This window comes from Monodelphis domestica, chromosome 2 (assembly GCF_027887165.1).
Source record: "Monodelphis domestica isolate mMonDom1 chromosome 2, mMonDom1.pri, whole genome shotgun sequence".
NCBI lineage: Eukaryota > Metazoa > Chordata > Mammalia > Didelphimorphia > Didelphidae > Monodelphis > Monodelphis domestica.
In genome coordinates, this window is record NC_077228.1 from 521441191 (window position 1) to 521508690 (window position 67500).

The following is a 67500-nucleotide window of genomic DNA, read 5'->3' on the forward strand; positions in this document are numbered from 1 at the left end:
TTCTGCCTCTCTCTCTCTCTCTCTCTCTCTCTCTCTCTCTCTCTCTCTCTCTCTCTCTCTCTCTCTCTCCTCTCTCTCTCTCTCTCTCTCCCCCCCACCTCTCTCCCCTTTTATCTTCCTTAATATCTTCCCTCTATTGCAAATAAACTATTATAAATTCCATTCTATTTTAGTAATTCATTTTGGGATTTAGAATCCCTGGTGACCACAAAATTAATTATTAAGTCCAACCAACCATAAATCTAACAACCCACATCACTTGGCCCTCCAAGTGTTCCCTGTGGAAGAACGGCCCAGTGATCTCTGGATCCTGATTTAGCAACCATGTGAAGAGGTCAGTTGGTTCTGGATTATACTGAGCAAAGGCCCACTCTGGACAAATATTTCGTTCTTTTTCATTGGTATAGTCATTTCTTCTCTTCTTCCCAAAACTGGTTATCTCATACATGGCAATCTAAAATGGACTACATTGGCCCCATTCTGTTGTAGAAATTATTATTGTTTGATACATGTAAACCCCAGTGGAATTGCTTGTTGGCTCCAGGAGAGGGGAGGGAAAGAACATGAATCATATAACCCATGGAAAAATATTCTAAATAAAATAAATACATTGATTAAAAAAAGAAATTATTATTGTTGTTTCATTTCTGTCCAACTCTTCATGACTCCATTTAGGGTTTTCTTGGCAAAGATAAGTGGGTTGGAGTAGTTTACCATTTCCTTCTCCAGTTAATTTTACAGAGGAAGAAACTGAGGCAAACAAGTAAAGTGACTTACTCAGGTTCACACTGCTAGTTTGTATCTGAGGCCATATTTGAACTCAGATCTTTCTGACTCCAAAGACTGTGTTTTATCCATTGTACCACCTAGTTGCTTCTAGTGAATTCAGAATTCCCAACTTAACCACCTACTTAGAGCGAATATACAAAATCCTCCAGTATAGGGCATCCTTTAGCTATATGTGATGCCATTTCCACTCCTCCCAGCCTCCCCACCCCTTACCCCAACTTAGGACTTTGTTGATCAATTTCCTGATAGATAGGGGGTATATGGGGTGCTCAGAGAGGGGTAGTATCTCTGGTATGGAGGGCTTGTCGTGCCCTCCTAGGGCAGCTCTCCAGCCTCTGACCCCCACCTGACACCCAGCTCTCACTTGTGGCTCCCAGTAGCTGCTAGCATGTGTCAGTGGCCACACCCTGGGCAACAGCTTCGACAGGCTGGCCAAACCTTGTGAGGGTAGCCATCGGGACGTCGACCCCTGGTGAACCAGGGCTTTGCTCACCCAGCATGTGAAGACTGTTTCAGCTGAACAGACGGAAGAAACCAATAAGAAGGTTCAACGGCTGAGAGGGCGACGCAGCAAAGCACTGTGGAGTGCTAAGGGCGTGTTGGAGCACAAAAGACAACACGGCCATCCAATGCAGCTGAGGAAGTCTCCAGACGTAACAATTTTTCATGCCACTTGACCCAGGCTGCCAACGCCGAGAGAGTGGGACTGTCTCTGTGCATCGGCTTTTCCACTTAAATCTCTTTCACGCACAAATATCTTTGTGCACACTCATCTATCCTAACCCCGTCCACCCCCTTCAAGACCTGCGGCGATGGGGGAGTGAGGACGCAAAAGGTTGAGGTGACCACTGGCAGTTGTAGTCACGATCCTGCACGTAGGCAGCCCACGCACCAGTGGTCGCTCGGCCCTGTGGGCAGCAGGGACGTTCGGCAGAATCCTGGGCGACTGAGCAGCCCTCTCTAGGACAGCACTGCTCACCCTAATTAAGGGAGGGGACTAGAAAAGGTGTCCCAAACATTGCCTGCCCTACAAACACCCCGTCAGCACACCGCGGCTGGCGGGTCATCCCTTTAAGCGGTCGAAATAAAAGAAAAAATACAAAGAAACTCCTACTAGGAGCATGGAACATCAGGACATTACTTGACAGAGAGAATACCCCAAGACCTGAGAGAAGAAGAGCTCTAATCGGTAAAGAACTGGCGCGATATAACATCGACATCGCAGCCTTAAGCGAAACACGCTTACCAGAAGAGGGATCACTCAGCGAACCCACCACTGGATACACCTTCTTCTGGAAAGGTAGAGCCTCAAATGAAGACAGAATCCACGGTGTTGGCCTGGCTATCAAGACCAGTTTGCTCAAACAGCAGCCAGACTTGCCTGTGGGCATCAGCAAGAGGCTCATGAAGATCCGTTTGCCTCTCAGCAAAGACCGGCATGCCACAATCATCAGCGCATATGCCCCAACACTGACCAGCACAGAGGAGACCATCGAGCAGTTCTACTCTGACCTGAGTGCCATCCTGCACTCAGTGCCCACAAATGACAAGTTGATACTACTGGGAGACTTCAACGCCCGCGTTGGCCAGGACCATGAAAGATGGAAAGGAGTGCTCGGTAAACACGGCGTGGGCAAAATGAACAACAACGGCCTACTGCTACTCAGCAAATGCTCAGAGTTCAAACTCACCATCACGAACGCTGTGTTCAGAATGGCGAACAAATGTAAAACAACGTGGATGCACCCAAGATCAAAACAGTGGCATCTCATTGACTATATCATTGTACGCCGGTGAGACATCCAGGATGTAAAGATCACCAGAGCCATGAGCAGAGCTGAATGCTGGACAGACCACCGATTGGTTAGAGAGACTCTTCAAATGTGCATTGTGCTTCGCCATCCAAAACACGCCCAGACAGTTCGCGCATTTTACAAGGTGAGTCTTCTTAGAGATCCATCTTATTTGCAAACATTCCAGTCCTGCCTGGACAACAAGCTGTCTGCCAAGGGACCACTCACTGGAAGCTCAACCGAGAAATGGAACCAGTTCAGAGACGCAGTGAAGGAAACATCAAAGGCAGTCCGAGGCCCAAAACAACACAACCACCAGGACTGGTTCGACGAGAACAACACTGCTATTGAAGACCTATTGAGCAAGAACAAAGCCTTTATGGAGTGGCAAAATAACCCAAACTCTGCTCCTAAAAAGGACAGATTCAAGTCTCTCCAAGCCACGGCGCAGCGTGAGATCAGGAAGATGCAAGACCAATGGTGGGAAAAAAAGGCAGAAGAAATCCAGCATTTTGCTGATACAAAAAACTACAAACAATTTTTCAGTGCCCTCAAGACTGTCTATGGGCCATTAAAACCCACCACCACTCCCTTGCTATCTTCTGATGGTGACACTCTCATAAAAGATAAAAAAGGCATCAGCAACAGGTGGAAGGAACACTTCAGTCAGCTTCTCAACCAACCCTCTTCAGTCGACCAAAGCGCCCTTGACCAGATCCCCCAAAACCACACCATTGAACAACTTGACGTCCCTCCTTCAATAGAGGAAGTCCCAAAAGCCATTAAACAAATGAGTGAAGGCAAGGCACCTGGTAAAGATGGGATCCCAACCGAGGTATACAAGGCCTTAAATGGAAAGGCGCTCCAGGCATTCCACATAGTACTGACCAGCATATGGGAAGAGGAAGACATGCCCCCAGAACTCAGAGATGCCTCCATTGTAGCCCTATACAAGAACAAAGGCTCACGAGCAGCCTGTGACAACTACAGAGGCATCTCACTATTCTCCACTGCCAGAAAGATCCTCACCCGTGTTATACTCAACAGACTCCTGTCACCTGTTTCAGAGCAGAACCTGCCTGAATCACAATGTGGCTTCCGACCAGATCGCAGCACCATCGACATGGTCTTCACGGTGAGGCAAATGCAGGAAAAATGCCTTGAGCAGAACCTGAGTCTCTACATTGTCTTCATAGACCTGACAAAGGTGTTCGTCACAGTGAACAGGGACGCATTGTGGGTGATCCTCAGCAAGCTCGGTTGCCCAGTAAAATTCATCAAACCGATCCAGCTCTTTCATGTCGACATGACAGGGGAAGTCCTATCTGGTGGAGAGACTTCCGATCGCTTCAACATCTCCAATGGCGTGAAACAAGGCTATGTCCTTGCTCCGGTGCTATTCAACCTATACTTCACCCAAGTATTACGACATGCTGTGATGGATCTAAATCTGGGCATCTACATCAAATACCGACTGGATGGCTCACTATTTGACCTTCGCCGCCTGACTGCAAAAACAAAGACAACAGAGAGACTCATCCTGGAAGCTCTCTTCGCAGATGACTGTGCTCTCATGGCCCACCAAGAAAATCATCCCCAAACCATTGTGGACAGGTTCTCCACCGCAACAAAACTGTTGGGCCTGACTATCAGCCTCAGCAAAACAGAGGTGCTGTTCCAACCTGCACCAGGGAGGCCAACGAACCAGCTGTGCCTTACCATCGACGGCACACAGCTTTCTAACGTCAACACTTCCAAGTACCTGGACAGCACCATCGCCAACAACGGGTCCCTAGACCACGAGTTTAATGCCAGGATCCAAAAGGCCAGCCAGGCACTCAGGCGGCTGCGCTGCAAAGTCCTCCAACACAGAGGTGTAAGCACTGCGACGAAGCTCAAAGTGTACAACGCAGTGGTCCTCAGCTCGCTCCTGTACGGTTGTGAGATATGAACACTGTACCGGAAGCACATGAAACAGCTGGAGCAATTCCACCAACGCTCCCTCCGGTCAATCATGAGGATCCGATGGCAGGACCGAATCACCAACCAGGAAGTCCTCGACAGAGCCAACTCCACCAGCATCGAAGTCCTGGTCCTCAAAACCCAGCTACGATGGTCTGGACACGTCATCCGCATGGACCCACAGCAAATACCAAGACAGGTATTCTATGGTGAACGGTCAGCTGGACTCAGGAAACAAGGCTGACCAAAGAAAAGATTCAAGGATCAGCTAAAGTCCAACTTGAAGTGGGCTGGCATTACACCAAAGCAACTAGAACTCGCTGCCTCTGACAGAAGCAGCTGGCGAACCCACATTAACCATGCCGCCACCACCTTTGAAGATGAGCGACGTTGACGTCTTGCAGCTGCGCGTGAACGCCGACACCAGGCCACAACCGCACCTCCTGTAACAACTGGCGTCCCAGGCCCCGTGTGCCACAAACTGTGCGCCTCAGCCTTTGGACTCCAAAGCCACATGAGGGTACACCGTAGATGAAACTGCACAAAGACAATAGTCATTCTCGATCACCGAGAGACTACTATATATCCTGATAGTAGGGTCTCCCAGGGGTCCATAAAATGATTCTGGCTGGCTGTATCCTCTAAATAGGCCTGGAAAAGCTGTAAGAATCAAACCCTGTAACCTATGGGCTAAAGCTGCTTCCTAGGAACAAGCAAACTTCTTTACTTTTTGAATAGGTTTCTTTCCTTCTTAGTTTATCTGCTCATTTGATTTGATCTCCAAGCTCAGAGACCTGTTGGCGAGTGAAATACTTCTAGGAGGCCACCTCCCTCCTGGTCCCATTTTTCTACTCACTTTCCTATTCTTTGGGCCTGGGAAGGCAGATAGGGCTATTCTCCCTGCTGCCTGTGGTGTTTAATAAGAGAGCAGGAATGATTTTGTCAGTTTAGCTAGTTTTAAGCATCTGTTTTGCAATGATGTTTTTTGTTTTCATTAAAAAAAAAAACCTCTTACTTTCTGTCTTAAAATTGATGCTAGAGCATTGGTCCTAAGACAAAAGAGCAGGAGTTAAGTGACTTACCCAGGGTCACACAGCTAGGAAGTGTCTAAATCCAGATTTGAACCCCGAATCTCCCGTGGTCAGGTCTGGCTCTCTAGCCACTGAGTCACTTAGTTGCCCCGTGATGGAGTTTTTTTTTTAGTAAGATAAGGACTGAGTGCTGTGATATATTAACAACACGTGTATTTTCAAACAAATGATAAGCATATTGGGCCCTCTGGAAGGAAAGACCACCAATAGAAAAATATTACGTAATTCACTTTTATCAATAGCAATAAACTACTAATCCCTATGTGTATGTGTCTATGTTTCATATCAAATATTGCCCTTCTCTAGTGCAGGGTTGGAAGGAAGGAAGGCATTAAAATATAACCAAAAAAATTAAATATAAAAATAACTACCAAATTATATGGTAAATTAAGTAGGAATGTCCATAGTTAAAAATACAAGAGGAATATTTGCAGCTAGGAAAAAAGAATGCTGACTAAGCCCTGCTTTTCTAGCTGGACAGAATTAGAGATAAGAATATAACCTATGAACGCTTTGAAATTTTCAGCTGAAAAACTCTTAACTTTCAATTCTTTTCCTTTTTACTGATAAGATCACAGGAAAAAGGAATTCTATAGAGAGAGATTACCAGGGCACAAAATACACTGTGTACAGAGGGTTTTTGTTATGATTATTAGCATATGGTTTATTATGTTTAAAGTCTTTCTTATATTGAATCAAAGCTGCATTCTTGGTATATACCCAATCTGTTATGAACGTAATGTCTTTCTAATATAATTTTATTTAATTTCATTGTGTGTCAATGTTCATTAGGGAAATAGAACCATCATTTTCTTTCTCTGTTCTATCTCTCCTTGGTTTGGATATTAAGACCATATTTATATTACAGGAAAAGATCAGGAAAGTATCTTCTGTTTTATTTTTTAAAACTCTTACTTTCTAGCTTAGAACTAATATTAAATATTTATTATAAGATAGAGGAGCAGTAAGGGCTAAGTGATTGGGGTTAAGTGACTTGCCTGGAGTCACATAGCAGGGAAGTATCTCAGGAATTGAACTCAGGACCTCCCATCTTTAGGCCTGGCTCTCTATTTACTGAGCTACCTAGCTGCCATAATTGCTATTTCTTAATGGGAAAGAGGTTTCAAGTTTTATATCCAAAGTTTGACTTCCTTCTCACCAAATACCAGTTCCACAATGAATACACATAGCATAGAAGCCCATTAATCCAAGTCAATGGTAAACCAGAAATCAAATAAAGTAAACATATGAGGTACAGCTAGGTGGTTCAGTGGTTAGAGAACCAGGTCTGGAGATGGGAGGTTCTGGGTTCAAATTTGAATGCAGGCATTTTCTAGCTATGTGACCCTGGGCAAGTCACTTAACTCCCATTACCTAGGGTCTTGTAATTGATACTTGGTATCAAAACTAAGCAGAAGGTAAGGATTTGAAAAAAGAAAGCAAACATGTGAAGATATATATGCCAGAAAATACAGATTTGAACTCTCTCTTTGGGTGCAAAATACTTCAGCTTAATCAAGAGAAAAATTCCAAGATCTCACCCAAAGGGAAATTACCTGAAGTCTTTAGTGTAGAGAGCTGGGGTAGGGCCAGGATGGATACTGCCTCATGTTGGCTTCATCAGTTGTGAATTCCTCAAGGTCAGGGACCATCTTTTGCCTCTTGTATTCCCAGCAATTAACATACTGCCTCAAACATAGTAGGTGCCTAATTAATGTTTATTGGCTGACTTCCCAGAGACAAGTTTTTCCCTTCAGAACCTTGAAGAGAGGCTGGCATCATGGATCTTCTTTTTCAAAACTGGAAGTCGAAGAACCCTAGAATCCCACTTGGACACTCTTCTGGAAAGGGAGATGAAGCCAGGAAGATGCAAGTGTATTGCTTGAGGAAGAGAAAGGTATAAAGGGATAGAGAGAAAGGGAGGGAAGGAAGGAGAGAGAGACAGAGACAGAGACAGAGGAAGACAGAGACAGAGAGGAGCTAGACATAGAGAGACAGAGAGAAGAAAGACAAACAGAGACAGAGACATAGAGAGAGAGAGGAGAGAGACAGAGAGAGAGAAAGAGACAGAGACAGAGATACACACACAGAGAAAGAGAGAGAGAGACAGTGGAGAGACAGAATAACTAGGGGAATCAGAAAAGACAGTGATAATCTGAAGGAAAATATGAGTTCTTGAAGGTGAGGAAGATATACATTTGAGACATGGGGAACTACTATGCATAGGCCCAGAGGTAGAAGATATAATCTTATGTCCCCAGACTGGCTAGTGTGAAAGGGAATTCTTTATTCTCTTTGTCTATTTTGAGTTAACACTTGGTTAACACTAGCTTAAGTACCCCTACTTAGTACCTCACCAGACTGTGAAGTGTGAATCAGACTTTCTTTTAGTACCCCTACTTAATACCTCACTAGACACTAAGAGTGTTTGCAAGTCACTTGCTAAGGTGGGTAATCTCTCAATCAGTTGGGAAATTGTGAATCCTTTTGATAAGAGTTTACACCTTCAGAGGATGAGAAGTGGATCCTGTAAGATACTTCTCCCCCCCTTTCCCCCCCCCCCCAGGGCAGTGCTAGGCAATTTGAAAGCTGTGATTGGCCCCTGTGAAGAGGGGAAGGGACAAGAAATCACCATAAAAGCCCTGAATTTCTGGGGCTAGAGGTTGGCTTCAGAAGTCATCCTTGACAGGTCATTGTTTTTAGCTTGAACTGCCTCTTAGAGGGAACTTGGGTAAGTGAATAGCTGGCTTTCCTTTCCTGACTTCTGGAGAGAGATTAATTCCAGTTGAGGGTTAATAAGTTGTGTTGGGCTGAGTCGATCACAGGAACAATATTTAGTGTGATAGGCTAAATATCTTCTCTACCTTGTTTTTGTATCTCTCAGCTTTCACTCTCTCCACCTGTTTTGTAAATTAAAACTATTGAAAGTCATTTTGACTTGAGCTATAATATTTTAAATTGGCGACCACCATATTATTTATAATTTTCATATATTTTAGTCAAACCCTTAATTTTAATTCCTCACACTAGCAGTCCAGTTTGACCAGAACAGAGTATGTGGGAAAGGGAGTTGCATGAATTGTGCCTGCAAAGGCAGGTGGGAAACATGTTTTGGAAGACCTTAAATACGAAGCTGAAGATTTTTTATTTTGTCTTAGTGACAAAAAAGACCCACCACATGTTTGAGGTGAGAGTAGGATTTGAACTCAGATCCTTTGACTTTAAATTCAGTGTTCTTTTCATCAAGACTATAATTAAAATGTAAGTTACCAAAGGGCAGGAATGATCTTTGTTTTGCTTGTATCCCTAGCACTTAGCATAATGCCTGGAAAATCACTAGTGTTTAACACTTGCCTAAAAGAAGAAATGGAGTACAGCAGAAGCAGGAATCATAGAATCCCAGCATCTCAGAGTTCAATGGAACCATCAAGATCAATATCCCAACAGGAATTCCTGATCCCTTGTTATCTATCATCAAGGACTGCCCAGCCTTTGCCTGAAGACCTTCTGGAAGGGGAGGATCTTGGCTCAAACCTCAGCTGCGGTTAGCATCCTTCTGCTTTTTGTTACCTGTATGACCCAAGGCAAGTACCTCAGCTTCCTCCTCCTCCTCCTCCAGAATAATAGCTAACATTTATACAATGCTTTAAGATTTGCAAAATATGTTGTATGTATTATCTCATTTGATTCTCATGACAACTAATACTATTCTTCTTCTCCTTTTTCCATTAAGGAAACTGAGGCTGAGTGGTTAAGTGACTTGCCTTTTGAGCCAAGATTCGAAATCAAGTCTCTCCTTATATTATATCATATTGTGTTTTGCAGACTGAATTGCTTGTCAATTCTAGGAAGGAGAAAAACAATTTGGATCACCCACTCGTGGAAATGTATTAAAATAAAATAAAGATAAAACATTAAAAAACGAAAACTTTGATGAGGACATTTGATACTTTAGCATATTGCTATTACTGCTGCCTCATCACCGTGGCACCCAGTTGCTCTGTAAAATTAGGACAACCTACAGAAGAGGAGCTCCAACTATGATGCTACAATTCTAAGGTAGCCTTCAGGACAGCTCTAAGGGGCAGCGAGGTGCTCAGTGGTTAGATAGGAGGTTCTAGATTCAAGTCCAACCACAGTTACTTCCTAGCTGTATGACCTTGGGCAAGTCACTTGGAACCTGGGAACCCATACTTACTAGCGATCCCAAGACAGAAGGTAGGGATTAAAAAGTAAATAAATAAAAAGGAAGGCTTTCCTTGCCTCCATCGCTAACCCGCTTCTCAGCAACCTGCATTTATTATTCTTGGAAAGGAGGCTGGAACATGGAGGTCATAGCAGAACGCTCTCTGGACAGGGGACGGGGAAGGTGCCCAGGAGCCAGGCTCCTGCTCCCTGACCTAGGAGAAAGCCTGTAGCTTGGGGAAGTCGCTTCCCCAAGATTTCTCTAGCATCTCTAGCAATGGTCAAGGACCTTTAAGTAAGTCCCTGCCCTCTAGTGGCCACATGGAGGACTCGTAGTATTGGAGGGGGTCCAGTGGATGGTTGGGGAGAGCCAAAGGGCAGTGAAGAGGGGTCTCTGGAAAGAAAGGATCCCAGATGGAAACTTCCAACAAAAACAAAATTAAAAAGCGAGAAAGGGACCCTCCAGCGTGGAGAAAAGGCTCTCTCCAAACAGGTCAGCGTCTTCTCAGGAAGAGGGCCACAATGGCACCAAGGCAGAGCACAGGCCATCTGCTGGGCTGTCCTGCTTCTCAGATGCTCTCTGAACATACCGCCTGGTGAATACCTTTTTGTCTAATTCAATGCCTGTTTTCCCAGGCGGGTCCCATGACCAATTCACTTCCTTTTCAAGCCATCCATTCCATTTCTCCAAGATATCCCTTATGGCCCTTTTGGGGGCATGGAAAGGTCTCTCTCCAGTCTCCAGGTCTTTGCACTGGCTGTTCCCCCTGCCTAGAACATGTCCCCCCAGTCCTCCTCTCCCTCCACTACTAGGATCTTCCCTGGGAAGGCTGCCTCATTTCTACTCGGGATCTTGTATGCACTCAGTAATTAAAGTCGCTACGGAGGGCAGGGGCCATTTTTGCTTTTGCCTTGTATTCCCAGTGCTTCTAATAAGTATTTGGGGTTTTCTTGACAAAGATACTAGAGTGGTTTGCTCTTTCCTTTTCCAACTCATTTGAGAGATGAGGAAACTGAGGCACACAGAGTGAGGTGACTTGCCCAGGGTCACACAGCTAATAAGTATTTGGGGTTTTCTTGACAAAGATACTAGAATGGTTTGCTCTTTCCTTTTCCAGCTCATTTGAGAGATGAGGAAACTGAGGCACACAGAGTGAGGTGACTTGCCCAGGGTCACACAGCTAATAAGTATTTGGGGTTTTCTTGACAAAGATACTAGAGTGGTTTGCTCTTTCCTTTTCCAACTCATTTGAGAGATGAGGAAACTGAGGCACACAGGGTGAGGTGACTTGCCCAGGGTCACACAGCTAATAAGTATTTGGGGTTTTCTTGACAAAGATACTAGAGTGGTTTGTTCTTTCCTTTTCCAGCTCATTTGAGAGATGAGGAAACTGAGGCACACAGGGTAAGGTGACTTGCCCAGGGTCACACAGCTAATAAGTATTTGAGGTTTTCTTGACAAAGATACTAGAGTGGTTTGTTTTTTCCTTTTCCAGCTCATTTGAGAGATGAGGAAACTGAGGCACACAGAGTGAGGTGACTTGCCCGGGGTCACATGGCTAGTAAGTATCTGAGGACACATTTGAACTCAGAAAGATGAGTCTTCCTGACTTCAGGCCCTCACTAAACCTAGCAAATAAGCGTTTAATAAAGTGGTTGCTGATTAATTGGTTTATCAGTTATAATCTTGTTTTCCCAGGGCCTGTGATTGGTTGGACCCTGCCCCTTCCTCAGGCCACTGGGTTATCTCAAGATAAGCCATAGACTTCCATTTGTGCATGAGAAAACAACCACCAAAAATTGAAGATGCTTCCTTGCCTGGGTAGGCTGTGCAACCTTGGGCAAGTCCCTTCTCCTTGGACCTCAGTTTGCTCATCTGTGAAATGAATGGGCTGGACCAGCTTTCAGTCGATGATCCTATGAACATTGGCCAAGCAGCTCCCTTGGTCCAGGGGCAGAGCCATGATGGGACTCTTCAAAGTGTGGTGGAAGTCATCTGAGACTTGGAAGGGGTCTCGGAGGTCATCCATTCCCTGCTCCCACCTCCCTGACACATTCTCCCTTTGGGAAGGCTGGAGAACATCTCGCCCCTCTCTGATCTACAAGCTATTTTTCTTCTTGAACCCTGGGCCTCCCTCATATTTTGTTCAGTCATTTCAGTTGTGTCTGACTCTTTGTGACTCTTTGGGGTTTTCTTGGCAAAAGACGACAGAGTAGCTTGTTCTGCCCTTCTTCATTTGACAGATGAGAAAAATGGAGGTAAATGGGGTTAAATGACTCATCCAAGGTCACACAGCTAGTAAGTATCGGAGGTTGGTTTTGAACTCATGAAGATGTCTTCCTGATTCCAAGCCCAGAGCTCTATCCATTGGGCCACCTAATCTCCCTTCAATACTTTTTAAAGAAAAATTTAAAGATTTCTGGGCATTTAGAGACTCCCTTGACACCCACCAAATGTAGGTCCTCTGACTTTTAAGCCTATTCTATAAGATTCAAGTGAGATAATGAAGAGGAAAACATCCTCCAGGGGAATGGAGGCTCATTCTTCCTCTTTGGGTCTCCAGAATGCACAGTATAACCAATAATTGTTCAATTATTTTAAGGAAGAGGGAAGTCATGGTAGAGTGAAGAGAGCACTGGATGTGGAGTTCCAGGACTTGAATTCAAATCCTCCCCCTTCTACTTACTACTTGGGGCACCTTGTACAAATCACTACTCTCTGAGCCCGTTTGCTCTTCTGCATAATAAAGGGTTTGGCTGGTCTAAAGTTTCCCATTATTTCTTTTGCTGTTGGTGGTTTTTTTTTAAATTAGGCTTTACCTTCTGTTTTAGAATCAACACTATTGGTTCCAAGGCAGAAGAGCAGTCAGGGCTAGGCAGTGGGGGTGAAGTGACTTGCCCAGGGTCACACAGCTGGGAAGTGTTCGAGGTCAGGTTTGAACCCAGGACCTCTAGCTCTCTATCCACTGAGCCACCTCCTCATCTGTCCAATGGGACAGCTGGCCTTGAGGGTCTCTCTGGGTCCTCTCTCCCAGCCAGGACCCCCCCCTCCCCCCACCTCCCGACACCCAGAGGAAGACACTGGCAGAGGCAAAGGCTGGTGGGTGGAAAGTATGGTTTTTATTGTGTTATCACAGGTCTGGAGGGCGCACTTCCCACCTCCTTAAAGAAAGATCCCATTTTAAGGGTTTTTTCATTTCCTTCCAGGCCAAAGTGCACTGAGAAATGCGTCACAGTTTTAATACTTTCCTGTAAGCTCAACTGAGGCAGAGTGGAAAAAAAATGGCCCCCAAACGAAAGAAAAAGATACCCCGTCTCCCCTCAAAACAACACCCCCCGGCTCCCCCCACCCTTACAGCCCCTGTATGAAAAAATAATACAAACTCTTTTTAAAAAATATATTACACAAAAGAACCTGGGTAAACAGTAGCATGAAGACCCCCCTCCCCTCGCTCCCCACCTCCCACCGCGCCGTCCTTGGGGGAGAGGAGTCGAGGTCGGGACCAGGAGGGTTGAGATGAAGGACTGGGGATGATGCTGGCACCCGCCCGGCCTCCCTTCCCCAGCCTCCCTTGGGGCCTCTCCCAGCCCTCCAGGGACGGCGCCCCCACTAGCTGCCCAGAGCCCCTCGGGCACCCCCTGAAGCAGCTGCCAAGGCTGTGCTGAGACACAGGGATCTGGGGACGTGTGACGTGGTTTCAAAGAAAAGAAAACAAGATGCTCTGGCTGAGGGGCTTTCTCTCCCCAAGGAGCAGGGGGGCACCTCTTCTCTGGCTGCCCATTAGGGGAGGAAATGGGCCCTTGCCCAGGCTTCCCTGCTCTCCAGGACCTTGGGGGGGGGGGGAGAACTAGGACAGGCCAAGGATGGGCCTTGGGACCGGCCTCTGACGTCTCTCCCCGTCCCCTGGCCGAGTTACCTAAGTGGCTTCCCCTTGTATCCAAAGTGGCTGCACTCATACACACACGCACGCGCATACACACACAGGGAGGGGAGACACCCTGGAAAAGCCCCCCAGGACCCGGCTGGAGGAAGGCCCTACAGACTCTGATGAGCGACTCCAGGGAATTCTAGATTTCAAAACATGACCAAAGAAAAAGGAAATGGCAAGCTCAGGGTTGTGCCTCTGCCCTCGAACCCCAGACTGCTGCCCTTCTCCTTCCTCCGTTGGGGAATGGGCAGGGCAGGCCAGGCTGGCTTGTCCTCCTTTCCGGCCTGAGTGTCCCTCTCACCCCGAGTGGGAGGGCGAGAGGACCCGGATCCCACCGGGGGAGCTCATGCAGGTTGAAGCTGGGGGGACAAAGGGCGGCGCGGAAGGACCGAGGACTGGCCGGGAGCTGGCGAGCTGGGGGCAAGCCGGGGGGGGGGGGGGCAGCAGCTGTTACTAGAAGCCACGAGCAGTCACGGTGAGGGTGAGGAGAGACCCCGCTGGGGGTGGGACCCAGAGAGGACGGAGGAGGAAGGTCTGGGGGAGGGGAAAGATGGGGGACGAGGAGCGCCGAGCCCAGACTTCATGGGCCGGGTCTCAGGGCTGGGAGGGCACCCCCTGCCCTCGGCTCTCCTGAGCTGTGGGGGACGAAGCTGGCTTGAGCTCCTCTGGGGAAGGAAGGAGACGGTGATTGTGCATTTTAGGGGCATCAGACAGTTCCCGGGGGGAAGCCCTGCTGGGGAATGGATGGGGAGGGGGGACAGGCTTTCCCCTCCCCCCCTCCTTTTCTCTTGTCAATGTGAGTGGATGCTGATGCTATTGGAGTCGGGGGTGCGTGGGACAGGGCCGGGGGGGCGGGCTCAGTCGGGGACCTCCGGGTGCATGGGCAGCCCGCTCTCCCCCCGCCTGTGGGTCTCCCAGAACCCCTTCTCCAGCTGCTCCAGCTGCGGTCCCAGGGGCAGACGGATGTCCAAGTGCATGCGGAGGGTTTCGAGCCACTGTTCCAGCTTCACAAAAGATGGCCTGGAGACCCAAAGGGAGGGAGGGCTTGGGGGCGGCTCTTCCTCCCTTGTGGAGAGGCCCTACCCAAGGGGGAGTATCCGACGCGCCCCCCCACCCGGCCCCCTGCTCTGCTCCTCGCTTCTCCCCATCGGGCCCTAAAGGAGGGGTGCCCGGCCCGGCCACTCACCTCTTCTCGGGGTCGAGGTCACAGCAGCGCACGGTGATGGGGAAGAAGCTCGGGGGGCAGTTGGGGGGACAGTATCGGTCCAGGAAGCCTCGGACATTGAGGCCGAAGTCCATGGTGCGGGGAAGGTAGTCGGGGTCGGCGTTCACGCGGCCAATGATCTACGGAGAGAATGACCCAGAGTTCTGGAGGTGCTGCTGGCCAAAGGGCCGGAGATGGACATCTTCTCGGCCACACGGCTCGACAGGAAGGAACGAGCGCCTCCTCCCTGCAGAGATGGGCCTTTGCTGTTCCCAAGCTCCCAGGCTGTCTGTGGGATCAGACTGAGAGCTGGAAAGGACCTTGGGAGGCCCCCGAGTCCAACTCCTTCATTTGACAGAGGAGGAAACTGAGTCACAGTCTGCAGAGTCCGTGATCTTATGAGGGACCAGATAAGAGAATGACAGGAATGGAAGGTTGGTTTGAGGCAGCTCATGGGGCGAGAGTGGCTCAGAGTGCTGGACGTGGAGTTTTTTTGACTCCAGCAGGAATATCTCCACACGTACAGAGGGTTCAAAGAGGACCTTCCTGCTCCCCAAGGGCTCCAGGCTCTCCCCCTTCCCACAGCCAGAATTCCCAGAGCTGGCCTCAGGCGGCCAATACTGGACTGTGCCAACCAGGGAACTCTGACGCCACCCCCGGATCCCTTCTTGACCCCCAGCACCCAAAGGAACCTACCTCACAGAGAACAATGCCAAAGGAAAAGACATCCACCTTCTCATCATAGCTGTGCCCTGGGTGAAGAGATGGAAACAGTCACCCCCCCAAGCGGTGCACCCAGTCTGGGTCTGCCTGGGAGACAACCCAGGAGAACAGCTCCCATGGGTGCCCCTAGCAGGTGAAGGGGCAGAACTGGAATGAGGGCCATCCCCTAAGCCTAGAAGCTCCTGGAAGGCAGAGATCATCTCCATTTTATTTTGCATCTTCGATGCCTGGAAAATTTGTTTTTGTCCAGCCATTTCAGTGGTATCTGACACGTGACTCCATTTGGATTTTCTTGGCAGAGATCCTGGAGTGGTTGGCTCCTTCTCCAGATCATTTTACAGATGAAGAAACTGAGGCAAACAGGGTTAAATGACTTGCCCCGGGTTACACAGCTAAGATCCTAGAGTGGTTGGCTCCTTCTCCAGCTCATTTTACAGATGAAGAAACTGAGGCACACAGGGTGAGATGACTTGCCCAGAGTCATGCAGTAAGTATCTGAGACCAGATTTAGACTCAGGAAGATGAGTTTTCCTGACTCTAGTCCTGGCACGATAGCCACTGCTGTCACCTGACTGCCTTTTGTAGGTGTTTAATAAATACAAGTACTTGTTTGTGGATTGATTAATTCAATATGGCGGCAATCCAAAGATCTTCCATTATTGATGCAACTTTCAGCGCCCACCACACCTTATCAGGAATTGCCCAAATGAACACCACTGGCTGCTGGCTGTCACCTATCTAATGATGCCCTTACTTAGCTCTCATTGAAATCTTGAGTCACTCCTCTTCTCCCTGATTTCCTAGGCTACCATCTTTGATCCAGCTTCACTTTCCTCCCTTCCCAAATCTGGTCCTACCCTTGAGAGGTCTTTGTGCCCTTTGTCAATCACTGCTCATCTCTTTCCAAACCTTGACTCCCCAACATCAGCCTTTGCTCCTGGAGTTCTCGAACCCTCTTAGAGGGCGCTGTGCAAGTTGGATAACTGGACCCTCCACAAATCTGTGGTGTGCAGGCTCACCTGGGTCCCCGACCGCCTTCTCCTCTTCCCTGATTGACATTTGAACTTCCCACTTTGGATACTCCAAACCTCTCCTTGTGCCACCTGCACCCTCTTTTCTTACCTTCTTCCAACACTCACACTTATGAAAAACTAAGGTCACCAGGACTGAGATAATTGTCCGTGTTTGGTGGCCATTTACCATACGCCAGACCCTGGGCTAAGCAATGGGCATACAAAGAAGGGCAAAAAGAGGGTCCTTGCCCTTGGGAGAGGGCAAGGGGGCAAAACACCCTCTCCTCTAGAGTTTCACACTTCAAATTCCTTTGGCACCAGCCCATCCTGTCCTGTGCCAAAGTCTCAAAGACCAAACTTCTGCTTTTCTACACCAACCCCCTGGTTATAGCATTGTCCTTGACCCGATGCCCAGTCACCCCTTCGATGATTCCCTTCCCTTGACTGTCTTGTCTTTCCTTTCCTCCCCCCCTTTTTTTAAACAAATTTACCCATTTTACAAATTTACAAATTACTGATGGAGTTCATTTTTATACGACCGAGCTTTGACTCTGTTTAAGGTAGCTCATTATTTTATTTTGCCTTTAAAAAACTCCTCATCCCTTGCCTTAGAATTGCTACCAAGTGGGGACAGCGGGATGGATACATCTTAGATGTGTGACCCTGGGCAAGTCACTTCACCCCAATTACCTAGCCCTCACACTCAGTGCCTTGGAACTGACCCTCAATATTGAGTCTAAGAAGGTAAGGGTTAAAGGAAAAAAAAAAGAATCAATCCCAAGTCTTGGTTTCAAGGCAGAAGAGCAGCAAAGGCTCGGCCTCGCTCTCTATTCACCGCGTTCCCTAGCTGCCCCTTATTATTATTTCTTTACTGGTAAGGCCAATAGTTTGTCCGGAGGCTCCTTCCTTCTTGAGTTCTTGGCAGCAAACCCTGCCCTTCTGCATCCTCTCTTTGCTGGGGTTTTTCTGTTCTGGTTCCCTTCTTACAAGCCACTACACCATGCTATGGGAAAGGCATACAGTAAGTGCTTAATCAATATTTATCAGTCCATCAACAGATAGAAGACTCTTTAGAGAGCATCCGATCCAACTCCCTTGTTGCTTGGATGAGGGAACTGCCCTAGAGACTCGCCCAAGGAGTCAGGGGACAGAGGCAGAGTCAGGACTCCAAACGGGGTGCTCATCCCCCAGGCCACAGCTTCGCAGCGGAGAGGCAATGGCCTCTGGGGTCACTCTGCCTGAGCAGGGGAGTTTGAGAACCCTAGCCTGGACGCCCAGGCCCTTTTGGGGTCTCCTGGCCCCTCCTGAGACCTGTTGGACACGCTGCCTGGGAGGGGATCCCCGCTCTGCCTCCACTCACCATTGATCATCTCGGGGGCCATCCAATAGGGGTTTCCCACCACAGTGTACCGCTTCTTTCTGTCTGGCTTCTTGAGGCTCTGGAGCTGGTCAGGCTGGTTCTTCTCATCCACCATGAGCCGGGCCAGCCCGAAGTCGGCCACGACGACGTTCTTGTTCTGAGGAGCAAAGAGAGAAGACTCCTAGCATCCCACTGACATCCAGTTTGAAGGGGAGAGAGTGGCAGATACAGCACTGCACTTAGGAGTCAAGAGGACCTGGGTTCGAAATCTGCCTCGGAGGCTTCCTCACTGGACAAACCTCTTTAGTTCTCCATTTCCCAGTCTGCTGATCTATCAAAGGAGGGGGTGGCTATGACATCCTGTGGGTCTCTACTGGACCTAGCCAGCCCACTCTGCTCATTACTAGGCTAGAGGAAGGGGGCAGATAAGGCCCACAGAGGAGGCTCCATGGGACACCTCAACTCTGCTATGGGTCTTGCCTCTCCTCTGGGCTATGACTTCCTGGAGGGCTGGGACCTTGCCCCTTATCTCTCCTACCTCCCTCACAAGTGAGCCGAGCCAGGGCTGGGTACACAGCCACTGCTCCATGAAGACTGGACTGAATAAGAGGAGAGGCCCTAGAGGAAGTTGGGGGAAGGAGGGCAGAAGGAGGGAATGCCCAACGGCTTCTGAGGGACCCACGTGGGCACTGTTCTGGGGAGATGAAGCCAGGAGGACTCAGATGTCTTATATGGGAAAGAGAAAGACAGAGAAGCAGGGACAGAGAAGGCATGAAAGGGAGGGAAAGTGTTGGGGGAAGACAGAGAGAGAGGGAGAAAGGGAGAGAGAGGAAGGAGAGAGACAGAAAGACAGACAGAGACAGGGAAGGAGAGGGGAAGAAGGAGAGAGAAGAGATAGAGAGAGAGAAGAATGGAGAGGAAGTGACAGAAAGGGAAGGAAGGAGAGAGAAGAAAGACAGAGAAAGAGGGAAGGAAGAAGGAAGAGAGACAGAAAAGGAACAAAAGAAGAGAGAGGGAGGGAAGGAGAGAGAAGAGATAGAGAAGGAGGGAAGAATGGAGAGGAAGTGACAGAAAGGGAAGGAAGGAGAGAGAAGAAAGACAGAGAAAGAGGGAAGGAAGAAGGAAGAGAGACAGAAAAGGAACAAAAGAAGAGAGAGGGAGGGAAGGAGAGAGAAGAGATAGAGAAGGAGGGAAGAATGGAGAGGAAGTGACAGAAAGGGAAGGAAGGAGAGAGAAGAAAGACAGAGAAAGAGGGAAGGAAGAAAAGAGAGACAGAAAAGGAACAAAAGAAGAGAGAGGGAGGGAAGGAGAGAGAAGAGATAGAGAGGGAGGGAAGAATGGAGAGGAAGTGACAGAAAGGGAAGGAAGGAGAGAGAAGAAAGGGAGAGAAAGAGGGAAGAGAAAGAGACCAAAAAGGAAGGAAAGAAGGAAAGTGGGAGGGAAGGAGAGAGAAAAGATAGAGAGGGAGGGAAGAATGGAGAGGAAGCAACAGAAAGGGAAGGAAGGAGGGAGAAGAAAGAGACCGAGAAAGAGGGAAGAAGGAAGAGAAAGAGACAGAAAAGGAGGGAAAGAAGGAGAGAGAGAGGGAAGAATGGAGAGGAAGCAACAGAAAGAGAAGGAAGGAGAGAGAAAAAAGAGACAGAGAAAGAGGGAAGGAAGAAGGAAGAGAAAGAGACAGAAAAGGAAGGAAAGAAGGAGAGAGGGAGGGAAGGAGTGAGAAGAAAGAAAAAAGGAGAGGGAGAGAAAGAGAAAAATGAGCTAAGGGAGGAAAGGAGAGAGTAAGAGAGACAGAAAAGGAGGGAGAGAGTGAGAGAAAAGAAAAAGGGAGAGAAAGAGAGAGAGAGGAGAGAGAGAAAGAGAGAGAGAAAGAGAGAGAGAGAGAGAGAGAGAGAGAGAGGGGAGAGAGAGAGTGGGGCAGCCAGGAGTGAAGGTGAAAGGGCTAGAGAGGGACGGGAGAGGGGAAGAGAGAGATGGAAAGAAAAGGAGAGAGGAAGACTCAGGAAGAGGAAGAAAGATAAGAGGGAGAGAGGAAACAAGAGAGAGACAGAACAAGGGCAGCCCAACCTCTGACCCCCATCTCCCCATCTCCTCCAGCTGTCAGTGACCTTACCTCTCTCACCAGGCAGTTGTGGGAGTTTAGATCTCGGTGGATGATGTTCATGGAATGCAGATAGGCCTGGGTGCAAAAGGGAGGCAGAAGGTCATCCCTTGGCCCAAGAGAACAGGGATCCCCAGGCCAGGCCTCAGCCTCTCCCAGGGCTGCCCTTGGTGCCTCACCCCAGCTTTGCCTTCTACTCCCCTTTCCTCACCCCCGTCCAAAATCTGGAGGGAACCGCTGATATTCTCATTCTCACTGAAGTATGAAGGGATTCATGTGTTCCCCATCTCAGGAAAATTTGCATTAAAAAAAGAGATTTTGGAGAGAAAATGTGGTCCCCCAAAGAATGAATCCCTAATGGCAGAATTTCCAGCACTTTCAAAGGCTGGCAAAGGGAGGAGCAGGCAATGCCTCCCTTGCTGTCAGCCGGGGCAGCTCCTCCCACAGTCCTCTCTGTCTTGTTCCCCCTTCCCTTCTGTCCCCTTCCTCTTTACCATTCCAGAGGCGATGTCCTTGGCAAAGCTGACCCGCTGGCTCCAGGGGTACTGGCTGTCCTGTGGAGGCAGAGAGTAGGTTGCCATTGAGCTGTGACAAGAGGACAGATGGCAGGGCACAAGCTGGGCCAGCAGGGATGCTGACCTGTTCCTAGCAAGTCCAGACACGTCCTCCAGCAGCCAGACAGCCTGAGGCCATGATCCAGGGTGTGCTCACCCTCCCTTTCCCCCCCAAAGGCCTGACTTCCTGGATCCTAAAGCTAGTCATCTCGGCTCTAAAGTGAGAATCATTTCTGCCTCGACTACGTGCAATTCTACCCCTGGCTCTTGGCTCAGCCTTTCATTTGGCCCTAATCTTGGCCCCAGAGCCCTGACCCTTGACTCCTGCCCCCCACTCCCTTCTCCCTTCAGTAAGCTCTTGCTGAAGCCTACATTTTGTGGAAGGGCCCTGCCTGCCCTTTAAAAAGCCTTTAAAAGCATGCCCCTACCCACTCTGCCCTTCAGATCCTTCTTATAAGCTGTCTTCCCCACTGGGTGGGCAGGGACTCTTTCCTCTTATCTGTATCTGCGGTAGCACAATGGCTGATGATTAGTGAGCCTTAATAAAATGCTGATTTCCTTTCTTCCTCATTCTTCCCCAGACTGACCCCTTGACTCGAGGCTCCTACTAGGTCCTTGAACCTCAGCCCTCAGACTGGACCTCCCGCCCTAGATAAATGGATTCTATCACCAGACACAGACCCAGGCCCTGACCCTAGTGTTGGATTAGCCCCTGGGCCTCTATTGATCCCATTAGCTGTATCACAAAGGCCTCCTGGCAGTGTGACCTTGGGCAAGTCACTTAATCCCAAACTTAGCCCTTATGCTCTTCTGCCTTGGAACTTCTACATCATATAAATTCTAAGACAGGAGGAAAGGGTTTAACTGAAAAAAAATGCTACTGGCCACCGAGGGGCTGCTCAGCTCTCTACCAGATGACTTGGGATATCCATAGCTCTAATTCTGAGCTCCCATCACCCCTGTAGCACTCCTGGCCACCGAGGGGCTGCTCAGCTCTCTACCAGATGACTTGGGGCATCCATAGCTATAGTTCTGAGCTCCCATCACCCCTGTAGCACTCCTGGCCACCGAGGGGCTGCTCAGCTCTCTACCAGATGACTTGGGGCATCCATAGCTATAGTTCTGAGCTCCCACCACCACTGTAGCACTCTTGGCCACCGAGGGGCTGCTCAGCTCTCTACCAGATGACTTGGGGCATCCATAGCTATAGTTCTGAGCTCCCACCACCACTGTAGCACTCTTGGCCACCGAGGGGCTGCTCAGCTCTCTACCAGATGACTTGGGGCATCCATAGCTATAGTTCTGAGCTCCCACCACCATTGTAGCACTCCTGGCCACCGAGGGGCTGCTCAGCTCTCTACCAGATGACTTGGGGCATCCATAGCTATAGTTCTGAGCTCCCATCACCCCTGTAGCACTCCTGGCCAACGAGGGGCTGCTCAGCTCTCTACCAGATGACTTGGGGCATCCATAGCTATAGTTCTGAGCTCCCATCACCCCTGTAGCACTCCTGGCCACCGAGGGGCTGCTCAGCTCTCTACCAGATGACTTGGGATATCCATAGCTCTAATTCTGAGCTCCCACCACCACTGTAGCACTCTTGGCCACCGAGGGGCTGCTCAGCTCTCTACCAGATGACTTGGGGCATCCATAGCTATAGTTCTGAGCTCCCACCACCATTGTAGCACTCCTGGCCACCGAGGGGCTGCTCAGCTCTCTACCAGATGACTTGGGGCATCCATAGCTATAGTTCTGAGCTCCCACCACCATTATAGCACTCTTGGCCACCGAGGGGCTGCTCAGCTCTCTACCAGATGACTTGGGGCATCCATAGCTATACTTGCGAGCCCTGGCCCTCTTCATAAGACCAGCCACTGTGACCCACTCACCATGCTCTTGATGATTCCCCGGAGGGTACCACCCTTGATGTACTCGGTGATGAAGTTCAACCTCTTGTCCTTGTAGAGCACCCCGATGAACTTGAGCACATTGGGATGCTCCAGGCACCGCATTACCTTCACCTGAAGGGAGGACAAAGGGCAGCTACTGGAGGTTCCTCTGGATTAATTTAGGGTGGAGCAGCTGTGGCTCTAGGCTGTGGGGGTGGAAAGGGACCCTTCCACCTCCTGCAAGTCCAGGACCCCGGGGCACCTGTGCCCACTTCTCTAGCCCAGCCTTCCTCTCTTCTGGCGGTGCCATGAAACCTTTAACTAGGAGAAGGCAATGTGGTCCAGGAGAAGAAGGATGGATTTTAAGCCAGGGGACCCAGGTTCAAATCCCCAAACCTGGTTCTGCCATTTATGACTTCTGTGACCTTGGGGAGATAACACACATCACCTCCCTGGGCCTCCGCTGCCTCATGGACAAAACGAAGGGGTTGGAATAGAAGTCTTTTCCAGCTCTAAATCTATGACCCTTTGGATGTGGGTTGATGGCAGCACTGAGTCTAGGACTCACTCTGGCTCTCAGCCCAGGCTTGATCTGCTTCATCTCAGCTGTCTGTTCCCGGACAAGGAACTCTGGAGATCACAGACTTAACAAGTGTTAGACTGGGTGAATGACTACCATTCCGTGCCATGAAGGACTTATGGGAAGACTAAATAAGATGAGAAGGTGTGGCTGAATTACAATCTACAGCAGCCAAGGGAGTCCCCATGGATGAGATCAGTCAGCTACTCTCCAGGGATCACGGGTGCTATCAATAAACTCCACAGTCCTAAGGACGCACTACAATCTATACCGGAGCCCCAGCAACACTGGGGGGTGCCTGGGGCCCAGCTCCACAGCAGCCTCTAATCAGATCTCACCCATTCAAGACAAGGGGCCCAGCTATTAATCAGAGTCATAGTCATAGGAAGAGGCAGCCTGAGCCCAGGGAATTGAAGGCCTGCAGGTCAGAGCGGCTCAAAAACAGCCTCCCAGATGATCCAGCTGGGACAGGAAGTAGCGAATAATAATGATCCAAATGGCTCCTCTGGGAAAGGTTACTCTTGGCTGGGAACTCTGGGTGATTTCAAATGGAAGAGAAAACAGGAAGAGCATTGAGGTTCCCTTCCTCAATTGGCTATTGGGATGAGCCGGTGCATCTCCCTCAGGGTCAGGCACCAGGAAAGAAACATTCTGTTCTCATGTTCCCAGGAGAGGCTCCTTGGACAGGGATTGGAGGCTGGTCTGCATGGCAGAAAAGGATGGTTGAGGAGCTGGAGTGGTGACCACTGATGAAAACTAATAGCAGATAAAGCTTAAAAGAGCACAGCTCTGGGGGCAGCTGGGTAGCTCAGTGGATTGAGAGCCAGACCTAGAGATGAGAGGTCCTAGGTTCAAATCTGGCCTCAGACACTTCCCAGCTGTGTGACCCTGGGCAAGTCACTTGACCCCATTGCCTAGCCCTGACCACTCTTCTGCCTTGGAACCAATACCCAGTATTGATTCCAAGACAGAAGGTGAGGGTTTTAAAAAAAATTAAAAAGAGCACAGCTCTGAAGCTTCCCTCAAAGAGAGTGCCCTTGGAGAACCTCAGAGACTTCTGAAAGATGGCTTTCTTAGCAATCTTTTCCACTGGTTTTGCTCAGTCTGTGGTCTCTGGCCAAGTCATTTGGGTCTCTGGGCCTCAGCTTCCTCATCTATAGAATGGGGGAATAGACTAGATAACCTCTAAGAACCCCTCTAGTTCTCCTAAAATCTGTTGTCACTGGAAGCTCCAGATTGTGAGAAGGCCCAGTCTCACCGCTCAGTCTGCTATCAGCTCATCTTGGGCCTCCCCAACCTTTACTCTGGCTTCCAGTTCCCTGGGAGCAAGGATAACCTGCCTGACCTTGTTCTTCGATGGCAAGTATATTGCAACCCCATCATACTCTCAGTGATTCTGAAGCCCCAGTTATCATTGTATTAGCTCTCCTCCCAATCCCTCTCAGCTGGTTCCTAATACTATGTATTGGTTCTAAGGCAGAAAAACAGTAAAACCTAGGCAGTTGAGGTTAAGTGACTTGTCCAGGGTCACACAGCTAGTGCCCGAGACAAGACTTGAACCCAGTATATCCCTTCTCCAGGCCTGGCTCTCTATCCACTGAGCCACCTAGCTGCCCCCATTGTCATCTTAAACTCAACATGACCAAAACTGACTTCATCATCTTCCTCACTTACCTATTATCATCAAGGGCATCACCACCCTCATATTCTGTCACCTGGGCTCACGGCCTACATGGCATCCTCAATTCCTCATTATCCCCCCTCCCCCATCCAATACACTGCCAAATCCTGTCTGTTCTACCTTCCCAACAGCTCTTGTGTGGAAGCACCTAGAAGGCAGGCATGGTGTTTTTGGCTTTTCTTTGTCTGGCCTCCCTACCCACACACAATAGGCACACTGCAGGACCTTCGTAAGTGGTGTTACTGTGATTCTGATCAATAGATTTTTCTAAGCCACTGGACAATATGGGCAGATTTTATTCTTTCCCTTTTAAGCCACTGGACAACATGGGCAGATTTTATTCTTTCCCTTTTAGGGGAAAGCTCCTCCTGGCTCTGAGGGCAACGATGCTCAATGTCTAATCTTGGGCATAATCTTGGGTGAGTGACTTTACCTCTAGGTAGGAGTTTCCTCATCTGTAAAATGAGCTGGACTAGATGGCCTCTGAGGTCACATCCAGCTCCAAGCTTATAACTCAGGGTCCTCCCCTTTTAGGACCTCTAGCTCACAAGATCTTATATCTTGTATGAACTGGGGTCTGGAGTATTTTAGGCTTCTAGGGACAGGAGAGGTGGGAAGGAGAGGATTCACATCTGAAAATAAAATGCAAGTGAATTATCTCCTCTAATGCAGGAGGGGAGGGCGATATTTGGGAATTTTAGTGTAACAAACAAATTAATTTAAAAAAGAGGCAGAAATTGAATTAATTAAAAAACAAAATAATTGAAGTGAAATTGTTGACAGTAAGGGTCTACCAAGTGCTTGCAGGCCCCCTGGAACTAGACTGACCTCTTTGAGAAATGTCCTCTGTGTCTCCTCATCGAATCGGATGAGTTCCTTCATCACCATCACCTCGCCGGTCTCTCGGTGAGTTACCTGGGGAAAATCACCACGTGGGGGTTGGTCCACAGCGAAACCACCAGAAGGCCCTGCTCTAACTCCTCTGGGGAGGAAGGCAGCTCAGCAGAAAAATCTTTTGGGTTACAACCAAGTAACATGGAGGAATTAGGGTAGAGGCAGGAGAGCTGGGAGTCCAGAATGGACTTTATGATCCTTAGTGCAGCACCAACCATGGTAGGTACAAGAGAAAGAAAAGTAGGGGGCTCAGTGAATAGAGTACCAGGCCTGCAATCTCAGACACTTCCTAGCTGTGTGACCCTGGGGAAGTCACTTAACCCTGTCTGCCTAGCTCTTGCCCTTCTATCTTAGAGTTGTTAGTAAGATAGAAAGTAAAGGATTAAATAAAAAGTGAGAGGCCCTTTTTGATTCTTCTTTCTGGTTCTGCTAACTTGCAATTTGATCTTGGATTAAAAATTGCTTCTCTGGGTCTTAGTTTGCTCCCCTATTAAGGAAAAACTATGGATGGACTAGAGTAACTCAAATTATTTTCTTAGATTTAATATGTTACGATTTTATGCTATAATTGTAAGGGAGAAGGGTAGGGGGATATACAGTGATACTCAGCAAATTCTCACCCCTCAAAGTCCTCCCACCCAGCCAGGGACAAAGCTGGAGCCCATACCTTGATGGCCTGTCCAAAACAGCCCTTCCCCAAGACTTCACCATGAATGAGGTCAGAAGGCCGGAAGATGCGGTGGGTCCGAGACACAATTCGAAGGGACTCAGAACGGCCCAGATCCTTCCGCTGGGAGGCTGGGGAGCCCAGCGAGCTGCCACAGGGTGATTTGTCAATGCTGCAGCTCCTCCTATTGGCACAGATAGAAAGGCTTGCAGAGTCTGGCACAGAGTTCTTCTACTCCCCACTCGCCACCTGGGTTGGGGCAAAGTCTTCTCCTGCTTCTAGAACTACCTGATCCCTTCTTCTAGCTTCCACTCTACCTACTATACTATACCTACTATTACCCTCTCCTGGCATCCCTCCAAGGGAGAGATACATTTAAGGCCACTCCTCAGCAAAATGATGAAATCATGCAAGTCTGATTCTAACTGAAGACCTTTGGGGCAGCTCCTTCACTCACCTAAGGTGCTCAGTAGTCTCCTGTTCCCTCTCCTACTTGATTAAACTGTACCCAGTCCCTCACACCTTAGTGTGAATGAATACCTGTATTCCATCTGCAGAAATATCTGATCTCACGTTTGAATCCTAACTGGGTAATGTAAGCAGGGGATATTCCACTTCCAACCTCAGTCTCTATGGCCTAGCTGAGTGCTATGTGCACAGCTGGCATTTAACATTTATTTTTTATTATTAATTGTCTAGTGTCATTGGAAGGTGGGGACAAGAGCCTGTTGAATTCATACCACCTGATGTGACTTCCTACCTAGTCTGCTTATAGGTAATGTTAGCCCAGAGAAGCCATGTCCTATGCGGCCTGCTTTCCAAAGGGTCTTAGTTACACACAGGAGTGAATGACTAGTGAGGTCATCACACTCAGTTCCTAGACAGAGAAGCTGCCAATTGTCAGCAGAGGGAGCTGTCTACAAAAGCAACTTTCTCTTCATTAGGAGCCTAGGGTTTCTTTTCCAATTGGGAAAACCCAGAAAAGGCAAGAGTGGGAGAAGGTGGGCCTTGCTTTCTGCCAAGGGCCTTGCCTGAAGGCCCAGAATAGAAAGGTTTGTGTTGGAGATGACTTACAGGACAGGCCTCTGCCGGACAGGGGCTCCTGCTTCTGTGTTGGGGGTACGGGCTGGGGAGCACAGTGGGCTTCGCAGATCTGCCAGAGGGCTGGCCTCCGGAGCTGTGCCATGGGCCAGAACATCATGGGGGTCGTGTTCAATGGTCAGCTGGAGCAGGCGGCTGGTCTCCTGGATTAGCAGGTCAATCTGTACAAAGCAAACATGAATGTCGTAGAGTGAGAGGACCTGAAACCCTTCGGCCCTCCCTTACCCCTAGACCCTATTTGCCCACCTCCAGCAGAGACTGAAAGACCCCATTATGGAGAATACCTCATCTAAGGGGACGTTCCGGATGGGAGTACCATTTATCTCTAGGATCCTGTCTCCAATGTGGATGGAGTTCTTCACATCTGGACTGATGCAATCTGGGTCCACTCTACAGGGCACAGAAAAGACCAAGTTAGCCAAGTGTTGGCACACAAGAAGCCTGGACAGACCAGCAAATGCCATGTAGTTATGGAATCTTAGAATGGAAGGACACCACAAGAATTATCTGGACCAACCCTCCTACTTAGTACAGAAGGGATCCATCATCAGGGAGCAATAAAGGCCCAGAGGAAACCTTAACAGCTGGCCAAAATCAGACCATGAGCACCAACAACTGGATTGGCAGTAGGTAGGCTCAGGACCCCCACCGTGAGTCCTCAAAATCAGACCACTGCAAGTCCACTTCGGGATCATTATCTGTTAACACACAGAAGAGGGATTTGGCTTATTCCTCTTAGCCCCAAAAGAAAAGGACCAGAGGAAGTAGAGAGAGTTAGCAAAGAGTTTCTATTTCTAATTGATAGGGCCTGGGCACAGAGAGAGGAGGAGTAACATCTCATAACTGCCAATCGACCTTCTCCACTGCCTAATTAGGGCACAAATGTTTAAATGAGTCTCACCTACTCCAAGCCTTCTAGTCTCAGATCATAGATTCCCAGCTGGAAGGGTCTTAGAAGTCCCCGTCCAACACCCCTCATTATAAAGATGAGGAAGCTGAGGCTCAACAGGGGAGTGATTTACTCAAGGCCACTTGGCCAAGCTGGGATTTAAACCCAAGGTTCTCTAACTCCAACTCTGATCCTCTTTCTATTTAATCATGATTCCAGTTTATAATTAAAAAATGCATTCATAGAAAAGATTAAGGAGTTATGGCTGAAATGCATTTTCTTCTAGGCAGCTAGTAGAAGGGAAGAGGTTAACAAGGTGGGCTTCTTTCCCAAACAAAGAGAAGTTGGGGTGCCTGAGGCCAGGCTCCACCTTCCTCCCGTTGAGCTTCAACTTCCTTGTTCTCCTCATGTTTAGTCTGGATAGACTTGTATACAGTACCTGGCATGTCTCTTCCACGAGAATGTCAGCTCCCTAAAGGTAGGACAAGTTTCTTGTTTCATCCTTTGTCTGTCCTCCAATGCCTCACCCAAAGTTGCCATTCCCCCACGTACTCTGCCTCTCCCATCCCACCGGTACCACCCCACATCTTCTCTTCTCCAGTCCAAATACCCCCATTCCCTTCAATCAATGGCATGGCTTCCAAAACAGGCCACCATCCTAGCTGCCCTTCTCTGGATAGCCTCCAATTTGTGTCTGTGCCCAGAAATGGAGATGCTACCCCAGGTCAGAAGACAGCTTCTTGCTCTGGAGTGTGATGGGGGCAGCACTGGGAAGCCAAGCTTCTAGGAATCACGAGTTGATGGTTCCATTGTACTCTGCCTGTTCATACTACCTATAATGTACTGTGGTCAGCTCTGGGCACTGCAGTTTAAGACAAACACGGATAGATTAACTGGAACGTGTCCAGAGGAAGATGACCAGGATGGTGAAGAGCCCTGAGTACAGGCCATATGAGATTGGGTGGAAGGAACTAGAGATGTTCAGGCTGGGAAAGAGAAGCTTGGGGGGAATCGTGGACACCTGCCATAAGGAGGAAGGGCAGAACTTGTTCTGTTTGGCCTCAGTAGAAAGAACCAAGAGTAACAAATGGGAAGTGGCCTTTGTGCTTGATATCAGGAGGAACTTCCTGGCAATGAGAGTTGCTGTCCCAGAGTGGAAGTGGCTTCCTGATCCTAGATGGTCTTCAAGTAAATCCTTGATCTCTCTCTCTCTCTCTCTCTCTCTCTCTCTCTCTCTCTCTCTCTCTCTATATATATATATATATATATATATATATATATATATATATATATATATATATATATATATATATATATATATATTTTCTTGATTAATTGAAGGCGGGACAACTATGGTCTCTGATGCTCCTTCCAACTCTCAAACTCTGCAATCTTCAGCCACATTCCTTGCATACAGAGAGGGAAACTAAGGCCCTAAAGTCAAATCCTGAGATTTCTGAGTTTTAACTCCATCTTTAACACTTAGCCTGAATCCCCTTGCTGTGGCAGTTCATAAGAAGTCCTTGGTTACATTTTCAAAGTCCCTGGTCACAGGACCGGTTCCTTTCCTTCTGCTCCTTAAGCTGAAGTAACTGTCACATCCGCTGGACCCTTGGCATAATGCACCTTTGCCCTCCCACCTTCTTAGGGGCCCCAAGGGGGATGCTCACCCACGAACTCGAACAGTGTGGGAGTGCTCAGAGCCACACCCCTGCTGGCCATAGGGCGGGTCGATGGAGACAGAGAGCCCTCGCTTGCCATCAGCAGAGGCTGGGATGGACACCAAGGTGACAGTATGTGGGAGGCGAGATCCTGGCGAGTCAGGCAGGATTTGCTCAATGACTGGAGTCACCACCATTTGGTAATAGCAATGTCCACTGGGGAGGGCGGAGGTGGCCAGAGGAGAAGAGGAAAGACAGAGAGATCAGGGAAAGAGAGAAAAAGGAAAGCATGATAATACATGCCCTAATTGGTCCCAGTCCCTCAGCATATACCAGAACCTGAGAGTTAGAGGGCTCTCAATGCTTGGTAAATACACTATTTTTGTGACAAACTGTTACGGATATTCTAAACATTTTAATAGAAGTGATACATACTTTTTAACCCTAAACACAACTGATTCCTCCTTCCCCTAGTCTCAGGCTTCTTTTTCCTCATCTCGAGGTCTCTACTTCTTGGTCTAAGCCTGTCCCCTCAAATGCTAGCACCCTCCTTCCCACAACACCTCTTATTTAAATACTTTGTACACTTGTATATTCACTTAATAATTGATATTGTATATAGTTTATTTCCTTCTTTTTTGGTAAAAACACTTATTTTCTATCTTAGAATTGATACAAAGTACCAAACCTAAGGCAGAAGAATGGTAAGGGGTAGGCAAATGGGGCTAAGTAACTTGCCCAGGGTCACATAGCTAGGAAGTGTCTGAAGCCAGATTTGAACCCAGGTCCTCCAGAAGCCAACCCTGGCTCTCTATCCACTGAGCCACCTAACTGCCCAGCCCCTATATATTTTTACAGGTACTTGTCTCCTCCATTAGAATACAAGCTCTTTTTAAGGAGAGACTGTTCCATTCTTTATACTTGTGTCCTAAGTCTGGCTTAATAAATACTTGTTGATGACTGAATGGGGAGGACAGGGGGCCATGGAAGATGAGGTATTTTACTAGTTTGCAACATATCTTAGTTTGGCAACCGGTGTTCCATGCCCCATGTATCACAAACTTTGCGCCTCAGTCTTTGGACTCCAAAGCCATAGGAGGGTACACCGTAGATGAAAACGCACAAAGACAATTGTCATTCTCGGACACCGAGAAACTACTACTACTTAGTTTGGCAAAACAAAGATCCAGTCCAGCATCCCCAATTCACAGAGGGGTAAAATGGTGGCTTAAAAAATGATATGCTTAAAGATATAAAAGGTACTTGTTAGCAAAGTCAGGGCTAGAATATATGGCCTTTTCTTTTGGTCATGCACAAGGCCTGAACTCACCAGTAGAGTTTGGATCGTTCCACCAGGGCATAGGTATCCCCATCCCCAATGAAGGCCCCACATGTGAGGCAAATGAAGCATTCTGGATGGTACTTCTGGTCCCCTGCAACCTAGAGACACAGAAGAAAAGACAAAAGTTTAGAGTCCTTTCTCCCCATGTTGGGCATGGTCTGCCTTCTCTGCCTTTCTCCTAGTTAGGGGCCTCTATACTTTTCTCAACCTCTACAATCACTGATTTATTGATTAAACTCCATCCATCCATCCATCCATCCATCCATCTATCCATCCATCCATCCATCCACTCATCCAACTATCCATTCATTCATCTATCCATCCATCAATCCTATTATCTATTCACTCATCCAACTATCCATCCATCCATCCATCCATCCATCCATCCATCCATCCATCCATCCATCCATATCTACCCATCCCTCTAATTATCTATCTATCCATCCAACCATCCACTCATCCAACCATCCATCTGATTATCTATTCATTCATCTAACCATGTGCCCATCAATCCATCCATCCATCCATCCATCCATCCATCCATCCATCCATCCATCCATCCACTCATACAACCATCCATTCATTCATCTATCCATCCATTCATCTAATTATCTATTTACTCATCCAACCATCCACCCATCCATCCAATAGACCTTCGTTAAGCAGTTATTAAGTGCAGAACACTGTTAGGCACTGGGAGAGCTACAAAATTTAAATGGGACCTGGGCCCTTCTTTAGAGGCCAAGAACTCTGAGAAGGCTGAGTGAGATTTAAGTCAGCCCTTCAGAGATCTGAAATTCCGAAAGGCAACCTATGGACATGAAGACAAGGGACTTTACTGCAGGTCAGAGCAGGGCCAGGCATGGACAAGAAAAATTCTGTTACACTGAGCATGTAACAGAAATGGGGAGGGAAATCCAGAGATAGGTCAGATGCCAAGATAATAGTATGTGTGTGTGTGTGTGTATGATGGGGAACTCACCATGACCAGCCCTTTGGTGATCTGCTCAGAGCAGCCATGGCACGACTCGCCATAGCGGGCCCAATAATCCTTCTTACAGTACAGCTGCCCATCCTTTTCATAGTACTGGTGGGAGAGGGAGGCACCACATTCGCAGCACCTGGGCGGGAGACAAGGAGACTAGGATGGGTATCTGTCTCTGGACCATTTCCACCCTAGCACCCCCTCATATGCAGACTCTCCAAGAAGAACCACTGTCCAGCAGCAGGGTCTTCTGGTTTAGTTTACCAGTGTTTTGGAAGGGGGACACTCACTGTCTACACTGGCATTTTATACCATAAGGGAAAAACAGAAGCCTCAGAACTGGACTGTATTTGGGAATGGAATGGGGAAGAATCTAGATAAAAATGATGGAATTTTAGTGCTGGGAGGGACATAGGAGAACATCTAATCACAGGACCGACCATAGGAGTTAGAGCTCTCAGGAACTTGAGTGAATATCTAATACAATCTCTTAATTCTACAGTAATGTGCTGGAAAAGGAGACTAAGGACCAAGGTTCAAATCCTGACCATGTTTACTAGCTGTGTGACCTTGGGCAAGCCCCTCTTGACCTCAGTTTCCTCATCTGTAAAATGAGAGGCTTGGACTTAATGGTCTTTTGAGGTAGACTCCTGCTCTACATCCATGAGCTGAAAACTGAAATTCAGAGCTGTTAAAAGATCGGTATGAAAATTACCTACTTATGTACTAGATTAAAACCCAGGTCCTTTGATGCCCAATCCAGGATTAAATGCACTCCTGGTCCCCTGATAGGATTTGGAGATGGAAGGGACCTCCGAGGTCCTCTGCAGAAATGGCACAAAGTCTGGGATTGGGTTTTTTGTGGTGGTGGTTTAAATCCTTGCCCTCTGTCTTGGAAGCAATACTGAGTACTGGTTCCAAGGTAGAAGAGTCGTAAGAACTAGGCAATGGGAGTTAAGTGACTTGTTCAGGACCTCTCTTCTCCAGGCCTGACTCTTTATCCACTGGGCCACCCAGCTGCTGGAAGAATTTTTTTTTTCAGAATACGTTGATGGTTGTATTTCTATCTTTGTGATCCTGTGGATTTCACTTCATCCACTTAAAAACACGACTTGGAGAGGGAATCCACAGACTTCAACAGGTCGTCAACGCGGCCCACGACCCGAAGACCAAACAAAAACCAGCTAAGAGCCCCAGCTCTTGAGTCTCCGTATTTTGCAACAAAGAACTTTAGTCCAGAGATAAACCGCCACCGATGAGAGAGAAGTCACAAAGGGCGAGCAGCAGGTTTCGGGGGCTCTTCAGGGGAGGACCGCTTGCTGGGGCTGCTCCTGAGGATGTGGCCTCTGACACAGGGATGAGCAAGGTGGGACCACACATTCTAGTCAGACCCAGAAAGGGCCTTTTCAAAGTCATCTCAACAGAGTGTCATTGCCCAAGAGCCAGAGGGGGCCTCAGAGGCCCTCCATCCAGTGCAAACCCCTCCCTGTACAAGATGGGGAAACTGAGGCCCAGGAAGGTCACTCAAAGGCTTGCCAGAGGCCACACAGCCAGTCAGGGGCAGAGCTCAGCCTGCTTTTTTAAACCTGCATCAAGCTGAATGAAGGTACAACGGTGGGGAAAGAAGGCAGCTGGGGAGGATGGGGAGGGATGTGCCCTTGCCCTAGCTCAGCTCCATCCCAGCATGCCGGGCTGATGACATCAGGGCTCAGGAGGCTGCTCCAACTTCCTAGCCCCTCTCCTGGGGTAGGACCCCCGAGGCTCAGGCCTGGGTAAGCAGCAGAACTGGAATTCTAAAGGCTTGGGGGAAAGAGGGACAGAAAGGGGGAGCTGTCTGGCCAAACAGGAAGGAAGGAGAGAAGGAGGAGGGAGAAAAGGACGGGGGAGCCAGAGAGGGTAGGCTGGAGAGACTGCGGCATCCTGGAGCCAGCAATGGTGACGCTGCCCCTTTAAGAGGCGGCCAGCCAGTTCCTCATTGTCTGGGAGCTGAAGCACCTCCCTGCTCCTCCCCCCCCCCCCCCCCCCCCAGCCCAGGAGACAGAGGGAAGAAGCTGCCGCAGTCCTGGGCTGCAGATGGGGCTGGGAGGGGAGGGGAAGGGAGGGGGCGAGGCTGCCCAGGCCTGGCCCAGCCAGCCCCCCTCCCCCACTTCAGGGCAGAGAAGGGGGAGGGGAGGCACCAGTCCTGCACTGTAAGGGGCGGGGGGAGCCCAAGAGAGAAGAGCAGGAAGATGATGCTTGGGAGAAGGGAGGGCACTGGGGCTGCCCCCTCCCCCCGGGGAGAGTGAGCCAGGTGTGCCCCAACCCTGGCCATTGGGGGAGGGGGAGAGAAGAAATGGGGCCTTTGGGAGTCCCCCACCCAGTACCCATGACGTCATCCCACAGTTCTGCAGAGAACTTGGAGGGGGGCAGGGACTGGCCAATGGCTGTTCAGGGCCAGTATGTTTGTTGGGGGGCACTCAGTAACCCCATTAACAACTGTGAGGCCCTACTGGGCTCTCCCCAGCAGAGGCCACCTACACCAAGTAGCCTTGTCCCTCTGAGCTCCCCCTGCCCAAGCCTGTGACCAGGGAGATGTCCAGCTCTCCTGGAAGTCCTCTCTGAGGGGGCAGGAGCAAAGTGCCCACCCTGGGGCCAGGCTTCCTTCAGCCCCTCTAGGAATAACAGCAAGAGAACTCCAGCCCCCTCTTGGCCCTGTGTGCCTCAGTTTACAAAGAAGGGGAAGATGCCATGTACCCAAAGGCCCCCTGGTACCAGTCTGCCTCCAGCCCTGTGATCTCTGAAATCCAGGGAGCTCAGAAGCCTCCACATTCAGAAACTCAACTTAAAAGTCTTTCTTCTCGGTTCCCTCAGCCAGGATAGACCAGGGTGACGTCAGAGCCAGCCGCCCCTTCTTCCCACCCCCTCAAGCAGACAGTGAGGACACATTGAGAAATCGAATGTGAAACACAGGAGTGTGGGCCCCCATCCACAGCAGGCTTTCAGGGAAAACCTGAGGCATCTCCTTCTGGTGCTAGAAGCAGCCCTCCCACCAGAAGGAAACCTGGTCAGAAAGGGAAGTGTCAAGCCCTCTGACACCCAGCTAATAAGGGTCCGAGATAGGCATGGAACCCAGGGTTTCCTGTATCTCAGCCTGGTGGCACTTTTTACTAGGCAACCCTTTGCCAGGATCCCTAGGAGGCAGATTATTCCTTTTGTGAGTCAGGCTAAACCTGGAGGCTACTGGTCAGCCCTTCTCTGCAATCCTACCTTCATGTGTTCATCCTTTCCCTCATCCCTCCAAGCCCTGTCTCCCTTCTCCATCCCATCCCTCTTCCCTCCAAGCCCTGTCTCCCTTCTCCATCTCATCCCTCATCCCTCCAAGCCCTGTCTCCCTTCTCCATCCCATCTCTCATCCCTCCAAGCCCCTGTCTCCCTTCTTCACCCCATCTCTCATCCCTCCAAGCCCTGTCTCCCTTCTCCATCCCATCCCTCATCCCTCCAAGCCCTGTCTCCCTTCTCCATCCCATCCCTCTTCCCTCCAAGCCCTGTCTCCCTTCTTCACCCCATCCCTCATCCCTCCAAGCCCTGTCTCCCTTCTTCACCCCATCTCTCATCCCTCCAAGCCCTGTCTCCCTTCTTCACCCCATCTCTCATCCCTCCAAGCCCTGTCTCCCTTCTCCATCCCATCCCTCATCCCTCCAAGCCCTGTCTCCCTTCTCCATCCCATCCCTCCAAGCCCTGTCTCCCTTCTTCACCCCATCTCTCATCCCTCCAAGCCCTGTCTCTCTTTTCCATCCCTCCCTTCATCCCTCCAAGCTGTCTCCCAGCTGCCCCCTTCTCTCTACTCATGGAGGGGATCACTAAGCTCAGGATTCCATCATTTCTCACTTGGACGGTCAGAGCATAACTTTAGCCTCTTCTCCTTCCAAGTTGTCTTTTACCTGCCACACAGATGTCCTGAAAGCAGAGAGAGGTCTGACCACATCAGTCATCGCCCTGAATCCAGGAATTCCTATGGCTTCTAAGGTCTTGGGCAAACTCCTCTGGTTGACCTAGGGAGCCCTTCATGATCTTCCCCAGCTTGTCTGAGATGCCCGTGACACTGCGGCCACACTTCCTATTTATCCTATGGCCATTTCTGTCTCCTGTGGTTCTCAAGACCCTGGAATACCTTTCTTCCTCCCCGCTGCCTCCAGGAAACCCTGGTCCCCTGAAGACTCAGATCAAAGGTTCCTTCATCTACAAAGTTTTCCATGATTCCCCCAGAAAGCGCTCTCCTCTCCAAAATTATGATTTTGTATTTATTTATCTATGTTTGTGCTGCTTCCCCCAAGTTGAGAGTAAATTCCTTAAGAGGAGAAGCTGTTTTTAAAAGACCGGCCTTCTGGGGAAGCTGGGAGGCACAGTAGATAAAGCATCAGGCCTGAAATCAGAGGATTTGGGGGTTCAAATCTGGCCTCAGATATTTCCTAGCTGTGTGACCCTGGATAAGTCACTTAACCCTGTTTGCCTTACCAATGCCCTTCTGTCTTAGAGGATTAACTAAGACAGAAAGCAAGGGTTTATAAACAAATAAAAAGCTCTGAAATCCCAAGGAACTAGCCTGGCCGCTGACAAACAAACAGTGGTCTCCAGCAGGGAGATGCTCCAAATGGGCACAAGGTGATGGGGAAGAAGGTATGTCCTTTCCCTGCCTCTGAGCACCTCCATCTTTTCCAGAAAGAGGGAACTGGCAGGGGACCCTGATCAGGAGAAGCAGCAGCTGGCATGGGGCTGGCCCTAGAGCCAGTGGGGTGAGCCATCCAGAGGATGGGAGATGCTCTAGGCTCAGCAGCCAAAGAGATATCGGTCAAGTGTGCCAGGCAGCTTTGGCCAAGAATAACCATCAAACGAATGGGGAAGGAGGAGAGGAAAGGTCAGAAGCACCGAGGGCCCTGGCGTGAGGCCAGCCTACAGGCAGAAGGAGCCTTGGGGCTGGAGACAAGGAGGGGCTACTCCTTCCAGCTTGGGGTTCCTCCCTTCTAAACTGGGCCTCTGTTTCCCTTCCCATTCAATGAAGGGTCAGACTAAGGACTCCCTAAGGTCTACGATCAATCTCGAGGCTCTGGGGGGAACATGAGAGAAATTGATTATCTTCCAATCCAGAAGGGAGGGAACGAGGGCCACCGAGCATCCTGCCAGGCAGACGCATGGCCTGGATGGAGAAGCTCTGAATTAATGGGGGTCGGAGGCTCTCCAGCAGGAAAGGAGGCCCACGTCAACAGCTCGTCTGCGACCTGGAGGCTTACCTTCTGTCTTAGACTCAATACTGTGTACTGATCCCAAGGCAGAAGAGCGTAAGGGCTAGGCTGGGGGGAAGGGGGGGGGGTAGGTGACTTACCCAGGGTCACACAGAACCTCGTTTTTAATTTTTTTTAATTTTTAAAATTCTTTTTAAGAACTTAGTTTTAAGAGAGTCGCCTGTGCCTCCGGAGGGATCCTAGAACTTAACATCTCCGCTGGTCCTACCATCTCATTTGCAGAGATGACGGGAGGCCAGGAGGCCCTCAGGGGCCATCTGGTCTGGGGGTCTTTCTGAGGGTGCCCTTTGGCAGCAGCCTGTGGACCCTGGCTCAGAATCATATTTGCCAATGAATAAAATTCTGAGAATCGCCGAGGAAACGAATGATGCGACATGCAGTTCTCAAGATACTTTTTAAAAAAGTTCACAGACCACAGGTGAGGAGCCCCCCATCGAGGCCAATTCCTTCATCTTACAGACAACTTGCCTAGAGTGGGATTTGAACCCAGGGCCCCTGCCTCCGGCCCCAGAGCTCTTTTCAGTCCCTCATGACTCACAGAGAAGATGGAGCTCGCTAGGCTTCTGTCAGAGCAGGGCCGGCCCACGAGGCCTGCGTCCTTCGTCCAGCTGGCCCTGTTTCACTTCCCCACGGCTCCTCAGACCGGGGCCCTGCTCCCACCTCCCTCCATCCCAGGCCTCGGGGGCCGAGGAAGGGCCCGGGTACCCTGGACAGAAGAACCCCACGGAGGCCGCCCTGCCGGGAGCGGGAGGGGGCCAAGGGTCTCTTCTGACTTACTTGGCTCTGGCGAGGAAGTAAGTCCTCCTGAGGGTGGAGGCCAGCATCCTCAGTGGCTGCGGCCTCCGGGGAATTGGGGACCGAAGAGGAAGTTGAGGCGGGGTCAGGACTCACAACTCCACCCCCTCCGTCCCCAGCCCAGGTCTGGATGCCCCAGAAGCCACGCACCCGGGGGTGGGGCTAGTGTGGCCGCAGGGATGGGAGAAAGGAGAGCGGGTGGGGAAGGGGTCCCCCTTGCGCCCTTCCCAGTCCAAGGAGAGACCCTGAAAATGCCCGCACGCTCCTGTGGTCAGCGAGGTTTTAGGGCTTCTGACCAGCCCACCATCCTGTTTCTCTGACTGCCTGATCTGTCACTCGTCTCCAGGAGGCCGAGTTCCTCATTTTACAGGTGGGGAAACTGAGGCCTGCCTAGTGAAGTGAGACGTCCCTGACCCTAGAGGCTAATCCTAATGAGGCTTAGGGGGGTACAAGGAACCCAGGTCAGACCTGGGGTGCATCCAGAAGGGCGCTGAGAGGCCCCTTAGTCCCTCTCATTTTACACCTGGGGAAACTGAGTCCCAGAGAGGCTAAGAATCCTGAAGTTACAGATATTTTAAATTCAATAAAAACGGAGGCAATAAAATGGAAGAAAAAGAGTCTCTTCCAACCATTTGACACACACACAAAAATGGGAGTTTGGTCTAGTAAAGAATTCGCCAATAGCACGCAGGAATTCAGTACTGCAGGCCCAGCATGGAGTTTCCGCTGTGGGTGGGTGGAGAGACGTGTCCAGAGGGTCAGAGGTCACAGAACGCTGGACGGGCCATTTAATCCTTCTCAGCCTTCATAGGACAAATGAGGAAACTGAGGCCCAGAGAGGGCCCAGGACCACACGGAGAGAAGAGTGGGGAAAGCACCCAACTGGAGCCAGAGAACCCGCTTTTTGCTGCCACAAAGTCCCTCTCAGCAGGGTCCGGAGTCAGATTCCAGTCCGGCCCCAGGTGACTTGGAGCCTCCGTTTCCCCCTTTGTAAAGCGAGAGCTCTGGGCCGAGGAGCCTGTCATTTCAGCTTCCCCAGGAAGAAGACCACCTCTCGAAGGAGTTTGGGGTCCAAGTCCACAAACCCGTATTAGACTAGTTGCCAGAGGCTGGGAATAGGAGAGGCAGAAAGCAGTCCCTGGGCTGGTCCGGGCTCACGCTTTGACCTAGGCCTGGGCAGTCCCAGCGTGGAAGCCACCCCCAACAGCCCAGCGTCCCAGCTTCTCCAGCGGGGCTCCCGGGGGCCCCGAGGGGCTAAGTGGCAGGGCCCTGCCGCCACGCTTTGTTGGAGGCAGCACTGGAACGCGGGTCCTTCTGATTTCTGTTTGCTTCTTCCCTCTCCAACACCGATCCCAGCATCTCAGAGCTGGCCAAATGACCGTCGGGGACAGCCTCGATCAGTGAGGGGGGGGGACTAGAGAAGGGCCTGGCGGAGCGTCCGCCCTTCAGTCCGTGAGCTCACGGAGGCCGGGGTGGGCTTTCTTTTCAGGAAGAGATGTTCATCCATTCATCTCATTAATTTATTCACCATAATTTAATTTTTATTAATTTAATTAATTGTGCCCACAGGGCCTGGCGCATGGTAGGCGCTTCATAAATGTGGCTTGGATTGGATCGGAAGGAACGTGGCGGGAGAGTAGGGCGGCTACACTCTCTCCCTCCGGAGCCCCGGACAGCCGGGGCGGAGGTCAGCCTGAGCCACATCCTCACTGTGGCTCCAGCCGAGAGGATCCCTACAAGGCCAGAATGCCCAGGATCTGGACAAGGGACGGAGAGTGGAAGGACCCCAGCGGGCTTGTGCGGAAGGGGGCGGCTGACCAGCGGGCAACCTCTCTCTCTCCCATCAGAGCTTGATGGCACACCACGAGCGACTTTTTCTGGTTTAATACGGGCCAGATGGAGGTTTGGCCATTCTGCATTCGTTCCCACTGCACTCCCCATATCTTTCCAAGGTCCTTAACCTGGAGTCTGTGAACGTTTTTCCTTCCAGTCCAAATAACAGAAGGGCGAAGACTAAGCAACAACGGTTAAGTGATTTGCTCAGGGTCATTCAGCTAGAAAGTGCCCAAGGCCAGATTTGAACCCAGGATCTTCTGTCTCTATGGCTGGCTCTCAATCCACTGTGCCACCAACCTGCCCCGTGAACTCTTACTTTTTGTCTTAGACTCAATATCATGTATTGGTTCTAAAGCAAAAGAGTGATAAGGGCTGGGAATGGGGCTTAAACAACTTGTCCAGGGTTATGCAGGAAGTATTTGAAGCCATATTTGAACCCAGGACCTCCTGTCTCCAGGAATGGCTCTCTATCCACTGAGCCACCTAGCTGCATCCCGTGAACTGGTTTAAAAAAATATTTTGATAACCATTTCAATGTGGTGCATTAAAGAGCAGGATTATGAGAAGGGGGTCTCTAGGATTCACCAGGCTGCCAAAGGGGTCCAGGGCACCCCCTAACCCCCTGACTTAGCTACAGTGTGATGTGTCAGCTATCCAGCTGAAATAATCACAACTATTCTCACCCCCTTCTCTCCTTCTCTCTCTTTCTCTCTCCTTTCTCTCTCTTTCCTTCTCTCTTTCCTTCTCTCCTTCCTTCTCTCTCTCTCCTTCTCTCTCTCCTTTCTCTCCCCTCTCTTTCCTTCTCTCTCTCTCCTCTTTCCTCTCTCTCTCTTCTCTTTCCTTCTCGCCTCTCCTTCTCTCTCTCCCTCTCTCTGTTTCTCTTCTTCTCTCCCTCTCTCTGTCTCTCTCCCTCTCTGTCTGTCTCTCTCCTTCTGTCTCTCCTCTCTTTCCTTTTCTCCTTTCCTTCTCTCTCTCTCCTCTCTCTCTCCTCTCCTCTTTCCTTCTCTCTCTCCTCTCTCTCTCTCCCTCTCTCTTTCCTTCTCTATCTCTTTCCCTCTCTCCCCCCTCTCTCTTCCTCTCCCTCTCTCTGTCTCTTTCTCTCTCTCTCTCTCTCTCCTCTCTTTCCTTCTCTCTCTCCTCTCTTTCCTTCTCTCTCTCTCCTTTCTCTCTCCTCTCTCTTTTTCCTTCTCTCTCTCCTCTCTTTCCTTCTCTCTCTCCTCTCCTTCTCTCTCTCTCCTCTCTCTTTTTCCTTCTCTCTCTCCTCTCTCTCTTTCTCTCTCCCCTTTTTTCTCTCTCCTTCTCTCTCTTCCCCCCATACACACGTACATGGATATATAGGGAATTTGTAAAGCATTTGACAAATGTTAACTTGAGTGATCCCCTTAAACAATTTCTCCAGAATATCCCAGCCCCTGACCAGAGGACCTGACAGGTCACCTAGTCCATCTTCTTTTCTCCAAAAGAGGGAATTGAGACCTAGGAAGAGAACGTTCCTGACACGGAATTTGTGGCTGAATTCATTGAGAGCTCAGCTCTCCTGCCTCAAAATCCAGCCTCCTTTCTGCATCCCAATGACTTTCCAAACATTTGGCTTAGAGGCCTTTATTTAACGTTCAAGATGTAGTATGGAGTGGGGGGTGACTGGCTTCCTGGCCTCACTCAGGAAGTCTTGGGTTCAAGTCTTATTTCTGGCCCACCCTGAACCAGTCACTTTACTTTTTGGTGCTTCAGGAAACTTTTATTATTATTGTTATTTGTAAACTCTTATTTTCTGTCTTAGTTACAACTCTAAGACAGAAGAGTGGTAAGGGCTAGGCCATTGGGATTAAGTGACTTGCCCAGGGCCACCCAGCTAGGAAGTGTCTGAGGCCAGACTGGACCTCAGGTCTTTTTGATCTCAGACCTGGTGCTCTGTCCACTGTGCCCCCAGCTGCCCTTCCAGGAAAGTTTCCAAGACTGTAAACTGCAAATCAGGGATGCCAGGCTCTCCTGGTGGAGGGAATTCCTTCCCTGGGAGCTCCCTCTATCGAAGCGATCACAGGTGGTCCCTGCCCAGCCCACACGGCCCCAGCTCTGCCGGGAATCCTTGGACCCGGTCTACCAGCAGAACTTCTTTCGTCCTCCCCTCCCGCCGTCCCCGGCTCCTTCCCTACCTGAAGCAGTCGGAATGCCAGTCAGCATTCAGGGCCTGGAGGTACTGCCCATCATAGATGCTCTGGCCACAGCTTGAACACACGGGCAGGTCACTTCCTGTAAGGGGTGGAGCAGATGGGAGAGAAGGGAGATGGCGTGAGGGATCGACTGCCTGGCACGGTGCCCGCCCCTCCCCCCGCCCATGCCAGGCTGGGCCCAAGCGGGGTCCTTTACTAAACAGAGGAGCGAGGAGGCCATCTGGACGTGGGCTTCAGAGAGGATTAGTGGGGGGTGGGGGAAGGGGGGGGTCAGTCCATCGGTCAGCATTGTGAAGCGCCCACCACATGCCAGACAGAAACAACACAATTCCTGCCTTTGGGGTTTAGGTTCTCCTTGACAAAGAGGAGAAATGAAGGCAGGGGTAGGCTTCTCCCAGGGCCAGTGCCCCCATTCTTCCTCTTCCTGTTCCTCCATCCCAAGAAGGGCCAGCGTGATTGGTACCCAATGCCCCTCGGGAGCTCTCGGGCCCTGGGCCTCGGGCAGGCCCCTGGAATCATCCCTAAGGGAAGGCTGTGGAACGGGAGCGTTTGGGCTTGTCAGACCTCCTCTCTGGGCCTCAGTTTCTTCCTTTTGTAAAATGAGGAAGTCACACTAGATGGCCTCTGAGGTCTCTGAGCCTCTAACTCGTCTGCAGGCTGTGGGAAAGGGGAGAGAAGCCTGTGGCGCATCCTTGGCCGACCTTCGGCTGGCGTTCCTGGGCGAGCTCCCACGGACAGCCTGAGCTGGGAGAAGGGAAGTCAGAGAATAAGCCTGAGGGCCTTGAGGTCCCCAGAAGGCTCCTCTTTGCTGAATTTGGGGGAGAAATGGGGGGAAAAGGGAGCATCTCCTCCCAGCGACTCCTCCTATGCTTAGTCATTCCATAGACTGGCCACAGAATGATGGAGCTGGTAGAGTCCTTGGGGATCAATCGGGCCAATCCCTTTACATTACAGAGGAGGAACCTGTGGTTCAGAAAAGGAAATAATAATAATTGACGTTTGGGATTGCCGAGTCAGAGCTGGAAAGGGCCTGCTGACCTTTTTTTTAACATTCATTCTCTTAATGATGCCTCACAACCCTCCAAGATAAGCATAGCAAGAATGATTTCCTCCATTTTACAGATGAGAAAATTGAGGCTCACAGAATTAGTGGTTTGCTCAAAGTCATGCCAAATGTCCCCATTCCCAGCCTCCCTGGCACACCACAAGTGATTTTCTCTGACAATGGACTGGGGAGCCAGAGTGTACCTAATTCAATCTATGTGATGACCTGCATCTTCCTTCAGTGGGTTTTGCAGAACCTTCGACAGTAGAGGCTGATTGCCTTTAGAAACATGCCCTGTTTGTTACAAAAGAATTTGAGTATTTGAGGCTGGCAGTGATAAGAGAGGCACATTGGAAGGTCCTCTGGGTAAGAATGGAAATTGCCCTAGATTAAAAATCTACCTTATAACGGAAAGCTAGGGGGCTCAGTAGATTAAGAGACAGGAAGTCCTGGCTTCAGACACTTCCCAGCTGGGTGACCCTGGCCAAGTCACTTGACCCCCATTGCCTAGCCCTTACTGCTCTTCTGCTTTGGAACCAACACACAGTATTGATTCTAAGATGGAAGGTTAAGAGCTTACAATCTGTGTGAGGCCTCAAAAAAATCACTTAGCCCCTTTGTGCCTTGGTTTCCTCATCTGTTAAATGAGGGGTTTGGATTGAATGATCTTTAAGGACTCTTAGTTTTCTGATCTTATGATGCCAACCAGGCACAGCCCTATGGGCCATGAAGGTTCCATGCCATGGAGGATAATCAGAAGAGTCCCTTGCTCCTAAGGCCCGACTCCCCATCCTTCTCATCCCCCAAGGGACCAAAGCCCCCCATTCCCCTGTGAGGTGCCAGGATGGGAAGGCAGGCAGACTGGCCCTCAATCCCAACAGGGTGCAAAGGGACTTTCATCTCAGCTTTTTCCAGAGCTTGGTTTGATAAGAGGAAAGCCAGAGCATCTTGGATCTAAAGGGAAGGCGGAATGGCAGACGGAGGAAAAGGGCCCCGAAAGGGGAAGCCAGGGATGCCCTGACTTCACCTACGTCATAGGTTTGCTCTGCCCAATCCCCCACAAGAGGCAACCTTCTGCCTGCCAACATGTGGAGCACGTCCACGGCCCAGAATGTCAGAGCTGGAAGAATCTCAGATACAATTTCACTCAACCCCTTAATTTTCAGAGGCAGAAACTGAGGTCCAGAGAGATCCTATGGAAAATGAGAGGCTGGGCCAGAACGAGTCCTAGGCTGACAGGCCAACTCCCTCTCTCATCGGGGGTTGAGACCAAGAGTGATCTGGGACAGAAAGCCAAGAAGGTGTCAGGGGAAAGGAGAGGCCACCAGAAATTAGTCAAGGGTGGAAATCTATCCAGGCAGAGGAGAAGGGACTCTGAGATAGGGATCAAGAGAGGGAGGGAGAAAATGGCTCTAATCCTAGGCCTGATGGCAGACCACCTGAGAGAGGGGAAAGACTGCTTTGGAAGGAGAAGGTGAGATAGAGTGATGGGGATTAGTTTAAGGGATGGGGAATAGTTAGGGGTTGGCCTGGGGGACATCTAATTGGTTTGATTCCCCCAATTTAGGAAATGCTTAGGATGGGCTGCAGGATGGGAGGAAGGGATGGAGGTGAGAGGAAGAAGAATGGAAATAATAGGAGCAGCTTAAAGAGAAAGGGCTGTTTGGGATCTTTGGGGATAGGAATGAGTTATAGGGACAGGATTAAGCAAAGGGGGAAGGAGTGACCATTGAGAATGGTCGTGATAGGGATATGGACAGTCAGGAAAATTGAGGTGAAAGGAATAGGGATGCTTAAGGACATCAAAGGGTCATTGAGAGCTTGGAGATCATCTCTAGTCCAACTGCCCCAATTTACAGATGGGGAAACTGAGGCCTAGACAGGTTAAGGGCCTTGCCCAAGGTCAAACAGGCAGCAGAGATGGGATTTGAATTCAGGCACCTGATGGAGGAGGCACTCTGTGTGGTGTGGAGACAACACCAGATTTGAAGTCTAAAGACCTGGATTCAAACCATTTCCTACTTGCATGACCTTGAGTGAGTCAATTCACTTTCCTGGACCGGCTTTCCTCATCTGCAAAATGAGGAGGCTGAACTAGAGGGTGCTGGGCTGCCCTAGCTCTGGAGCTGTGGTCCCATGACTTCAATGCAGGGGTCTTTCTTCACAGGATACTCCCATTCAGCCTCACGGATGGAGATGGGGGGTGGTTAGGGCATTCGAGGGGATAAAGAGATGGAGATGGTTAGGGTAGCGGAGGGGCTGGGGAGAAGTGGCCCGGCAGGGGCCAGCACAAGGGAGGCTGGAGGAGGATCGGAGGGGCTGGGGTTGGAGGATAAAGAAAGACGGGGTTGTGACACAGGGAGGAGGTTAATGAGGGCTGGGGATGGAGGCACGGGATGGGATGCTGGAGGGGACGGGCTCTGAATGCGGCCCGGGAGGAGAAGGGAGGTGAATGAGATGGGGGGCTAAGCAGAGTGAGGGCTCCGGACAGGGGCGCCCCTGGGGGCCAAGGAGAAGGGAAGTGAATGAGATGGGGGAAACTAAGTAGGGTGGGGTGCCGGGCAGAGGCTCCCTAGAGGGGCAGGAAGATGAATGAGATAGGGGAGCTAAGTAGGGTGGGGTGCCGGGCAGGGGAGCCCCGGGGCCGGGCGGGGAGGTAGCCGAAGCCGCAGTGCTCCCCAAGCAGGGGGAGGGGCGGAGCCCCGCACTCACCTTCCTCCTCTCCCATACGTTCTTCCCTCCAGGTGCAGCAGAGGAGCATCAACCTCATGCATTCAGCGGGGCCGGGGCCAGGGCAGGGGCCGGGGCCGGGCCGGGCCGGGCCGGGCGCCCAGCGCCGCCGCCACCAGCCCCGAGTCGGGCCGGGGGCGAGGGCCGGATTCGGGCCGGGGGGCTCGGAGCGTCCTGCTGGCTGGGCTGGGTGCGCCTCTGCAGCTGCTGCTGCGTCGCCGGGGCTGTCGCCGGGCGCTCCGGGCTCCAGCCGCCACAGCGCGGAGGGGAGGGGAAGGAGGGAGGGGAAGGGGCGGGCTTGCGCAGCCGGGATCCCTGAGAAAGAGCTGCAGCGGCAGCGGTGGCGGCGGCGGCGGCGGTAGGGCCGGGGCCGGGGGCGGGGGCGGGGACCCTGGCAGCAGCGCCGGCGCGGAGGGTCTGGGGGCGGGGCCTGGGGACCCGGGCAGCGTCGGGGAGGAGGATATGGGGGCGGGACCAGGTCGGGGGCAGGGCCAGTGAGCGTGGCGGCGCAGGCGCAGAGGGCCAGGGGTGAGTCTGGGGCGGGGCCTGAGCGAGGGGGCAGTGTTTATTGGGGGCGGAGCCTGAGCCGCAGACAGCGCAGACGAAGAGGTCTGGGGGCGGGGCCTTGAAGGTAGGCAGCTCAGGCGAGGCGGGTCGGGGGCGGGGCCTTAGGCGGGGCCTGGCCCGGCCTTGGCCACCTCCCCCAGGCGGGGGCCCTCCCACTGCGCTCCCAGACCCAGGGAGGACCAGCCTCCCGCCGCCCTCTAGGCGCACAGTAGGCGCCCGGCAGATGTCTAGCTGATTGATGGGTCTGTCTTTCCCCCTGCGCCCCTTGCTCCAGCCCCTCCTCAGGGTGCGGGACCGTAGCCAGAACAGGCACGAAGACACCCGACTTGGAAACAGAAACATGCTGGGGTTTGAGGATCCCTAGCATTGCCCGAGGCTTTGTTCTCCACCTCCTCGCCAGAGCCTAGCACTGTGCTCTGCGCAGGAGGGGGTGGGGAGGGGCACCTGGGATGACATTGACAGAGGAGGGCCCCAGGGGGTGCATTCTCTTTAGCGATGCAGATCGCCCCGTCAGAGTACCTCGGTATGGGAGACACCTGGGGCCCCGAACTGAGGGGCTCCGGGACTCGCCCAGGGGTCTCTATTGGGCAGAAGCGGCATTCGACTATGAGGACATTCCGTTCTCTGTCTTGCCTTCTCGGTTCTCACGAATTGATGCTTAATCAACGTTTGGAGAATCCTTGTCTCCCCCCACAGTGCCCAGGACAGGGTGCTGCCACCTCAGCACCAGCCAGGTGCCAGGGCCAGCCTTTCCCCAGCACCATAGAGTTAAGGCTTGGAAAGGACCCTTTAAGTCCACCCTTTCACTTTACAAAATGGAAAAGGAGGCCCAAGTGGAAGGAAATTGCTTGTCCAAAGTCACACAGCAAATCATCAGCAGCCTCCAAATCTGATAATAGGTTTTGCTTCCAAGAACAGCATCTTCTCCTTTTCTCTGCTGCTCACTTCCTTCCATCCCCCATTAACCGGTGCTGCTGTAGGTTGGACTTCAGCGTGTGTAGGTCTTCTCTTTCTAGTCTTTAGGGAACCCATCTGGCTCCTGGAGGTCAGGAAGGGGGCCGCCTGCTCCTCTTGTGCCCACCTCAGTGCTGGCGCCGTCCCTCCAATAGAGGAGATGCACAGTGCTTAGTCACTGAGCTCTGAGGGAGGCTCTCTGCTTTTCCTGCTCACCCCCCAGGCCTCGCTGGACCAAGGGGAGCCTATGACCCCTTTCCCCGTGAATCTCCAACATGTGAGCAGGCTGATTTGTCTTGGAAAATCCCTGCATGAGAGGCTTTATGGTTCAGGTCAATGGGCACCGATCCAATCAATTTTCTTGTCTGAGCTGGCTAAGCCGGATGGCTAGAGACGCATGCTAGGGAGGAGAGTGGCTCTATTTGTGAAAAGGTCTCTTTATATGTGGAAATATGAGTGTGTGTGAGCATAGTGTGTAAGAGACTACATGTGTGTTTTCTGTGTGTGTTTCTATGTATGGGAGTGTGTGTAAGAGAGCATGTTTGTGTCTGAAAATGTGTGTGTGCAAATGTGAGTGTGTAAGAATGTGTGTGTGGTTGTACCGTGTTTCTGTGTGTGTGAGTGTGTTTGTGTCTGAGAATGTGTGTGTGTGTGCAAATGTGAGTGTGTGTAAGAATATGTGTGTGTTTGTGCTGTGTTTCTATGTCTGTGTGAGCGTGTTTGTGTAAAAGAGTGTGTTTGTAAGTACACGAGTGTGAGGGGGAACTGTTCAGAGAGGAGGCTTGGAGACAGGCTCTTCTGGTGATGATGAAAAGTTTAGTTGGCCTGGAGAGCAGGAATGGAAGCCGGGGCTGAGCCTCTTTCCTCCCCTATAAAGTGACGGGGTTGGGCGAGATGGCCTCAAAGATGCCTTTCGGCTCTGACACGCTCTGACTGGCACTGCCTTGTGACCTTGGCCCAGTCATTCCTTGGGCCTCCGTGGCCTCATCTAGGAAACAAAGGGGCTGGCCCGGATGATCTCTGATGTCTCTGGTCCCTGGGCAAGAGAACAGCCGATGGGACCTTCTGCTTGGGTGTTTTGGCCCCGGAGGGGCTGGGCTGGGCCCTGGCAAAGGACATGCGCTTTCTGGTTCCCTCATGATGGGATGGAGGAAGCATCACCGAGAATTGCTCCCTGAACCATGAAGAACAGCCCGCTCCACAGACCTTAAAAGGAATGGCGACCCTCTGACGCCTTTTGTCTTCCTTTCTCCTGAATTCTCTCTGGGCCGTCCCATGGAGTCAGGCTGGTGGTGATGGAGGGCAGGCAGCCCCCCCCCAGCCCCCCTCCCCTTATGAGTGGCAGCTGCTCCCCCATGATGGCAAACATTCACACTGCCTCGGTGAGCCTGAGCCTGGGTCTGGCATCCCTGGCTGTCCCCGCTGCTTGCTGTTTCTCTCTCTAAGTCTAAGGGACCCAACATCCATCCTGAGAGGAAACCTTATGGGTCTGGGCACTTGGGAGACCCTTCAACTGGACCCAAGCAGAAGGTGCTCCTTGCAGCTATTGCAGTGACTTGGAGGAGAGAGGAGGAGGACGACAGGGTTCTGGCTTGGCTTGCTAGGAAACCGAACCGGAGGGAGATCTTTGGATGAGGCAGAACGCTTTCGCTCAGTGTTTATATGATATTGTTACATTATATATAGGTTTAAATTCTAAACTGGCTGGGAACGTATAACAGAAAGTTAACGGTTTTGAGGATATCTTTTAAGGCTTTGTTAACATACCACAAGTCTTTGGTTTTTTTAATTGTTTCTCTTGTGTGCAGGAAATAAAAAGCTGTTCTCTACCCATTCTCCATAGGCTATCGAATGCTTTTCTACTCCCCTTTTTTGGGGAGACCCTACATTTGAGCCAGACCCTAGCTTTAGGGAGTTTCTCCTCCCTAGACTCTGAGGTGGAGTGTGAAGAATCAGAGAACATCAAAAAGAGAGCTTGGCTTCTTCTAGGAGCCAGGCCAGGCTTCCTCTGAAGTGCCCACAATCTGCAGGAGCTTGGAGTTTGGTGCAGAGCAAGCATCCCAATACTTCTGGCTCTGGTAAGTTCTGCTATTAAAGAACATGAGATAGCGCATTCTTCTGGCTGAAATGCAGCTCCATAACGAGGATGTGGCAGCTGGGTCTTCGGGTCAGGGCCCCAAAATTTAACAGGTGGCTATTAGCCCTTCCTGACGCTCCTTCAACATTGTGTGAACAACTGAACATAGCCCCAAGTTAGTTTGAATAATGAATTAAGATAGGAAACAACCCAAAGACCTGGGAACAAGTGCATGTCCATCCATTGAGGAATAATAGCTAAACAAATTCATGGTGTCATAAGGGGCACCGAGTATGATGAATCCAGAGAAGCATGACCAGATTTACAGGAACTGATGCTAAGTGACGTAAGCGGAACCAGAAAAACAGTATCTACAAGAGTGAAAAAAGAAAAACAGAAGCCATCAAATGATTGAAGGTGAACTTAGAAGAATTGCCCAGAGTAAGTTTGGCCTCAAAGAAGAGAAATAAGAAGGCTTCTCTCTCCACCATTTTGCAGAGGTGGGAGGTCTATGGGTGTAGAACACTGTTTACATTATCAGACTTCTTGGACATGTTGATGAGTTTTATTGATCGTTTTTTTCCTTTTATTTCTTTAAAAACGTCTCTAATATGGGATGGATGGATCTCTGGGAGGAGGGAGAAGGAAGATACAAGGGGAAATGTGGGCAATGTAAAAACAAAAGATATAAACAAAAATTTATTAAAAAGAAAACCAAAAATGGAATTCTATTGTGCTATAAGAAAGGATAAGCAGGATGATTTCAGAAAAAGCTGGAGAGATCCAAATGAACTGATGCAGAGTGAAATCAGCAGAACCAGGAGAACATTGTACACAGTAACAGCAATATTGTATGATGGTCAACTGCGAAAGATTTGGCTACTCTCAGCAATACAATGGTCTAGTACAGTTCTAAAGGACTTATGACAAAGAATACTATTAACTCCCAGAGAAGGAACTGTTGAAGCCCGATGCAGATCAAAGCATACTATCTTTCACATCAGTTTATTTATAGTTTTATTTGGGTGGTTTGCTTTTATATGAGTATTACCTTATAAAAATGACCAATATGGAAGTATGTTTTGCATGATAATATAGATATAATCCAGATCACACTGCTTATCATCTCTGGGAAGGGGAAGGGGAGGGAGAGAGGGAGACAATTTGGATCTTATAATTTCAGAAAATGTATGTTGAAAATTGTTATTACATGTATTTGGGAAAATAAAATATCTTTGAATATTAAAAAAAAAAAGAAAAGAAAACTAAAAACAGGAAGCTATCTCATAGCAACCTTCTTCTCCCAGGGCCTTCACCACAATTGAGTCACTCTTAAGTCCAATCTAACCTTGTTTCTCCTCACCAGCAGCTTAAGGTGGTCCTGGGCCTCTTCTGGTCCTCAGTTTCCTCCTTGGGAACTAGATGGCACCAGAATGCACAGAGTGCCAGGCTTGGCAACAGGAAGAACAATCTTCCTGAGTTCAAATCTGGTTTTAGACATTCTCTAGCTACATGACCCTGGGCAAGTCACTTAATGCTATTTGCCTCAGTTTTTCCATCTATAAAATGAACTGGAGAAGGAAATGGCAAACCATTCCAGCATCTCTGTCAAGAAACACCCAAATGGGGGTCATGAAGAGTCAGACATGACTGAAAAGTCTCAATGACAAAAATCGGGGGACTGGAAGCTGTCTTCTGTCTCTGACTTGCTCTTCTTCCATGACGCTCTTGCTTTGGGGTGAGAGTGGTATTGGGGTATTCCACCATGAGTCTCTTCCCCATAGAGCCTTGCATCCCAGATCTCCTTTGTGGAGACCCTCCTGAAGTGAATTTTTCTTAAAACATTGAGGTGAAAGGGCAGGTAGGTGGCTGGGTGGATTGAGAATCCAGGGCTAGAGACAGGAGGATCAGGCAGACATTTGGCTTTGTGACCCTGGGCCGGTCACTTAACTCCAATTATGGAGCTCTTACTGCTCTTCTGCCTTATAATCCATACTTATTTAGTGTTGGTTCTAAGCCGGAAGAGAAGGGTTTAAAAACCAGGAAATGCTGAGACGAGGGCACACTTTCTTAGGCTATGAGGACCCTGCCCAGCAGTCCGCTTCTCCCTACCCTGGGTAAGAGGGCGAGTGATTACCTTCTACACAGAGGATGGCTTCTTCTCTTAAGGCACTAGCATCAAAGAGAGCAATCCTGGGGCTCGAGCCCATCAGTGGGAGAGACAAGGAGGCTTATTGGAGGACCTTTCTAGCAAGGGAGAAGCTCCTCTGACCTCTACACCTCCAGGCAGGCTAGCCTCCTCCATGCCCACCATACAGCATATCTGTATGCCTTGGAAATGCCACATGCTTCTCCCTCTCTCATTCTCGCCCCTTCCCCCATTCCCTGCCCAAACCATGAAAAACAATAGAGGTCAGTGAATAAAACAGTAGAATCCAAATAGACTGTCATCTGAAGGGTAGAGACAGATGCATACTGGGTATAAGTAGGTCATAGCCCATGGGGGCTCTGATTTCTGGTATTATCTATAAAAAACCCAAATAACCCTTCTGTTATAATACTAAGTATTGGTTCCAAGGCAGAAGAGTGGGAAGGGCTAGTCAATGGGAGTTAAATGACTTGTCTAGGGTCACACAGCTTCAAAGTATCTGAGATCAGATTTGAACTTGTCTATAGGCCTGGCTTTCTATTGACTGTGCTACCTAGCTTCCCTATTAGTACCAATCCTAAGACAGAAGAGTGTCAAGGGTTAGGTATTTGGGGCTAAGTGACTTGCCCAGGGTCACACAACTAGAAGGCCAAATTTGAACCCAGGACCTCCTGTCTCCATGCCTGGTTCTCTATCCACTGGGCCACCCAGCTGTTCCTTTGATCTCTTAATTTTGCAACCAACACACAAGAAATGATGGTAAGAAGGGATGGGAAGTTTCTATAGAGATAGTAAGGCATGAACAGGCTGATTGCTTTGTTCTTTATATCACTTTGCTAAGAAGACTAGAGACCAGACCTTGGAGGATTTAAAAAGTATCAGGTCCCAAACTTGAGCCCTGAGGTCTTCTACTTACTCCCCTTGTTCTAACTGGAAATGCCTTGTGTGATTTGCTGCCTCTAAGTGGGATCTGGACATGCTTCACTTTTCTCCCAACCATCAAACCCGACCCTTCTTAACTCTTCTCCTACCTTTCCTTCCCAGTTCTGGAACCATAATCAAATCAATACTGCCATTGCTACTAGACACAGGTAGATATAGAAAGATGATAAAGAAATGGAGATATAGAGATAATAGGTAAATGGATGGACAGAGAGATGGATGGATAGAGAATGGACAGATGGATAGAGGCATAGATGTATCAATAGATGGGTTGATAGATGGTGGACTGATGGATGGGTAGATAGATGAATAATAGATGAATCGAGGCATAGATGGATGGATAGGTAGATAGATGATGAATAGATGGGTCGAGGCATAGATGGATAGATGGGTTAATAGATGATGGGTAGACAGATGGATAGCTAGATGGAATGATAGATGATGGATAGATGGATGAGGCATAGACAGATAGATGGATAGATAGATAGATGGATTGAGGCATAGATAGATGGGTTGATATATGATGGATAGATAGATGGGTGAATAGATAGATGATGGATAGATGGATGGATAAATATATGGATGGATAGATAGATGATGAATAGATGGATTGAGGCATAGATAGATGAGTTGATATATGATGGATAGATAGATGGATGAATAGATATATGGATGGATAGATAGATGATGAATAGATGGATCGAGGCATAGATAGATGGGTTGATATATGATGGATAGATAGATGGATGAATAGATATATGGATGGATAGATAGATGATGAATAGATGGATCGAGGCATAGATAGATGGGTTGATATATGATGGATAGATAGATGGATGGATAGATATATGGATGGATAGATAGGTGATGAATAGATGGATCGAGGCATAGATGGATAGATGGGTTAATAGATGATGGGTAGACAGATGGATAGCTAGATGAAATGATAGATGATGGATAGATGGATGAGGCATAGACAGATGGAATGATAGATGATGGATAGCTGGATGGATAGATATAAATGACTGATGATGAATAGGTGATAGATATAAATAGATATGGATTGATAGATAAATGGAGCATTTATAAAGCATATGTTATGTACCAGGCACTGTGCTCAGAATTAGGGACATAATTACAAGCACTCCAGAAAGCCTCAGGGAGCTTACATTCAATGGGTTGAAGACCACCAATAAAAGGAACTGGAAGGTAGGTTTGGAGAGAAGTTACCTTAGATTTCATGAAGGTTGGGGCTCCTAGCCTAGGATAAGATTAGAAACGTTACCTTCTCAGATTGGAGTTTGGGGAGAATGGTGGTGATGGAGTCACCAGGGATCTTTTGGGGAGGGGATGGTTGGAGACTAGGGCCATGGTGAGGAGAATGTGGCTCCTTGTGTCTCCTTCACTATCCCTGTATCTTTTTTTAAACCCTCACCTTCTGTCTTAGAATCAATATTGTGTTTTGGTGCCAAGGCAGGAGAGGAATAAGGGCTAGGCAATGGGGGCCAAGTGACTTGCCCAGGGTTTGAGGCCAGATTTGAACCCAGGACCTCCCATCTCTAGGAGTTACCTAGCTGCCCCAATAGTAAATATTTCTTAAATGAGTCCTATTTCCATAACTCTCCTCTAAGCTCCTGGGCTTGGGGATGGTCCTGTCTCCCACAGCCCTAGCTGAGAGCTGGGCTCACACTTGCTCTTTTGGGTGGGTTGATCGACGGGGGAATGGCAAGGGAACGAGAAGGGTCAAAAGAGGCCAGGACGCCGCTTCCTTTCAAAGGTTTTTCTTTATTAGTCCGTTTTCTGGAGCAGTTACTTTACTTTTCTTATTAAAAAAGTGTGTTCCATCCAAAGTGATACCAAAGTGAGTAAAATGGACACAGGGGGGTCAGTTCCCCTCTGTGGGGATACAGTTCCCCAAACCAGAAAAAATTTAAACAGCCCCCCAAACAAAACCCAACAAAAACATCCCGAACCAAAATAAGCCCCAAGTAAGTATCCAGGACAAAAAATAAAATATTTATTGATCTATCACAGCGAGACACAGAGACAGGGCCTGAATGATGGATGGGAAGAGTTGCTCAGACACCCAGGGCTCGAGGGACTGAGGATACAGTACTGCTGTGTGAGATATGCCAGGGATGGGCAGGGAGCCCCGGCCCTCATTCCCCTCTGGCTCCCCTCCTGCCGCAGCTCCACCCTGGGGAGGTTCTGGGGTTCTAGGCGGCCTGGCACCGGTGGAGTCGCTGTCAATGGTGAGTACATGCGTGTGTCCCCACACACGGATGGCCGTGTGGGAGTGTATGTGGTGGCAGGTTTGGGAGGAGGGCTAGAGCTGGGGAAGACCAGGCCAGGTCCTAGCGGGTGGACAGACATTCAAGGCCTCTTGCCAGGCGGGCGGTAAACTTTTTTGGGTGAGGGTGGACGGATGGACAGAGGGACAGATTCCCGGCTCCAGGATGGATGCAAGGAGTGGCGCAGGAGAGGCTGAAGGGGCAGCCCTCTGAGGGGGAGAGGTGGTCAGATCTAGAGGGGTCACATCCCAGGCGGAGGCGGATTTAAAGTGCTTGGGGACCCCTGCTCGAAGACTGGTCGTTCCAGGGGGAGAGCATGGCTGGGGGTCCTGGGTTGACCTTTCCTGGTGGGGGCAGGGTTGGATATCTTGCAAAGCCCCTGAGTGAGGGGCTCCTCCAGGGGACCTTCCTCCCTCCTCCCTCGTCCCCCCCAAGAAAGTGATAAGCACCAACAAGTAGCACCATGTTTCCCTCAAGATCATGAACAGGGAGGGGAGAGCTCCTAGGTGGGATGGGGTGGGGCAGGGGGAGGGGATCTGAGCTCCTTTGGGGAGGGGGCAGAGTTCCAAGCTGACCCTGGTTCTTGTGTTTGCCCACCCTAGGGCCTGCACCTCCACCCCCTCCCCTGCCAGCCCCTCCCCCCCTCCCCAGCAGGGTGGGTGACTGCAGCAACACTCCAGTGAGAAGGATCTGACCCTGGGAGGGGGATGGGAGAGGGCGGGGAAGAGGAAGGGCGTCACTCAAGGTATACATTCTGGACTAAGCAGTAGCACCAAAGTTCATGAGGTCGCGGGTCAGCTGTCCTGGGAAGATCTATTTCCTCTTCCGGCCACACATTTTCCCCAAACAAGCCCCACCTGGGAAGGAAAGAGAAGGATAGTGGGTGAGGCCAGGGGGCTATGCAGTGGGGGTTGAGTGACTTGCCCGGGGCCCCACAGAGGTCATATTTGAATCCAGGACCTCCCATCTCTAGACCTGCCTCGCTCTCCACTGGCCCTCTCACGGAACATTAAAAAAACTTTTTGTTTTTAAGACATTTTGTCTTAGAATCACTACTAAGTCTTGGTCCCAAGAAGGGCTTGTCCAGGGTCACTCCGTGAAGAAGTGTCGGCCTGGCTGCCCTGACCAGCATCTATTTTATAGAAGCAGCAGCAGCAAAGGTCCAGAAAGGACTTCCTGAACTTCCTTCTGGATCCTGAGGATGGCTCACACCAAATAGAATAGCCGTGATGGCGCCGATGACAGCCTGCATCTCTTACTTTAGATTAGCACCATGTCTGGCACAGAGGCTGAGATGCGCAGAGCACCACAAAACACGTGTATAAAGATCTACCTATATGTACATGCATGTAGCATAGAGGCACGCATGTACAGACACATGTGCCCACATAGAATTCCATGTGAGCCCCACAACCCTGTCAAGGCGGTGCTTTTATTCTGGCCCTTTTAACAGTCCCCAAAAGGTGAGGAGCTCCACACAGAGCCGGCACTGAGCCAGGCCTGGGCCTTCCTGCTCCTAAAGCAGGGCCCTAAGTCTGGGGGCCGGAAGCTCGCTTTAAAAATGTTCTGAGGATGCAGTTTCAGTGTGGATGGTCTCCTTCATGTGCCTTTTCATAGGTGGTTCTGAGGAGGGCTCCCCAAGCTTCACTAGGCCGGGCCAGACTGCCTGCCACCCAGCCTAGGGATGGCACAAAGCAATAATTCAAGGGGGCTCGGGAGGGCTCTGCCCACTCTGTGACTTCCTCTAAGGCCTGGCGCAGTGGGCCCGCTGGACTCTGATTTATGCTAATCATTTGATTTAGTTTTTAATCGAATCCAACTTATTTAATTTTTGTTTATTTAACTTCATAAATTTAATTTATTTAATCGTTTGCTTGCATTCGTTTTAATAAAAGAGTATTTTCCCCCCTATAAAAGGAGATCCGGAACGGAATAGTTAAGATCTCACTCTGTCCAGTAAGGGCCCTGCTTGGTCCCACATAAGACTCTTTGCTACCACCTGGTGGTGGCCAGCATCCACATGGGAAACTGAGGACCAGCTTTTCTGTCCACCCCAGTCCAGGCTTGCTTGTGACTTTGCTCTTGGGGCAGGATGGAGGCCAGAGGTCTAGAGCCTAGTCCTGGGCTGTCCCCTGACTCCCTGTACGGTTGGGAGCAAGTCATATCCCCCTCAGGCTCTGCCCCTGTCAAACGGGGCTAGGCTTGTGTGATGGGTCTTCCTAGGAGGAGCCGGAGATCAAATGGGGAAATGCCTATGGCTTGGGGTGGGCAGCAGATGAGCAACTGTCCAAGGTGCAGCTCCTTCTTGTCACACTCCCTGTTAGGAGTTTCTCTTGGATTTCTCTCCCTTTCTCTTTATCCTTCTTTCCTTCTCTTCGCTTATTCTTTCTCTTTTCTCTTTCCATGACCTTCCTTTTTCCTCCTTTAACATCTTTATGTTCTTTTTCTTTCTCTCTCTTTTCAGTCTCCTCTCTCTATTCTTCATCCTTTCTTTTCCTCTCTCACCTTCATATCTTTCTCTCTTCTCTTTTTTCTCCCTTCTTCCTCTCTCTTCCTTCCCCACTCTCTCCCTCTTGCTCTCTTTTCTTTTCCCTCTCTCCCCTTCCTCTCTCTTCCCTCTGTCCCACTCTCTCTTTATCTTTCTCCCTTCTTTCCTCCCTCTTTCTATCTCCCTCTCTCCCCTTCCTCTCTCTTCCCTCTGTCCCACTCTCTCTTTCTCTTTCTCCCTCCTTTCCTCCCTCTTTCCATCTCCCTCTCTCCCCTTCCTCTCTCTTCCCTCTGTCTCTCTCTCTGTCTCTCTCTTTCTCTCTCTCCTTCCCTCTCTCCTTTACCCCTCTTTCCTTCTCCCTTTTTCCCCTTCCTCTCTCTTCTCTCTCCCTCTCCCTCCCTCCCTCCCTCTCTCTCTCTCTCTCTCTCTCTCTCTCTCTCTCTCTCTCTCTCTCTCTCTCTCTCTCTCCTTCCCTCCTTTTCTCCCTCCCTTCCTCCCTCTTTCCCTCTCCCTCTCTCTCTTCTTTCTCTCTCTCTTTCTCTTTCTCTCTTTCCTTCCCTCCCTCCTTTCCTCTCTCCCTTCTTCCCTCTTTCTGTCTCCCTCTCCTGCTCTCTCCTTCCTTTTCATCTCCCTCCTCTTTCCTCTTCTCCTTGTAGGAAATGGTGCTGAGGCCCTCCAGTCTGATCACAGGGGAGGACAGGTCTCTAGGAAGGGGGTTTCAGCGTGGCTCCCACAAGACAGAGAGCATGCTTAACTCCCTCATGCAGAGGAGCCCTGGAGAAGTGCCCTAATGGTGCCCATGGAGCCGGAGCAGGAAGGTGTCTAGGCAGGTGGAATCTTCTTTGGCATCAGGGACATTCTGCGACCCACATGGGACTGCTGGGGTCAGACGGGGGCAGGAATCACAGCAAGAGCAAAGCTAAGCTGTGACTCCTCACCTCCAGGTCTGGGAGGTCCCAGCCTTTGATGAAGTTGGCCTTGACCTTGCATATAGCTCAGCTTGGATCCCTTCCCTTCCCTCCAGGATCCTCACATACCTCGATATCCCAGGGCTCCGAGGGCACCGCCATAGGGTTTGGGAGGTTTTCCTGTGGAGGACAAGGTAAGGGGGGGGGGGAGAGTACTGTGAATCATGGCATTTCTATGGCCCCTTCTCCTCCTCCTGCTAAGTGACCCCAGTGCCCAGACACGCCTCTCTCTGGACAATTTAACTAATGGGGGGGGGTTGGGAAGGAGACTAAGGGGCTCTTTGGGCAGCCCTAGTTCCTTGGGGTTGGGGTGGCTACTGATTAAGGACAAGCCAAGCCTGACCACAGGGGACACAAGGGACCATAAAGGCCAGCTAGTCCAATTCTCTCATTGTACCCATCAGGAAACTGAGTCTAGGGAGTTTATATGACTTACCAAAAGTCATCTAGGTAGCAAACATCAGAGGTAGGATTTGAACCCAGACCCAAGAGCTAATATCTTTCCCACTGTAATCCACTGCCTGTCTTTTGGACTATTGTAATAGTCTCCTATGTATTGGTGTTCCTATTCCCAGGTGCTCTTACATTCTACTTTATGCCCAATTGCCAGAGAGTTCTTTCTAGCATACTTCTTTATTATCTCACTCATGAACTTTCAATGGCTCCCCATGACCTAGAGCACCAATTTTCAGAGAATGGTTTAAAGATCCTTGGGGGAAGGGATGTGCTGGTAAATGTTTAACAACCAGCTCTCCAGAGGGAAGAAACTATATTTGTGACATACTTAAAACACACAAACAAACAGATTTTTACTTTATGTCTTAGTAACAATTCTAAGACAGAAAGGTGAGACCTAGGCAATCAGGGTTAAATGACTTGATCAGGGTCCCATAGCAAGGAAGTATCTGAGGGCAGATTGGAATCCAGGACCTCTCTACTCCAGTCCTGATGCTCTATCCATTGAACCACCTAGCTGCCCCTTTATCATATACTTTTAAGTTTATTCTGCATTAGTAACAATGAACAATTTCTCTATGACTTTAAGTCTACACAATCAGCAAAAGGATTCATCAAGCCCTGATTTATAGCATTTGCTAGTTTCTGAGGTTTAAATGTTGATCCTGATAATTTAACAATAAGTTCTCTGCTCCAAGATACCTCTGCCAGGGGGATGCTTAGACCCTTTCAGGAGGTTTATGAAGTCAGATCTATTTTCATAATAATTCTAAGACATTATTTATTCATTCATTTCCCTTTTCCAACTCTGTATCTGTACAAAACTCCATTTTCTTCATATACTATAACCAAACTGACATTTCACAACAGATTGAATGCAGATACAAGAATCCAGTGTCTTCTATGAAGATAGACATTAAGGAGACTTGCAAAAATATACAAAACAAAAATAAAGCTACTCTTCTCACGAAATTTGTTTTTGTTTGGGAAAATATAGTTATTTTTCATAAAATAGGTTTATTATTGTAATTTTAAAAAGATTTCCAAAATCTTTTTTAATTTTAAAAAGATTTCCAAAATCTTTTTTAATTTTAAAAAGATTTTTAAAATCTTTTTAAATTTTAAATTAAAAAAAAAGAATGACAATTTTAAAACATCATTTTTTATATTTCTAATATGATCAATATTGACAGATAGAACCCACATTAAAAATAATTTTTTAAGTGTAAAGGGGTCCTGAGACCAAAAAGTTCAAGAAACATTGGCCAAGAGAATAAGATCCAAGTTCAAGTTCCTCCATAATCTGACCTTCCCATTCCTCTCTTCTCTCTTCTTCCTCAACTCCATGTCTGTCTCACTGCTGCCTCTGGGCCTTTGTCTAGCCTGGAATACTTTCTTTCCCTCCAAATCTTATCCATCCTTCAAGGCCCATCTTTTCCAGGAAGTCTTCCTTAATCCAGGCAGCTCATTGCTCCCTCCTCTGCACTCCTTTGGGATTTGCCCCCTCCCACATTGCCTTGTATTAGGAATCACCATTCGATGTAGATGTTTTGCCTTTCCTTCTAAACTATAAGCTTCTTGAGTGTAAGAACCATATCTTGGCCATATCTGAATCCCTCATGGCATCAAGCCCAGAGCTTCATGATAAGAGAAGCTAAGCAAGTAAAAAACTGGCAAGTGAATTTTGGACTCCTAGATCCCTCTGAACCCAATGACATGGATGCTGCCATCTTGGTATAGTTAATTACCACCATATCCCAGTGCTCCAGCTCCACCACCTGTAATGCAAGAGATTGGGGAAATGAAACGACTTCTCATTCAGTCAGCAAGCATTCAGCCCCATCTCCCATCCTGCCCAGAAACAAGGTGATCCCATAGACTCCCCAGGACAGGGATGGTTGAAACTAAGGCCTCAGAAGGGCGGCTGGAGAAGGATGTCCAATGGACACATTTTTGGACTAGAAGTCAGTAGTCTGGCTCCGCTATGAATTCGACACTTTGTGATGTTCTCTGTGACAATCTTTTTAGAACTCAATTTCTCTCCTCTATAAAATGGGAAGAATTGCTTCTGCCCTTCTTACTTTACAGAGCTCTTTGTGAAGACTAAAGACAGTATGTATATAAAAGGTGCTTTGGGGAAGTTAAAATGTGATGGAGACAGGTGAGGACAATGAAGGGAAGAGCTAGAAGGAGGGGGGGGGGGAAAGGGAGGAGAGGTAGACATGGAGGGAAAAGGAGGGAGATAAAGAGAAAGGGGAATGGAAAGATGGAGAGAAAGGAAAGAGGGAAAGATGAGGAATATAGGGAAGGAGAAAGGAAGGAGGGGGGAGATGAGGGAGGAAAGGAAGTAAACAAGGAAGCAATTAAAGCAGAAAGCAAAGAAAGAAGAAAGGAAGGAGACGGAGATAAAAGAGGGAGGAGAAAAAGAAAGAAGAAAGGGGCAGTGGGAAGGAGAAGAAGGAAGATAGGACAACTAGAGAGGCAGAGGGAAGAGGGAAGGAGGACAGGATGCCTTGCTGATGTCCGACCCAAATCTACATCCTTTTGTCAAGATCCTGGAATGAAAGCAGAGTGAGTCCCAGCTTAGGCCCCAATTGGCATGTGACAGTTTTGGGGAAAGGAGAGAGTGTTCAGGAATAAAAATTACAGCTTGCATTCATAGCGTTTTAAGAGTTACATAAAGTTTTCCTCATCCCAGCCCTGGGACTGAGGTAATAGAATAAAGATTATTGTTCCCATTTTATAGATGAGGAAACTGATTGATGGGGAATGGCTTGCTAGTTAAGGGGTCTGGGGGAGAAAACCTGGTGAACATTAATGGAGGGTGGGCCAGGCCAAGTTTACTTACCTGGGTAAATAGGTGAAAGTCCATAGCCAAGTGATGGCACACCTGTAAAGACAGGAAATCAGGGCTTAGAGATGGCCAGGAAGGAGTGGGTCCAAGGATAGCCCCCAGAGGCCATCTAGTCCCAATCGTCTCCTTTTACAGATGAGGAAACTGAGACCTAAAGGGATGAACTGACTTGCGCAGAGTCTCAGAGCCTGAAAGACAGGAGAGATTTGAACCTGGCTTCTCTAACTCCCAATCCAAGTTAAACCTCAAGCCCTCACTTTGGGGCTGTTGGCCCTGCCATGCACCCAAGGAAAGCTGGCCTCCTTCCGTCCCCACCAGGCCCATCCCTCCCTGGAACTGGGAGTGGGCTTCCCTTGGACACGGAGGCCTGGAATTCTGGGCATGGTGGCACACCAAGCGAGCGGATAGAGCCGGAGGGAGCCCTGGGGTGTTTGGGAGACCTTGGTTTGGTCTGGGCCAGAGAAGGGGGAGATGCCTCTGCTGAGTCCTGGCCCCAACCTCTGGGGGGTGTTGAGGGAGAGAGAAAAGGGGGGTCTAGTTTGTTCTGAGGGAAAGAGACAAAGGAAGACGCATATCAGGGATGGAACAGACACTCTGGGAGGGCAGGGACTGCTTCACACCTGTCTTTGCATCCCCAGTGCCTAGGGGGGCCCAGGAGGTGCTGATGGAGGGATGGATAGATGGATGGATGGATGGATGGATGGATGGATGGATAGATAGATAGATAGATAGATAGATAGATGGATAGATGGATGATAGATAGATGGATGGATGGATGGATGGATGGATGGATAGATAGATAGATGGATGGATGGCTAGATAGATAGATAGATAGATGGATAGATGGATGATAGATAGATGGATGGATGGATGGATGGATAGATAGATAGATAGATAGATGGATAGATGGATGATAGATGGATGGATGGATGGATCGATGGATGGATGGATGGATGGATAGATAGATAGATAGATAGATAGATGATAGATAGATGGATGGATGGATGGATAGATAGATAGATAGATAGATGGATAGATGGATGGATAGATGGATGGATGGATCGATGGATGGATGGATAGATAGATAGATAGATAGATAGATAGATAGATAGATAGATGGATGATAGATGGATGGATGGATGGCACACGGGATTCAGAGAGGGAAAGATGAGAACGGGGTGAATTCCAGGCATGGGGACAGCCCAGTCCACAGGCAAAGGACAAAGAGACAGAGCTGTGTGTGGGCAACAGCAAGAAGCCCAGGTTCCCTGGACTGGAGAGTGTGGGAGAGGGAGAACAATACCACCACCACCACCACCACCACCACCACTACTACCACTACCACCACTACTACTACTACTGGCTAACACTTGTATAGCATTTACTATGTGTCAGGCACTGTGCAAAGTGCTTACGAATATCATCTCATTGCATCCCCGCAACAACTTTAAGAGAGAGGCACTCTTATTGCCCCCATTTTACAGATGAGCTAAAGGAGGCAGACAGAGGTTAAATGACTTGTCCAAGTTCAGCTAATAATATCTGAGGACATATTTGAACCCAGGACCTCCCTCCCTAGACTTGGCTCTCAATCCACTGATCCTCCTTGTTGCCGCCTGAGGGGGAAGTCATTCACTAGTGACTGAGGGAGGTGAGCTGGGGGGAGCTGGGAATGGAGAGAGGGCCTGTGGCAGAGGTGGCACCTGGGGAAATCTGGGGGAGGGGAGGGAGAGGAGGAGAGGATGGGTCTGGGTTGCACATTCGGGTGACTAAAAGTCTGTAGCCTCCCCGACAGCAGGAGCGGCTCTGGGAAGGCCGGCGCTAACTCTGTCCCAAACCCGGCTCTGCTTTCTTCCAGGGGCTGCTGGGAGGCTGACCAGGAGAGGAAGCAGTGCCCTGGACTCCTGGGACCAGACCAAGGCGAGCTGGCCCCCGTCCTGCCCTGGGCCTTTTGCTTCCACTGGGGTCTCCCCAGAAGTCCTGGCCCAGCCCACCCTCGGAAGGGCTGATTTGGCTCCCTGGGCGAGACCCCGGCCAAGGCCTCTGACCCCAGCCTTCGGGTCAGGGATTGGCTCTGGGCCCGGGGGCTTCCCAGACAGCTGCCACCTGGCAGGGCAATGGCCAGGCACTTGTCTGCTTGTCCTGGGGAGTGGGAGTGGAGGGCAGGACAGCCCGAGGGAGGGAGGGATCAGTCTCCTGGGAGCTGCTGGCTTCTACCCTTCTCTCTTCCCCTGCGCTGCCCCGCTGAGCCAGCTGAACTCCATGGAGGATGCTGTTCATGTATGGGCCGGGGGTCTTCCTTGGGGGGGGGTCAGCCAAGCAGGGTCTTGGCCCCCCCTTCAGACCGGGAGCTCTCAGAGGGCAGAGAAGCTCCGAGGATGGGGCCGGGTCTCCTCCTCCCTCTGCTTCCCAGCCCAGGCGGACCCAAGGCAGAGGAGCTCCCAGGAGACCAGCCCTGGTTGGCCTCCGAGGGGTGACTGCCTTCCCTCCCACCCTCCTGCCCCTCTCTGAGTGCCCGAACTGGCCTATGCACACAGGACCGTAGGAGGGACTCTGGAGCCTGGTTTAGGGGGAGCTGGTTTGGGGTTTGGGGCGGGTTCAGTGGTGCCCCTGGCAGGCAGGGACTCATCTCCCTGGGTGGCTTTTCCCTCCTGGCCCTCAGCACGATGCCAGGCGCAGAGTAAATAGTGACAAATGCCCGGCGACTTGGCCAGAAGCACAATCTCAGGCTCAGAGAAGGACTCACCTGCCCCTGGGATCACCCTGGATCCTGGCAGGCCTCCAGCGCCTGGCACAAGGCCAGCGCCTCCAGCAGCACCTGCGGGAGAGGAAGGCGGGAGACCAACAATGGGCAGAGCTCCGGCCTCCCCTCCATCTCCCAGAGCAGGTGCACAGCCCATTGGAGATGCTCAAAGGCCCTGGACCATGGAGGCCACCCCTCTAGAGGCCAACACACGCCGCTCGAGCCTTCCCCAGCCCCCTCCTGCTCGGCCTCCCTCCACGATGCCCCAAGTCCCTGTGCCATCAGGAACAAACTCCCCGGGCCTCCCAGGCTCCCCTGGCCACAAGCCTCGGGCCCACTGGGGTTCCCTGAGATCTCTCCTTCTCTGGAAATGACCCACCCATCGCTTGGCCCGGGAAGGACCGTCCCTTAGATCATTCCTCCAACGGCCAACTCGTGGTGCCAGTGCATCGACACCAGGGTCGGGCTCTTCCCTTATTGGAATTGCCAAAGGCCAGGAGCCTCCTTTAAAGGCAGAGCAAGGCCAGAGAGGTGGTGGGAGCAGGGCCAGGTGTCCCTAAGGGGGGCCTGGGGAGGATGCCGAGATGGGCACTCACCATACTTGGCCGCTTTGGCTGCAGCCTTAGCAGCTGCCGCGGGAGTTCCTGCACCTGTGGGATGGAGGAGAGAAGGCTCAGTGACTTCTGATATTCTCCAGAGGTGCGGGAGCACCCAGCAACCCCCCACCTGTTTGAATTCATTCGTTCATCCCTTTGTTCACTCACTCATTCACTCTTTCCCTCCCTCCCTCATTCATTCACTCATTCATTCATTCATTCACTCATTCACTCATTCACTCTTTCCCTCCCTCCCTCATTCATTCATTCATTCATTCTTTCACTTGCTCTTTCATTTGTTCATCCCTTTGTTCACTCATTCATTCTATCCTTCGCTCATTCATTCATTCATTCATTCATTCATTCACTCATTCATTCATTCTTTCACTTGCTCTTTCATTTGTTCCTCCCTTTGTTCACTCATTCATTCACTCTTTCCCTCCCTCCCTCATTCATTCATTCATTCATTCATTCACTCATTCATTCATTCATTCATTCACTCATTCATTCATTCTTTCACTTGCTCTTTCATTTGTTCATCCCTTTGTTCACTCATTCATTCTATCCTTCGCTCATTCATTCATTCATTCATTCATTGGGGCTAGACTGATCCAGCATCTATTGTACTAAATGGGCTGCTGGAGCCAAGAGGAGGGCAGACAAAGGCCTTGACCTCAAGGCTTTATAGTTTGCTTAGGAAGAGAAAACCAAGTCCCACGAAAAGATAACGCATCACCCAGTGGCCCCTGTCCAAAAGAGTGGTCCAGTCCATCAGAGTCGAAGAGACTTGGAGGAGGAAGGGATGGATGGGGTTGGAGCAGTCAGGGAGGTCTTCCTGGAGGAAGAGCACCAACCTCTTGGGGACAATGGGATTTGTTGAGGTGGAGAGGAAGCATTTCCAGGTGTGGGGGAAGGATCTGGGTCAAGGCTTGGAGGAAGGAAGGGGCCTGATGTATTGGGGGAGCCCAAGGAGGTCACATACACACACAGCTTCAAGAGGAACAGCTCACCTGTCACTCCTCCAATACCAGGGACTCCGCCGACACCGGGGACTCCGCCAATGCCTGGGATGCCTCTGCCTCCCAGCCCTCCTGCTCCTCCAAGGCCTGTGGATCATGAAGAGAACAGACCCTCCATCATCATCAGGGTAGGAGTCAAAAACTCATCAGATCCAAGATGATCAGGGACCTTGGACTTCATCTGGACCAACCCCTTCATTTTGTAGCAGAGAAAACTAAAGCTAAGATTGGTCCACATTACACTAGACCTGGAGTCAGGAAGACCCGAGTTCAAATCCAACCTCAGACACTCCTAGCTATGTGATCCTAGGAAAGTCATTTAACCTATGTCTGTTTTGGTTTCCTCATCTGTAAAATGGGGATAATAATAGCAACCACCTCCCAGGATTGTTGTGAAGACCAAATGAGATAATAATTAGCATGGGCTTGGCAGAGTGCCTGACACATAGAAGGTACCATATAAATGTTATTTATTTATTATTAGGATTACTCCACCATGGTCTGCCTCAGTTTCCCCATCTGTAAAATGAGAATAAGAATAGTCCCAGATTCCCAGGATTGTTGTGAGGACCAAATGAGATAATAACTAGCATGGGCTTGGCAGAGTACCTGACACACAATAGGTATCATATAAATGTTAGCTATTTATTAGGATTACTCCACCATGGTCTGCCTCAGTTTCCCCATCTGTAAAAGGAGGATAAGAACAGACCCAGAGTCCCAGGATTGTTGGGAGGACCCAACGAGACCACTTCCCTGTGCCTTGCAGAGGGAAAGCCTCACAGAAACGTTAGCACCATCCTTCATCTTGCCAAGGTCATGCAGAGAGTGAGTGGCGCTAGAACTGGAACCCAGATCTCCTCACTCAGTGCGCCAAGCTTTTGGAGACTTCACTAGAGGCGGTGTGGGAATTGGGGAAGGGAGAAGGCAGCCAGGAGTAGGACTGAATCAGGCTTGGGGAGCGGAGTCTGAAGCAGCAAGGCTGGGGAAAGTTCGCCAGGAGGGGGAGAAGGGATGTCTAGGATGGGACGGCTCTGCAGTGACCTTTGGGGTCCGGGTACCCAAGTGGGGGTTGTTAAATGTGGACCCCAAGACCCGCTCAGAGAGCTGGCAGTGTTAGGAGCAGGGTGTTGGAGGCACCCATAAAGCC

General features: G+C 49.9%; 2 protein-coding genes across 8 annotated transcripts in view; both read right to left on the reverse strand.

Annotated features, from left to right (window-relative positions):
• Window positions 1-12918: 12918 nt before the first annotated feature.
• On the reverse strand, window positions 12919-46582 carry LIMK1 (LIM domain kinase 1). Of its 2 annotated transcripts, XM_056819754.1 has the most exons (16): window positions 46229-46582; window positions 42454-42550; window positions 32388-32526; window positions 31394-31503; window positions 30073-30279; window positions 27798-27903; window positions 27487-27674; window positions 26413-26596; window positions 25680-25766; window positions 22591-22722; window positions 20642-20701; window positions 20160-20225; window positions 18050-18206; window positions 15650-15705; window positions 14936-15093; window positions 12919-14769 (listed from the first exon to the last, which is right to left on the reverse strand). In XM_056819754.1, exons 1-16 carry the CDS (start codon window positions 46284-46286, stop codon window positions 14607-14609), a joined length of 1968 nt encoding a protein of 655 aa, XP_056675732.1. In that variant the 5' UTR covers window positions 46287-46582; the 3' UTR covers window positions 12919-14606. The 2 variants fall into 2 exon arrangements, with proteins under 2 accessions (XP_056675732.1, XP_056675733.1); XM_056819755.1 differs by lacking the exons at window positions 42454-42550; window positions 46229-46582 and adding an exon at window positions 38447-38550.
• Window positions 46583-54700: 8118 nt separating this feature from the next.
• ELN (elastin) overlaps window positions 54701-67500 on the reverse strand; it is a 78000-nt gene continuing 65200 nt past the window's right edge. For 4 of the 6 annotated variants that reach the window (XM_056819758.1, XM_056819759.1, XM_056819756.1 and 1 more), the window contains exons 31-37: window positions 66342-66437; window positions 65332-65385; window positions 64739-64810; window positions 61987-62028; window positions 60887-60916; window positions 58752-58802; window positions 54701-56083 (exon numbers count right to left, since the gene is read on the reverse strand). In XM_056819758.1, the coding sequence (XP_056675736.1) occupies window positions 56040-56083; window positions 58752-58802; window positions 60887-60916; window positions 61987-62028; window positions 64739-64810; window positions 65332-65385; window positions 66342-66437 (389 nt within the window). In that variant the 3' untranslated portion in view covers window positions 54701-56039. The remainder of the gene's footprint in view (window positions 56084-58751; window positions 58803-60886; window positions 60917-61986; window positions 62029-64738; window positions 64811-65331; window positions 65386-66341; window positions 66438-67500) is intronic. The other 2 variants (XM_056819760.1, XM_056819761.1) reach the window with 1 other exon arrangement.

Coding starts and splice junctions, on each gene's coding strand:
- LIMK1 (XM_056819754.1), bottom strand. CDS start 46,286: ATGAGGTTGATGCTCCTCTGCTGCACCTGGAGGGAAGAACGTATGGGA. Junction 32,527..42,453: donor TGGCATTCCGACTGCTTCAG/GTAGGGAAGGAG, acceptor TCTCCCGCCCAG/GTGCTGCGAATGTGGTGCCT. Junction 15,094..15,649: donor TTGGCATTGTTCTCTGTGAG/GTAGGTTCCTTT, acceptor TTCTCTCCGTAG/ATCATTGGCCGCGTGAACGC.